The sequence below is a fragment of the Papaver somniferum genome, chromosome 8, assembly GCF_003573695.1.
Source record: "Papaver somniferum cultivar HN1 chromosome 8, ASM357369v1, whole genome shotgun sequence".
In the NCBI taxonomy this organism is placed as follows: domain Eukaryota; kingdom Viridiplantae; phylum Streptophyta; class Magnoliopsida; order Ranunculales; family Papaveraceae; genus Papaver; species Papaver somniferum.
The window spans coordinates 124,241,811-124,313,899 of NC_039365.1; the positions used below are offsets into that span (position 1 = coordinate 124,241,811).

Below are 72,089 nucleotides of genomic sequence, written 5' to 3' on the forward strand. Positions count from 1 at the left end.
AGCAATCAATTTCGCCAATGTTCTACGTATATTTATAGTTATTTTTTATGTTATTTTGGTAAAAGGAAATTATATTACCAACTAAACAAGCATAGATACAATTATATGAGAAGAGGCCAGATCTGTGTATACACAATAAAACCCAAATATCTAAAATGTCTAGAGAGTCATGTACAACCTTATTATAGATTTCCACAAAATTTTGATGTCTTTGAATCCTTAATGGATACGTTTCTTTCTTTTTATCCTTTTCAGTTGTAACTTGACAATTTTGAAAAATTAATACAATTGTTTGTTTAGCAAAGAAAAAAAAAACAAGCACAATTACATTGTTTGTAAAACAAAGCTTTTGGATCCAAGTACTTTTAACTTTGAAACTTAAAAAACCTAGAGTTTATACCGGAAATTTTAAACTTGTTCAAATATCTAGCCAATCTGTCTGCTTTAGTATTACATTTCCGATTGATTAAACGAAGATTTAGCAAATGAATTGTTGATGTTTAAAGCTTTTGTTAATATGGATTTGCATCTCCAGTTGACAGCAAAATAATCTCCATTAATTCCGTTGATGACATTGGTATTGTCATTGAGAAAAATTATATTATCTTTGAAAAGGCGAGGGTACCCAAATATACCTCAAGCCAAAACCTTTCCTACCTATAAGTCCTTTCTCTGAAAGTGATTGTCTATGGACTGAGTCGAGACAATACAACAAATCGGTTCACACTTCGTGTGATCGTCTATGGATACGAGATCGAGACAATACAACAACGAAGGATGTTTACTTGATAAAAGGTTCGGACTTAACCAAACACAATAGGATTACTTATCAAGTAAATAGGAATTAATGTTTGTGTAATTTACTTTAAATTATAATAAAGACAATTATAACTGCGAAAAATAAAAGTAAATGACACAGCAAGATTTTGTTAACGAGGAAACCGCAAATGCAGAAAAACTCCGGGACCTTGTCCAGAATTGAATACTCTCAGGATTAAGACGCTATACAAAATAAACCAACTTCGTATAGTTGAGACCAAACAACTAACCCTATAGTTCACCTAGTTCAGTATGTATTCCCATGCCTCCAACTTATGAATAAGTCACGTACTTGGAACAATTCCTTTGGTTCGTGTTCCAAACAGTAAAGAAACAACAAATCTATTTGGTAGCAACTCTCTTCAACCAAGTGATGTGAGTTCGACAAAGGCTCTTCTGTTTATCTCAATAAACACCTTCGTCGGGTTCTAAGATCTATCTTATTCTCAACTACCGAAGTAATTGTTAAGATTTTGCAATCAATACTTTTAATCATAAAGAATTGTATTGATGCTGATATCTACAACTAATCCATCTAATCTATCACAAGGATAAACCGATTATAGTTGGATCCTCTATACCGAAATAAGTATTGTGCACACCAAAGATTATGAACCCCAAATCAAAAATCTTCAATATCTTCTTTGTCTTCAAATCTTCTTAGATCTTCAATAAACACCTGCACACAACAACTTGAATCTCTTGTGACCAATCATGCACAGAGCGAAGTCTGTTAACAATGGATTATCACAAGACTTCTTTAGATCTACAAACAGTCTAAAGATCCCTGTTGAAAGTTCGATCTTGAGTGAATCTTATATCAGAAGAGAGATTCTCAAGCATAAACAAACTAGGTCCAATCAAAGTTCAACCACCGTTAGTCAATCAAATCAATCGAAAACACAAGATAAACCGCAATATATAGTTTCCCAACAACGGTATTAATAGAGATTCTCAATCCCAAAGAATAATTTAAACTGAGCGGCCGTAAGAGATTTCGCCTAAGTAGGTTACTCTCCTCTCTGAATAGGTGACTTCACCAGTAACAACACAACCGAGGAAGTTTGCCGCCACGAAGGATTAGTTTGATAGAAATGCAAACTTCAAGTATTTATAGACAAGGAAGTTTGGACACCAAGGAATTTCCAAAACCGAAAATATTCTCAAGATATTCATTAAAGCTCAGATTCGGTTTCCATAATTCCTGGAAATGCTCTGTCCAAAATATTGACCGAAAATCTCTTTGGAAAATCTCTAACTAGTAAAATGCACATTACTAATTCTCATTTTCCTAAAATAAAATTAATAATCTTGATAAAAAGATTCTTAACTTATATATATTTCGATCCTGGGATTTTCTTCCTTTAACTATTAAGGAATAACTTTGAACAGTTAAAGATAAGCGTTACTGCACATGTTCAAAGTATGTCGACATCCTTACTTTGTAAGTCCTGTTTCATACTTACAATCCTGAAACCGATTTTTCACACTTCCAAACAAGTTTAAAATTGGTTCATCTGACTTTCAAGAACTATGTGATCGATCAAGAACACTCAATCACAAATCATGGGTTTAACGGTTATACCAAAACAAGTTTCGGTTCTACCTCCATGTGAGTATTGTGCATAGTCACACTAGCTTTCCCAAATTCGGTTGACTAGGTACTAGGATCGGTTCCCCACACATATATGGTATCTAACTTGAATATGTTGCACATGTCCATAGGATCGGTTCCCCTTTTTGCTATAAACTTGATGCACCTCATACAAGGATCAATTCCCCTTTGTGATGTGTTGCACCTCTTACTAGGATCGGTTCCCCTTTACCCAGAGTTGGTCATACATAAATCACAAACTCGATCATACCATCTCAGGTGATTACTTAAGATCGGTTTCACTAATAAAAGTCAGAACTTTGTGAATAATTTTACCAAGAACATAAACAAGTCATTGAGCAGTTATACTAATCACACATATTGGTTGTTCAAAAGATATGCAATGAATAACAATACCAATAATGCCTGGCGATTTCCTTTTCGATTCACAAAACAAGTTCATGAATTTAATTCCTTAAAACACATGTAAAACATTGTTTCCTAGGATGAAATCCTCACCTCATACTCATACATAATCACAATAGCATTTAAACGATTATGTCGATGTCTTATCTATAAAGTTTAATAGTTAAGCAATAAACCTCGTATTGTATTCCTTAATACTATGTCTATATAGAGTTCAAACATGCTTCGCATATTTCAATATGCACGACTTGAAAGATAAGTTAGGGAATGAAACAGTTCAAGTCAAATATCACTAACCTCAAGTGGAAGGATGATGTTGTCGTTTTATCTCCTTACTTTTTCAATTCTTCAAGTCTTCGCAATACTTGTAATGTCTCATATCCTAATACTTTCAAGCTAACCTATACGAAGTTGACTCTGGTACATAATCAAGCGACTCTTTAAATGAGTTTTGATTCACTAAAATATGATAACCAAACTTGACATACCAGCGCTTGGTGAGTTCAACCGAGCTATGCTCTAACAATATCCCCCTTTGTCAATTTTAGTGACAAAACTCTTACATCATATGGATAAACAAATTACAAGAATTCATTACACATACGCTTGATTCCCGAATTCAACAACACAATAATTTGTATACATTCAATCCTTTAAACGCCGTTGTTGACATTATAATAACAAAGCTAATACTCCCTCTAAAGGTAAAATAGGTAGATTTTCAATCCATACGTCTTTGTTATTCACTTGGTAATGATATGTTACTCCCCCTTAGTCTACGCTTTCACTCTTTCGTTAGATAAACGTTTAAGCACAATTGTCCTTTTTCTTAGTGATACCAATCAATATAAATCAATGTCAGTATCACTTGTTTACTCCATATATTTCTCCCCCTTTTTGTCACAAAATGACAAAGAAACGAAAAAATAAAGGACAAACCGAAAAGAATCATACAAATCTCAAAATAGAATTGCAACCTATAGAGTTAAGCACGAGGGTTCCGCACACCATTTTTGATAACGAATATCAAAACCGAAACTACAAAGTAATTTTATTTTGATATGTTATCAAGGAAACAATTGTCTGAAACAATTTTCCCTACTAGTTTATCAAACCAAAAATCAACTAATCACCTTAGTTCCTTTGCTAAATCGATCGTACAAATACAACCGCTTTGTTCGATAAGACCAAAATAAAGATAACTCTATTTTTCTCATCAGGTTCTAATTATACATATAACTTAGACCTTTAACTTTTAAACAAGACAAGTACTAGGTTAGTTAACTAGTATTTCTTGTTAATGCATTCGATTAGACTTGAATAACCGAAACCTCCACTTTGAGAAGTCTAACTAAGATCAGAATTAACTTAATTTCTCTTATCCGGAATCGAATTAGACTAAAAAACTCATCCCGTAAACTTTTTCTTTCGTTAAGCCATAAATAATTCATACAAACCAAATAAATCAACTTGCATAATTATTCACCTCAACCCGAAGCAATTGAAACAACATAGACATTAAAGCACCGCAATTGCACCAAAATTTTGTAAGCCTAAACAATTGATACCACACAATAAGGCAAGATAACAATAGTTTTTCTTAACCGGAAACAATTGAATCACACACACATCCATATAAAAATAATAGAAACATCAATTGTACTGAAATTTTGTTAAGCAAAACCAATAAATATATGAAATAAAATCAGGCTTTTCTTAAAAAGGAAAACGATTAACTAACAAACTCGTTACCTCAAATTTCGCATCCACTTCTCCAATATGTTTGCATCTTCGTCCAGGGAGAATTTATATCGAAATATCATTATGTTGTCATCCTTATGCAAAACAAAAGAATAACAACAACCAACCTTTACCAGAGAAAGGTTGAAAATTGGTTTTAACAATTGCAAGCAAGAGTTGAAAACCGCCGAAACACATATGCTTTTATGCTAAACCAAAACCGATTCAACATACTGTGACTTTTTCACATATTGTTTCTATCAGAACCCCTCATGATCGTTTGATAAAGCCTATCAACATGGGCTAGAACTTAATCCTACTAAATCAAAAAGTCACCCAAACCATAAGGGTTCACATTATGGGATCGAATATCAAGGTAATAAAACCGCAATCAAACATCCCATAAACACAAATGCAATACACCATAAATATTCAATAAAGAATCAAGTATTGAAATTACCTCTATCTTGTAGGGTATTGAATTGCAAAAAAAACGCAAAGACAATGAGGTCATTCCGAGTTCGGACGAAAAAGTTATGGGCAAAACAGTTTTACACTTCTTCGTATGGGGACCTCTCACTAGGATCGGTTCCCCATATTACACCTATCACTAGGATCGGTACCCCAAGTGTTACTTGTGACAGATCACAACACTAAAAAAAGCAAAACCTAGGGTTTGGACGGGAAGGAGCTCCGGTTTTTTCTCCCTTTCTTTTCTTTGCGTTTCAATTTTTCTTGGTCTTGCGCGTTCATGGCGCAAAATCAAGTTCCGCCTAAATCAGCACGTGGTCATTTCTTCAACAATGCTATCCATGCTAGATCACGCTCGAAATCAAGATCACGACAGTTCTATAGGCCGAAGGCAACTTCTAACCATAACCCTAATTCTAGCGGTTCTGGAAAATAGGTTGTAGATGATAATATGGTTGCGGTTGATGGTGGTAATCGATCATGGGAATCCATAGTTAAGAAGAGAACTCATGTTCTATCTAAGATTGATGCGGACTCTTTGTCACATCCTCCAGTTAGAACATCAACAGGTGAAGTTTTTATTACGATTCCGCGTGAAACTCACGAGAATTAAAGCTATTTGGAAGTTTAGTTTGGTTGGTCGTTTAGATTTTAGAACACTCAAATTTGATGATGTTAAAAGGGAGTTATTGAATCAATGGAAGCTGGGAGGTTCGGTTCAATTTATTCCATGGGTTAAAGGTTATTTTGTTATCAAGTTAGACAATGAGGATGATCGCAAGAGGGTTAGCTATGATGGTCCGTGGAAGATTAATGAGCAACAGCTTAAAATTCATCAATGGACGCCAATGTTTGATCCTGAGTCGGACAAGGTTACAAGGGATGCTGTTTGGGTTCGTTTTCCAACTCTTCCATGGGAATATTGGGATGAAGAATCATTGTTTAGAATGGCTAGAGGTTTAGGTAAGCCATGTGCGGTTGATCCGCGGACCTTAAATTATGAGTATGGTTATTTTGATGCGGTTTTGATTGATATTGACTTCTCGAAGCCACTTGGTAAGATTATTATTAATGGTGAAGATAGTGAGGAAGCTTTTGTTCAAAACTATGAAATCCTTAATCGGCCTAGCTTTTGTGATCACTGCATATCCATTGGTCATATTAATGCTGAGTGTCGTATTAAGAAACGTAGGGATTTACAAGAACAAGCTGATGCTGAAAAGGATCCAGAGATCAAGAACAGAATTGAAGCTGAGATTGCTGAGCTACAAAAATTTTGGAAGAAGGAGAAAATATCAAATGATAAAGTCCCAAATCTGGTGGATCAATCAGACGCAAAAACTACGCCACCATTACTTATTCCAACAACGAAAGTCCCAATTACAAAGGTTTTTGTTGGAACCCATAGATATATTGATATCCCTTCAACGAGTGTTGTTGATGAATCTATTCCTCCAGTTAACAATGTTGGTGCGTCTGATGATGCTCTGCATAGTGATAATTCAGAGAAGTGCAAAGATAGTGCAAGCCAGCGCAAAGATTGCGCTTCTTCTGAACACAATGATTCTGTTGCTGCGGGGATGCACAATGATGGTGCTTTAAGTTCTGCTTTAGTCATGACTTCTTCTGAGGATGTCGACTTGGTGGATGATGAAGAACTTGATGCTATTAAAAAACTCGAAGAATTGAAGAAAATGACTTATGATTTGCAGAGAGATGCGGAGATTGCCAGAATTGAGCAAGAAATGACACATACTAGGGTTGAGACCCTTAGAAAACTATCACTTGAGAAGAGGAAACTGGCCCTTGAGCAGAAGAAGCAAGCTAAGAGCAATTTTGTTCAAGATAATATTGAAAACCTTGTTGAAACTATAGCTACAGGTTTGCTCCTTATAAATTCTGTGTTGGAACCTGTTGACGAGGCTGGTTTTAGTGCTGCTACTAAAACATCTAGAAGATCATCTCCGGAAAATTCTATAGATAATATAACTTTATCAAACAGATTTGAATCTGGCACTGAAGAAGTTAACAAAGAGGCGGAGTAGGCTGTCTCTGATATTCCTCCTTATACTACGTAACCAAGTACTAATCCTGTAGATGTTGAATCTAAGAAGATTGAATGGAGTGCTCTAATGGATCAGGAGGAGCGGGAAAAGAAGGCAGCGGCAGACAAATTGAAGCAAAAAACTTTGGAAAAGAAAGCGACTAGCACTACAAAAACTAAACCAAAAAAGAAACCAGGCACTAAACCTGTGGAGAGTACTAGCCATGTTGAAACAAGAAATAAGATGAAATTAAGGGGTTCGGCAAGCCCACCACGTGATAGGTGTAATCAATGAGGGTCTTCTATTGGAATGCTCAAGGCTTGGCCAAAGATGGTGCAAAGGCCAAGTTAAAGGAGCTCTATCACTTGCACAAACCTGATGTTATTTGTATTGCAGAACCGAAAGTTTTTTTCACTACATATTTTGTTAGGTCTTTGAGATTGGATGAGTTTTGTGAAGATGTTATCACTAATAAGGATGTTGGTGAAAAAGGTAACATATGGGTTCTGTGGAAGAATTCTTTTGCAAGACCAGGTATTCTATCTTCTTCTAAACAAGCTATTACTTTAGACTTTGATGGTGATTGGATTACGGGTGTTCATGCTTCTTGGGATCCGGTTACAAGGAGATTATTGTGGCAACAATTGGGGTTGGGTTTTATATCTATTCCTTGGTTGGTGCTTGGTGATTTTAATTGTGTTCTTCGTCTGGATGAAAAGAAGGGCGGTAGGACAACTTTAAGTACTTATATGAATGAATTTCGAAGTTGGATTTCTGATAATGGGCTAGTGGAAGCGGATTCGATTGGCAAAAAATATACTTGGTCTAATTGTCAGAATGGTGATCGTCGTATTGTTTCAAGGAATCACAGGGCGATTGTGAATGATGCTTGGAGTTACAAATATGAAAATTGGAGGTGCAAAGCTTTGCCAAGGATCTGTTCAGATCATTCCCCTCTTTTTGGGTTTTCTTTTGACAGCCCAAGGCCGGCAAGAGATCCATTTAGAATCCAGAAGATGTGGTTTGATCATCCGGGTTTTATGCAGCTGGTAGAAGATAATTGGAATTTTCGCCTTGTTGGTGCGCCTCCTTTTGTTTTTGCTGGAAAGTTAAAACGTTTGAAGGAAGTCTTGAAGCTATGGAATAGAACTGTTTTTGGTGATATTCAATTTCGTTTGAAACAGGCTGAACTTAGTCTTGAATCTGAAAATGATCTTCTAGATTTAGATCTGGTGGATGAAGTCCAATTCACCAAGGTGGCAGATGTCAAGAATGCTGTGGATGCAGTGCAGACTGATTTTGCAGTAATGCTTAAGATGAAATCGAGAGTTACTTGGTTGGAGGATGGTGACCAAAACACTCGATTTTTTCATAATAGAATTCGTGTGAGGAGGAGTCAAAATACAATATCTGAACTTAGGATTTTATCTAACTCTACTTTGGTTTTGCAGGATGAAATTAAAGATTTCATTGCCAATCACTACAAAGGAAAGTTTAATGGTGGAGCGGCTATCATTGATCCAAAATTGTTTGAATTTGAGCATGAAAGAATCTCATTCCCTGAGAGTTCTTTTATGGATGCTGTGCCAACTCTAGACGAGATTAAGAGAGATGTTTTTGACTTGGGAGCGGATTCGGCGCCTGGCCCAGATGGTTTCTCAGGTTCTTTCTACAGACATTGTTGGAATATTATTGCTGCTGATCTTTTTAGTGCCATTAAAAATTGTTGGTTGAAGAGGAAAATTCCTAGTGGCATTAATCATAGTTTTATTGTTCTCATTCCAAAAAACACAAGGTCGGATGCTATTAAGGATTTTAGGCCTATTGGTTTGAGTAATTTTTTCTTCAAAATCATTACAAATTTTTTGGCTACCAGGCTTGGTACGGTTCTGAATAGACTGATTTCTGAAGAACAAGTAGCTTTTATGAAAGGAAGGAACATTCATGAAAATATAGCTCTTGCGTCTGAATTGATTAATGATATTTTTGCGCCAAGGAACTTTGGTAATGTCGTCTTAAAACTTGACATTGCTCAAGCTTTTGATACTGTAAGTTGGGAGTTTATAACTGAAGTTTCCGTCAATATGGTTTTTCTGAAACCCGGTGCTCTTGGATTCATAGTATTCTTAGTTCGACTAGGATTTCTGTGCTAATAAATGGCAGTCCGGAGGGTTTCTTTAGCATCACTAGAGGGTTGCGCCAAGGTGATCCTCTTTCACCTTTGATTTTTTTATTCTTATTGAAGATATTTTGAGTCGTAATCTCTCTAAATTGTTTGCTAATAGAAGTATGCACAACATGGTTAGTAAGAAAGGTGTGGCTCCAACACACCTTCTCTTTGTGGATGATATTCTTGTTTTCTGCAGAGGTAATCTTCATAGTTTGCAAAATTGAAGATTATGCTTAATGTCTATGAGAAAGCTTCAAACCAGTGCGAAAATTATGCAAAGAGCAAATTTTATTACGGTGGTGGCACTTATTCTCGGAGTATTGCTATTGCTAATTATTTGGGAATGGAAAGAGCTTTATTTCCGGATAAATATCCGGGAGTTCAATTAAAGCCTCGCATTGTGCGGCACATTCATGTCAGGCAGGTGGTTGAAAAGATTATGGACAAGTTGGCTGGTTGGAAGGGTAAACTCTTATATTTTCAAGCTAGACTGGTTTTGATCAGATCGGTGATTGCTAGTTATGTTATTCACTCTATGGCTGTTTATAAATGGCCTTGCAATATCATTAAACAGGTTGAGAGGGCCATTACGAATTTTCTTTGGTCGGGTGATGCGGAAAAGCGTAAGTTCTTTACGGTTTTATATGACAAACTGTGTTGTTCAAGACGTGAAGGTGGCCTGGGCCTTAAAAGATTGTTTGATGTTAACAAGGCTATGCTTATGAAGTTATGGATTTCAATTTGTGATTCGGACAAGACTTGGGCCAGATTTTTGAGGGAGAAGTACTTCAAATTGAATTGAGTTTTGATTGATTACAAACTTGGTTCTATGGTTTTTCCTGGCATCAGGTGGGTTTATGATTTTGTGCAGCAACACACTAGGACAATTATAGGTGATGGCGCTAATACTTCCTTATTCTTTGATAATTGGCTTGGTGATTTTTCGATTGCGAAGAGATTAGGTATTACTTCCAAAGGCCCTAATGATTTTAAGACTAAGGTTAGTGATATCATTGTTGATGGTGCTTGGGCTATCCCTCAAAGCACACGGGATTTGATGGTTCGGCTCAATATTGATGTTGGAAACTTGCCTATTATTGCTGGGGGCGATGACTATAAGATTTGGGATTTAGATAGCAAAGGAGTCTTCTCAGTTAAATCTGCAAAGGCTGCCATTAGAGATAATGCAGAAACTTTGCCAACTGCAACTTTGTTTTCTCGGCCAGTTGTGCACCCTACTCTAAGTGTTCAATATTGGAAGATCTGGGAAAAGTAGTGTTGTGCTAGTGACGATAACGTCATTAAGAAGATAGGAAGGTGTTTGCCTTCAATGTGTCGTTTGTGTAGACGGGATTGCGAAACTCTTAGCCATATTACTTGGCAGTGCAGATTTGCCAAGAGAATTTGGGCTTGGGCGGCACGTATTTAATCTGCAACCAAGAGAAGATTTGGTGGCTTCGTATAAGGCTGCTAAGGGGTGCAGCAGGTTGATTAAGGATATGTGGTTGGTTGCTAATCTTGCAATCACTACGGAGTTATGGAGGCTGCGCAACAAAGTTTATTTTGAAGATGTTGTTGTGCATTGGCTAGGTTTTAAAGGTAGAGTTTATCAGTTAATTCGTGATAACTCAATACGGATGAAGGGCCATATAAATAATACAATGGAGGATTTACGCATCTTGAATTATTTAAAAGTGAAGCATAGATCGTGCAAAGTTTTTTCTCCAATTGAGGTAAGGTAGTGTCCTCCTAACCAAGATGAAATCATGATTTGCTGTGATGGTGTGTCCCTTGGGAATCCAGGCCCGGCTGGTGCTGGATTTACATTTCGTGATGCAAACGCAGCTGTTTTGCGAGTCCTCTGCGTTGTCCTGGGATTGCAGATAAACTTTTATGCGGAAGTGTGCGCAGTTATTTATGGTGCTATGTTAGCCAGAAGGTGGAATCTTAGGAGTATCTGCGTACAATCTGATTCGATGAGTTGTATTCAAGCTTTTCAAAATGAGGGTTTACCTTGGCAATTAAGTCAGAAGCGGAGATTGGCGAGGAATTTCTACTCCAATATTTGCTACATTCATAAATATAGGGAAGTTAATTTTTCTGCAGATGCTTCGGCTAAGCAAGCCTGTTTGCTAGATGAGGACATTTTTGAGTTTTATGATGGGAGGCGAATTTCTATGCTTTCTGTAGAATGGCCGGGTGAGGTTTATTTTCGTTTTAAATAGGCTAGATTTGTTGGTAGCTCATGGCTAGCTCATTATAGCCTAGGAACTGTACACTTTTTTTTTTTTCTCTATTTTATTGATCGAGTAAAAAAAAAGACAGATCACAACACTAAACTGTTTTTGACATAACTTTTGCATACGATGTCTGAATTCAGCGACTTTTGGCTCGTTTTAACCGTAAAAACAAGAGATACACATATATGATCAGTAGATATCAACATCATAAACTCACAATTACCGTTTCTATCAAAACCTCAAATATAGATAGAGAAAGTATGAGTATAGAAGAAAAGAAATCTCCTAAAGATATTAATTAGTCATATAATAACCGAGAGATCATGTGCTCAGTTTCATGTGCTTCCTCTCCTTTCAAAAAATTGAGCACCAAGGTGAGTATGCACATTCTAATACAACTAGGTTGTGTTGAGTTGATCCTTGTCTTGTTCATCACGAGTGACTAAGACAGAATCATCATTCTTGACCTCTTGCTTGGTTTGTTTTCTCTTGTTCCATCTCTTGTTTTTCTTCTTTGACTTGTGATGAAGAGTGTCATTATCACAACCTTTACTAGTACAAGAGATTTCAGACATAATGTCTTTCTTTAGCCTTTCAAGAAGACTCTTGTAATTATTGTCACCAACAATTAACAGCTGAGAGTCATTCTTCTCAATAAATTTTGGTCCTTTTTTGGCTGTGGAGGACTTCGGGACCCATTTAGAGTTGGGTTTCGCAGGAGCAGCTTTGTCTATCATACCATTAGGATCATTGTCCTTTTGAATATTTTGCGAAACACCCTTTCTCCAATTTGGAACATCGGATCTTGTTTTTGCATTTAAAAATTCATCTCTCTTTCTATAATTGGGTCTTTTATGAAATGACCTTATCGAGTGATATGCAAAATTTGAACTATCATTATAATAATTCTTTTTCCTAAACTTAGGACAATACTGATCTGAGTTCCTTTGGGGAGCAATCTTAGCCAATTCGTTTGATACAAAAGAAAGTGTGTCTTTTAACTTACGAATATTGCATCCCCATTCCACATACCCTTTATTACCACAATAACTACAATGCTTAGTAACATACGAAGTGTGGGTTTTAATGTTACCTTTTTGTGGATCCTCTTGCATTGAAGCTCGGCGATTTTTCTTCTTCTTCTTCTTCAACATTGTTGTTTCTTGACATTAGCAGAAGTGCTCTCTTTGGTTGCTGCTGGTTGAACACAATTCTTAGGCTTAACTGGTTTTACTTGTTTACAAGAAATACGAGCATTTTTTACATCGGTGGAAGCCTCTGGTTTACAAGAATTTGTAGCTTTAACGAATTTTACCTCTGTGCTAATATTTGAAGCATCTATTCCCTTATAGCCCAATCCTCGTGTATCACGATGATTTCTACTTGCGTCTGACATTGAGGTTCAATTGTTTGTGCTATCATTAAACTTTTTCAAGTACAATTTTTTTTCTTCCAACGTCTTGATTTTATCAAGAGAAACATCTAACTCAGCCTCAAGGCATTTTTCTCGTGAGAGATATGTACCTTGCTTCTCTTCAAAACTCTTTTGTTGAGAGTTAATCCTTGCTTTAGATTCAACAAGTTTCTCTTCCAAGGATTGAATCTCCAAGGAAGATGTATTCTTGAGAGAATCTAATTCCGCTGTCAAGGAGGAAAGATCATGAAAAATTTGTTCATTTTCATCTTGCAAACAACCTAATTCTTCTAGAAGTTTTCCTTCTCTTTTTAGCCCAAGAGTGAGTTCAGTTGCACAAGAGTCAAAAGATTATTTTAAATCTTGTAGCTCGGAAGTTTTTACACTCACAGGATCAACCTTTTCATCTCATACAGAATATTTTTCAGACTCGAGGTCCTTGATCATCAGTACATGACTTAACTTAATCTCATCTTAAGAATATTCAGAAGTATTTTCAACTGAGCTCGTAGAACTCGATGAGGATGTCCCTTCTAAGCATTTTTTAAAATCAAAAATTCCAAAGTCTTGCGATACGTTAACTGAGTCCTTCTTAATTTTTCTCTCTCGCTTAACTTTCTTTTGACTCATGTCTTATAGGTTGGATCGCACCAAACAAAGATTGTTAGATCTTTCGTGTTTCCCTGCTCTGATACCAATTGAAAAGGCGAGGGTACCCAAATATACCTCAAGCTAAAACTTTTCCTACCTCTAAGTCCTTTCTCCGAAAGTGATTGTTTATGGACTGAGTCGAGACAATATAACTAATCGGTTTACAATTCGCGTGATCGTCAATGGATACGAGATCGAGACAATACAACAACAAAGTATGTTTACTTGATAAAAGGTTCGGACTTAACCAAACACAATAGGATTACTTATCAAGTAAATAGGAATTAACGTTTGTGTAATTTACTTTAAATTATAATAAAGACAATTATAATTTCGGAAAATAAAAGTAAATGACACAGCAAGACTTTGTTAACGAGGAAACCGCAAATGCAGAAAAAATTAAATACTCTCAGGATTAAGCCGCTATACAAAATAAACCAACTTCGTATAGTTGAGACCAAGCAACTAAACCTATAGTTCACCTAGTTACGTATGTATTCCCACGCCTCCAACTTATGAATAAGTCACGTACTTGGAACAATTCCTTTAGTTCGTGCTTGTTAGAGCATAGCTTGGTTGAACCCACCAAGCGTTGGTATGTCAAGTTTGGTTGTCATATTTTAGCGAATCAAAACTCATTTAAAGAGTCGTTTTATTATGTACTAGAGTCAACTTCGTATAGGTTAGCTTGAAAGTATTAGGATATGAGACATTACAAGTATTGCGAAGACTTGAAGAAGTGAAGAAGTAAGGAGCTACAACGACAACATCATCCTTCCACTTGAGGTTAGTGATATTGACCTGAACTGTTTCATTCCCTAACGTATCTTTCAAGTCGTGCATATTAAAAACAAAACTACGAAGCATGACTGAACTCTAGATAGACATAGTATTAAGGAATACAATACGACGTTTATTGCTTAACCATTAAATTTTGTAGATAAGACATCGACATAATCGTTCAAATGCTATTGTGATTATGTATGAGTATTAGGTGAGGATTTCATCCTAGGAAACAATGTTTTACATGTATTTTAAGGAAGTAAATTCATGAACTTGTTTTGTGAATCAAAAGGAAATCACCAGGCATTATTGGTATTTTTATTCATTGCATATCTTTTGAACAACCAATATGTATGATTAGTATAACCGCTCATGACTTGTTTATGTTCTTGGTAAAACTATTCACAAAGGCCTTACTTTTGTATTGGTATGACTTTTATTAGTGAAACCGATCTTAAGTAATCACCTGAGATGGTACGATCGAGTTTGTGATTTGTGTATGACCAACTCTTGGTAAAGGGGAACCAATCCTAGTAAGAGGTGCAACACATCACAAAGGGGAATCGATCCTTGTATGAGGTGCAACAAGTTTATAGCAGAAAGGGGAACCAATCCTATGGACATGTGCAACACGTTTTTAGGCAAAGGGGAACCGATCCTATGGACATGTGAAACACATTCAAGTTGGATACCATATATATGTGGGGAACCGATCCTAGTACCTAGTCAACCGAATTTTGGAAAGTTAGTGTGACTATGCACAATACTCACATGGAGGTAGAACCGAAACTTGTTTTGGTAGAACCGTTAAACCCATGATTTGTGATTGAGTGTTCTTGATCAATCACATAGTTCTTGAAAGTCAGGTGAACCAATTCTAAACTTGTTAGGAAGTGTGGCAAATCGGTTTAAATATTGTAAGTATGAAAGAGGACTTACAGAGTAAGGATGTCGACATACTTTGAACATGTGTAGTAACGCTTATCTTTAATTGTTCAAAGTTATTCCTTAATAGCTAAAGGAAGAAAATCCCATGATCGAAACATATATAAGTCAAGAATCTTTTTATTAAGGTTATTAATTTCATTTTAGGAAAATGAGAATTAGCAATGTGCATTTACTAGTTAGAGATTTTCCAAAGAGATTTTTGGTCAATATTTTGGAAAGAGTATTTCCAGGAATTATGGAAACCAAATATGAGCTTTAATGAATATATTGAGAATATTTTTGGTTTTAGAAATTCCTTGGTGTCCAAACTTCCTTGTCCATAAATACTTGAAGTTTGCATTTCTAGCAAACTAATCCTTCGTGACATCAAACTTCCTCGGCTGTGTTGTTACTGGTGAAGCCGCCTATTCGGAGAGGAGAGTAACCTAATTAGGTGAAATCTCTTACGACCACTCAGTTTAAAGTTTTCTTTGAGATTGAGAAGCTCTATTAGTACCGTTGGTGGGAAACTAGATAATTGCGGTTTATCTTGTGTTTTCGATTGATTTGATTGACTAATGGTGGTTGAACTTTGATTTCACCGAGTTTGTTTATGTTTGAGAATCTTCTCTTCTGATATAAGATTCACTCAAACTATATCGAAGTTTCGACAGAGATCTTTAGACTGTTTGTAGATCTAAAGACGTCTTGTGATAATCCATTGTTAACAGACAATATTCTGTGCGTGATTGATCACAAGAGATTCAAGTTGTTGTGTGCAGGCGTTTATTGAAGATCTAAGAAGATTTGAAGACAAAAAAGATATTCAAGATTTCTGATTTTGGGTTCATAATCTTTGGTGTGCACAATACTTGTTTTGGTATAGAGGATCCAACTATAATCTGTTTATCCTTGTGGTAGATTAGATTGATTAGTTGTGTAGATCGGCATCAATACATTTTTTTGTGATTAAAAGTATTGACTGCAAAATCTTAACAATTACTTCGGTAGTTGATAATAAGATAGATCTAAGAACCTGATGAAGGAGTTTATTGAGATAAACAGAAGAGCCTTTGTCGAACTCACATCACTTGGTTGAAAAGAGTTGCTACCAAACAGATTTTTTGTTCCTTTACTGTTTGGAATACGAACCAAAGGAATTGTTCCAAGTATGTGACTTATTCATAATTTGGAGGCGTGGGAATACAGACGGAACTAGGTGAACTATAGGTTTAGTTGTTTGGTCTCAACTATACGAAGTTGGTTTGATTTTGTATAGCGGCTTAATCCTGAGAGTATTCAATTCTGTACAAGGTTCCGGGTTTTTCTGTTTTTGCGGTTTCCTCGTTAACAAAATCTTGTTGTGTCTTTTACTTTTCTATTTCCGTAATTATAATTATTTTTATTATAATTAGAAGTAAAATACACAAACGTTAATTCGTATTTACTTGATAAGTAATCCTACTGTGTTTGGTTAAGTTCGAAACTTTTTATCAAGTAAACATACTTCGTTGTTGTATTATCTCGATCTCGTATCCATAGACAATCACACGAAGTGTGAACTGATTTGTTGTGTTGTCTCGACTCAGTCCATAGACAATCACTTTCGGAGAAAGGACTTATATATAGGAAAAGTTTTAGATTGAGGTATATTTGGGTACCCTCATCTTTTCAGTGTTCCAAACAGTAAAGGAAAAACAAATCTGTTTGGTAGCAACTCTCTTCAACCAAGTTATGTGAGTTCGACAAAGACTCTTCTGTTTATCTCAGTAAACTCATTCGTCGGGTTCTAAGATCTATCTTATTCTCAACTACCGAAGTAATTATTAAGATTTTGCAATCAATACTTTTAATCACAAAGAATTGTATTGATGCCGATCTACACAACTAATCAAACTTATCTATCAAAAGGATAAACCGATTATAATTGGATCCTCTATACCGAAACAAGTATTGTGCACACCAAAGATTATGAACCCCAAATCAAAAATATTCAATATCTTCTTTGTCTTCAAATCTTCTTAGATCTTCAATAAACACCTGCACACAACAACTTGAATCTCTTGTGATCAATCACGCACAAAACGGAGTCTGTTAACAATGGATTATCACAAGACGTCTTTAGATCTACAAAAAATCTAAAGATCTCTTTTGAAACTTCGATCTAGTTTGAGTGAATCTTATATCAGAAATGCAAACTTCAAGTCTTTATAGACAAGGAAGTTTGGACACCAAGGAATTTCCAAAACTGAGATATTCATTAAAGCTCAGATTCGGTTTCCATAATTCCTGGAAATGCTCTGTCCAAAATATTGACCGAAAATCTCTTTGGAAAATCTCTAACTAGTAAAATGCACATTACTAATTCTCATTTTCCTAAAATAAAATTAATAATCTTGATAAAAAGATTCTTAACTTATATATATTTCGATCCTGGGATTTTCTTCCTTTAGCTATTAAGGAATAACTTTGAACAGTTAAAGATAAGCGTTACTGCACATGTTCAAAGTATGTCGACATCCTTACTTTGTAAGTCCTCTTTCATACTTACAATCCTGAAACCGATTTTCCACACTTCCAAACAAGTTTAAAATTGGTTCATCTGACTTTCAAGAACTATGTGATCGATCAAGAACACTCAATCACAAATCATGGGTTTAACGGTAATACCAAAACAAGTTTCGGTTCTACCTCCATGTGAGTATTGTGCATAGTCACACTAGCTTTCCAAAATTCGGTTGACTAGGTACTAGGATCGGTTCCCATATATGATATCTAACTTGAATGTGTTACACATGTCCATAGGATCGGTTCCCCTTTTCCTAAAAACGTGGTGCACATGTCTATAGGATCGGTTTCCTTTTCTGCTATAAACTTGTTGCACCTCATACAAGGATCAATTCCCCTTTGTGATGTGTTGCACCTCTTACAAGGATCGGTTCCCCTTTACCCAGAATTGGTTATACACAAATCACAAACTCGATCATACCATCTCAGGTGATTACTTAAGATCGGTTTCACTAATAAAAGTCATACCAATACAAAAGTCAGGCCTTTGTGAATAGTTTTACCAAGAACATAAACAAGTCATGAGCGGTTATACTAATCACACATATTGGTTGTTCAAAAGATATGCAATGAATAGCAATACCAATAATTCCTGAAGATTTCCTTTTCAATTCACAACACAAGTTCATGAATTTACTTCCTTAAAACACATGTAAAACATTGTTTCTGTTAGAGCACTGCTCGGTCGAACTCGCGTGCGTTGCTATTTCAAGCATGTTTTTCAATGTTAGTGATCAAAACTATAAGTCTTGATTTCTAGTCTACTTATAGCAAGTCTCGGACTAGGATAGAAAGTGTAGTTGTGCTCAAGACTCCATGGAGATCATCATATAAATACGAAAAAATACTCAAGGAATTGGTGGAACTTCATCGACTAAAAATTATGTGGAGACTTGAACTTATCTATCACTCAAAAGTCTATCTACTCTATCTTCTATCTTGAGACAAAAGTCGTTTTGCTATATAGACTTTGATTATACACATTTGCTATTTCGAGCCGAGTTTATCTCGTCTATCTATTTCTCGAAATATGTGTTGGTAAGCTTTCGCTTTTGCCAAGTTCATCTTTACTAGTAACGAAAGTCATGTTAAGTTTCAATCACTTGAAAATGTCTTTGACGAAAAATGGTTTGTGAACAACAACTATATTACGTCCTCTAAGAATGTTTCAATGATTGAAATGAGAGTTTAGATTATATAACCATGGTTGGATATAAGCATTGCGTGGTAACTCATACATTTATAAGTCCTTATTCCTTGAACCAAAGTATGCGTACTTTGCTGCTTAAGAAAAATCGGAACTAGAGTCCGCGTATTGTCGGAGGTTCTCATCCCGAGAAATTTTTCTGGAGTTTGTGAATTGAAAACAAACTTATTCCGGGTACTTAAAGTCCGCGGACTTAAGTTGATTATTTTCTAAAAACGATTATTCGTGAACTTAAACTTATATAAACTAAGGAATGCAAGTTTGCAAACCGTGGCTATAAAGTTCATGAATCGATTCGAGTGAATCAAATCGTTTTTGTTTCAATTGTATCTATTATAAAGATCTAAGAAATTGAAAAAACTCTCTAACTAGTTCATTTGAGTCATTTGAACTAGTTGTGGTAAAGAAGAATATGGTTGATATAAAAGTGCTCATATGGATAACCATTTGGTTAACTACTGTTGAACCAACCAGATGTACATGTTTGGGTACGGTTACACAAACCTAGATAAACGTGCATTTCATTTGTGTGTAACAAGCTAAGTTTCGATCTAACAGTTGAAAGATAATAGCTTGAATCTAATCAGGTTTTCATCTAACGGTGAATATTGAATGCTTTTTTACTAAGCTAACATTATTGCAAACCCTGATTTGAAAGACTATATAAGGGAGAACTCTAGCAACTGGGAAACCTAATCCCCACACCTCATGTGTGATACTAGTTGTATTAGCTAGAGTCGATTCTCCTTTAACCTTGGGTTTCTACCGAGACCCTGTAGGTTAACGACTTGAAGACTTCATTGGGATTGTGAAGCCAGACCGATACTACTTTTCTTGTAGTTGTGTGATCTGATCTTGATCTTTCTATCGTACTAAGTACAATCATAAGATTGGATTGAGATTTATTTCTCCGATAGGCAAGATATAAAAGAAGTCACAAACATCTTCGTCTCATCGTTTGTGATTCCACAATAACTTGTTTCGCTAGTCGATTAAGTTTATTGTGAGGTGATTGATAATACTGAGCTGTTCTTCGGGAATATAAGTCTGGTTTATCAATTGGTTCATGTTCACCTTGATTTATCAAAAGACGTAACAAAAACTCGTAGGTATTTCTGTGGGAGACAGATTATCTATTATCGTAGAATTTTCGGTGTGATACAAATTTGTTTATTAAAGTCTTCGACTTTGGGTCGTAGCAACTCTTAGTTGTGGGTGAGATCATCTAAGGGAATCAAGTGCGTAGTATCCTGCTGAGATCAGAGACGTAAGGAGCGCAATTGTACCTTGAATCAGTGTGAGATTGATTGAGGTTCAACTACAGTCCAGACCAAAGTTAGTTTGTAGTAGGCTAGTGTCTGTAGCTCCTTAATACAGTGTGTGTTCAATCTGGACTAGGTCCCGGGGTTTTCTGTATTTGCGGTTTCCTCGTTAACAAAACTTCTGGTGTCTCCGCATTATGTTTTTTTATATAATTGAAATATCATAGGTTGTGCGTTGAATCAATAAATTGGGAAATCCAACCTTGGTTGTCGATTGAAATTGATTGATACTTGAAAATTGGTCTTTGGTAACGTTCAAGTGGTTTCTCTTGTATTCAATTAGATTCGCAGATTTCTATTTTCTTGAGTAAGTATTGAATCGAGAAAGTGAGATATAACTCTTTGATATACTTTTATTAAAATTGAGTATGACTGTCTAGTTGATTCTCTTAAAGTATATTGGAGTTAGTCCATACAGATTGCTAATCGAGGAAGATAATGAGCAAAGTTCCAGTAGAAGCTTATAGTAAAAATATCAATTCCAGATTTGTGATACTTACTTCAATACTTACTCAAGCAAATAGAAATCTGCGAGTCTAATTGAATACAAGAGAAATCACTTGAACAGTAGCAAAGACCAATGTTCAAGGATCAATCAATTTCAATCAACAACCAAAGGTTGGATTTCCCAATTGATTGACTCAACGCACAACCTGTGATATTTCAATTATATAAACAAATATAATGCGGAAAAGAAATAACAGGCGCCAGAAATTTTGTTAACGAGGAAACCGCAAATGCAGAAAAACCTCGGGACTTAGTCCAAATTGAACACACACGGTATTAAGCCGCTACAGACACTAGCCTACTACAAACTAACTTCGGTCTGGAATATAGTTGAACCCCAATCGATCTTACACTGATCCAAGGTACAGTTGCGCTCCTTACGTCTCTGATCCCAGCAGGATACTATGCACTTGATTCCCTTAGCTGATCTCACTCACAACTAAGAGTTGCCATGACCTAAAGTCGAAGACTTTAATAAAAAAATCTGTATGACACAGAAAATTCTATGAAAATAGATAAATCTGTCTCCCACAGAAATACCTACGAGTTTATGTTCCGTCTTTTGATAAATCAAGGTAAACATGAACCAATTGATAAACCGTACTTATATTCCCGAACAACAGCTCAGTATTATAAATCACCTCACAATAATCTTAAACGACGAGCGAAAGAAGATATTGCGGAATCACAAACGATGAGACGAAGATGTTTCTGACTTCTTTTGTATCTCTCCTATCGGATAAATCAATCTCAAGAAAATCTTATGATTGTACTTAGTACGATAGAAAGATCAAGATCAGATCACACAACTACAAGAAAAGTAGTATCGGTCTGGCTTCACAATCCCAATGAAGTCTTCAAGTCGTTAACCTACAGGGTCTCGGTAGAAACCTAAGGTTAAAGGAGAATCGACTCTAGCTAATACAACTAGTATCACACATGAGGTGTGGGGATTAGGTTTCCCAGTTGCTAGAGTTCTCCCTTATATAGTCTTTCAAATCAGGGTTTGCAATAATGTTAGCTTAGTAACAAAGCATTCAATGTTCACCGTTAGATGAAAACCTGATTAGATTCAAGCTATTATCTTTCAACTGTTAGATCGAAACTTAGCTTGTTACACACAAATGAAATGCACGTTTATCTAGGTTTGTGTAACCGTACCCAAACATGTACATCTGGTTGGTTCAACAGTAGTTAACCAAATGGTTATCCATATGAGCACTTTTATATCAACCATATTCTTCTTTACCACAACTAGTTCAAATGACTCAAATGAACTAGTTAGAGAGTTGTTCAATTGCTTAGATCTTATAGAAGTATACAATACACAATCGAAGCAAAAACGATTTGATTCACTCGAATCGATTCATGAATTTTATAGCCACGGTTTGCAAACTTGCATTCCTTAGTTTATATAAGTTTAAGTTCACGAATAATCATTTTTAGAAAATCAGCAACTTAAGTACGCGGACTTGGTACGCGAACTTAAGTACCCGGAATAAGTTTGTTTTCAGTTCACAAACTCCAGCAGAAATTCTTGGGATGTGAACCTCCGACAGTACGCGGACTTGGTACGTGGACTTTAGTTCCGGTTTTCCTGAGCAGCAAAGTACGCATACTTTGGTTCAAGGAATAAGGACTTATACACGTATGAGTTACCACACAATGTTTATATCTAACCATGGTTATGTAATCTAAACTCTCATTTTAATCATTGAAACATTCTTAGAGGACGTTATATAGTTGTTGTTCGCACACTATTTTTCGTCAAAGCAATTCTCAAGTAATTGAAACTTAATATGACTTTCATCACTAGTAAAGATGAACTTGGCCAAAGCGAAAGCTTACCAACACATATTTCTAGAAATAGATAAGCGATATAAACTCGGCTCGAAATAACAAATGTGTATAATCAAAGTCTATATAGAAAAACGACTTTTGTCTCAATATAAGAAATAAAGTAGATAGGCTTTTGAGTGATAGATAAGTTTAAGTCTCCACATACCTTTTAATCGATGATGTTCCACCAGTTCCTTGAGTAGTTCTTCGTCTTTGTATGATGATCGCCATGGAGTCTTGAGCTCAAATACACTTTCTATCCTAGTCCGAGACTTAGCTATAAGTAGACTAGAAATCAAGACTTATAGTTTTAATCACTAGCATTGATAAACATGCTTGAGATAGCAACGCATGCGAGTTCGACCGAGAAAATCTCTAATAACTTCAAGCTTGAATCTGGGAGGTAAAGATACCTCCGATAAATAGACTGATATGAAAATAATGAAAGATATTTCAAATAGAATGGGGGAGTTCAATGCTGAGACTAGAGATATTTGACAAGACAGGGATGTCACAGGGTGGAAACTCTTACATTTCCGCCAGTAATACCAGCAGCACATCAGAGCAATGTTATACAAGGAAATGGTCATGATCATGATACTGACTTACTGACAAGATTTCTTGAACTTGCACCAAATCAATTTTCTGGAATAACATCGAACCCGGATGTTGCAGAAGATTGGGTACAAAATGTGGAACGTATATTAAAGCGAGTTAGGGGGACTACATTTGATTGGGTAAACATAGCAACTTTTAAACTGCAATTAATCTTAATTGGGTGATTCACTTATGATTAATTAGGTGAGCATATCAACTTTTAAACTATAATGATTTTAAGGTACTACAATGATTCAATTATGATTAATTGGGTGATTTTAAGGTACCATATATATTGAAGGTGAACAACAAACCAATTTTGAAGATAAATCGGAAAACCTAAGAAAATCCAAGAGACAGGTTGAAAAAACAGAGGGTAAGAAGGCTCAAAGTTAACTAGAAAGGCTTAAATTTGATTAGAAAAGATAGGGGGAAGGGGTGAATAAGAAGAGAATTTTTTTGATGGGGCGCAACATTTGATGGGGGAATGAGAGACCTATGAGGAGGTGCCACATGTCCTTTCCTGTCAACCGTTTCTAACAATCAACTTACGATCATTTAAACGGAAGCAGTTTGGGTAGTCTCCTTATTCGACTAAATCTGCTTCTCTCTCAGTCAGATTTTCATATCCCGTTTTCCAACACCATCATACAAAAGAAACAAGATCGGGGTTAAAAGTAATCGGTCACAAACAATTGCATCCATGTCTTACATATATGGTATAACTATGATCTCCAATGGAGAATTATGTTTCAACTTTTATTTTGAAAAAAACTAGAAGAATGGTGGATATAAAAACAAACAGAGAAAACATTATCAGAGAGAGAAAGTAATAGTGGTGAATGATGGAAGAGATTGATGTACTTAGGCACAAGCAATTGCATCCATGTCTTATTGGCCTTTCAACACTAATTCATATTCAAATTCAAAAAAAAACACACAATCACTCGGAATGGCGTCCAGAGAAGAATTAAAATTATTCTCTTCCACGTGAACCCTAAATTGATTTTTTCTTTCAGCACAGTCTATTTTTTTTCCTTCGAAAAGTCTTATTTTTGTTTATTTAGAGGAACATTTTATTTGTGTTGGTTGAATATGTTGTCTGTGATTTGTGTTCATTCAGTTATTAAGATTTGGGTTTTGCCTCCTTTGATAATAGGGAAGATAAATATGAGGAGGATTGAATTTGAGAGAGGAACATATTTAATGAACACCGAAACTACCCTTGGTTCAAATGATCAGAAGTTAAAATTGTTAGAAACAGTTAAAAGAATAGACAGGTGGCACCTCCCCATAGGTCCCTCATGCCCCCATCAAATGTTAGGGCCCATCAAAAAATTTCTCGAATGAGAAATCAACAAAGAACGAAAGAAATCAATCAGAAAATTAACAAATGATCGAAGAAGAGAGCATTGAGTTAACTCAAGCGTTGTTGCTGATCCATAGAGCTTACTTAAATCATCTATTTCTATATATTTATAGCTTATTTCTCATATATATTAATTTAACATAATGTAATTTTTGCTCAATGAATTATGATCTTAATTTTTATGACGAGGAGATGGAAATGGATATAAAACAATTGGATAACGAGTCAGATGAGGTTAGGAAAAAGAGAAACTACATGTTGTAGTTATACCATGCAAAATCTACCCGTTCGGAACCAAAAGATGTAATGAGTATAAAATAGGCGTGGCGACCAGAAGATGATGCAAGAGTACTTCAGTCACAGACGAAGACGAACTCTGACCAAGATTTTTTATGACGACTACGCATGGATCGCAAACTGATGGTAAGGCTTATTGCAGATCTTTAAAGTACAATATTTGTTTAATTATAAGTATTATACAGGAAATGTTTGACAACTTTTTTTAGGAAAAGAGGCAAGCCTCAAATTTTAATTCATTAATAACTCTGATATGAAATCGGGAAGGCTACAGGAGCCCTTGCATATCATTCAGATTAACAAAACATAACACATCGATATTCCAACATCATCTTCACTCCACAGATACAGATCATAGGATTCCATCTTTAATACTAACTCTAGCATTCCATAGATCCAAGAACACGGTAACATGACTAAAACTTGGTTAAATGGTTTTATCTGTTTTGTTTGAAACAAAAACAGACTACACACATGCAGATTGCAGAAATGTAGGGATATTCATCACATGATCCAACTATTTCTCAGGTTTTTTTTTAAAAAACTTTTAATTAACTAACAAAGTAATAGATATTTTCTGGATTAGTTTGAATCGGTAATAAAAGATTCGAATCGGTCTGAATCAGAGTCTTGATGTCTAATTTTACCAACTGGTGTTTGATGTTTGGGTATCTTCTAACTTGATGCTGATGCTGCTGCTTCCATTGTTGTTATGGTCGGAGTTGTTGCTGGAGATCTTTTTTTTTTCTGTTACTAGTGTTGTTGATGATACCGCTAGAGTTGTGGTTCTTTTAGGGAGAACCAATTTCAAACACGTCATATTCAAAACAGATTCAAAGACCCGCAACACAAAACTAGGGAAGAAACCTAAAAAATCATACAACAACAATGGGAGAAAACTTAAGTAATAACCGATTAAAGCAAAAGCAAATAACAAAATTAGAGTAGGAAGATCAAACTAAAAAACTAATCTCTAGATCTATTTAAAAAGAGCTATTGTTAGAAATAACACAAGAAAAACATAAACAGAAAATAAATAAATAAAGGAATGAGAGTAGAAGATTTTATAGAAGACTTGGAGAGATCTATAGAGGATCTCTTTATGGTGTCCCAGTGGATGCCACCAACGAATACATTCGTATAGGTAAAGCGACATCATTTTATAATCTTCAAATATCTGGTGAAAGAATACTCAATCATTGTTGGCTTAGTATTTTACGAAAACCATACCATGAAGATGTTAACTGAATACTCGTGGAATACAATGTAAGGTATTTTCCAGAAACATTAAATAACTGCATGCATTGATGCCCCGCTGCATTGGAAGTTAAGTATAAGTAACATTTATTTGAATTTCTAAAGAGTGGAATTCTTCCTATGTAAATTTCACAATCGACAGCCATAACTAAACTCAGGGGTTATTTGGCGGATGAAATATGTCCTTAATGGTCAATTTTAGTTCAAACTTAAAACAATGTGGTGAAGAACGTAAAAAGCTTTACTTTAACATGGCTCAAATAGCTGTGAGATAGGATGTTGAGCGCGTACTTGAAAAACAAATCGCCATCATTTATGAGGTATATCATTCTTTTAGTCCCACATGAATGAACATGGTTATGCGCATAATTTTGCATAACATTTTAATCAAGAAAATTAGATAGGATCCTACCTTGATGAATTGTGAAGATATAGCTTAGAGAGAATTTATTGTATCGCTACATAACCATTGTGCAAGAGAATATAGGTTAACCACTGACAAAATTCAAAACTGTAATATGTATGAAATGCTAAGAGATGATCCGACTGCGTATCTTTAGACTGAATTTGAGGCAAGGGGTGGAAACATTTAGAGTTTGGATTCATTTTCATAATTTTAATTTAGTTCATTTAATGTAATTAAAATTTTCAAAATCTTTTGCTTTGTTTCAGTAAAAACTAAAAAATTAAATTCAAATTCTACTTACACTTGATCTAAAACTAACTATTAAAATTTTAAGTAAAAACTAAGTATTATATTAAATAAAAAAAACTTAACTACCATTTTTAATTAAACTCTCAAATTTTAGTTAAACTTATTATTACATTTAGTAAAACTATTAAGTTTAAGTTAAAACTAAATGCAACAACAAGCACCAAGCCTTTAGTCCCAAACAAGTTGGGATATGCTAGAAATAAAACCCATATCGAAGTTACCATAATCGAAAAGATGAGTTCCATTTGATAGAAGGCCGGATAAAATCCAGTCACTGGCTCTCCGACTGCCCTTCTTCTTTATTCTGTCTTGGGACATGCTATGTAGAAAAGACTACCCAGGTCGAGTTTAAGTTATAACTTGTTGATGGTGGATTTTCAACAAAGGGCAAAACCGTAAAATCACGAGGCATGTTTTTGACACGACTTTCAGGCATGCAACGATTCATATTATACGAAGCCTTGATGAATATGTTATCGAAAAGCCCCATTGGCTGAGCGATTCGATCCCTGGAATTTCATCATGACCTCTATATTGAATAACAGTTCCATGACTGCAGGAGAGAGACCCACCTCCACATAGAAGAACGATTTGGGCGGTTCTCCGTAGATTGAGAGCATGAATGCCTTCAGGACGTCGATGACACTCACTTTTCCCTGACTATGTAGATAGACCGTGTATAGATTCAGGCGGTTCTCCGTAGATTGAGAGCAGTAACGCCTTCAGGTCGTAAACAACACCGTGACTCCCTGACTATGCACCATTCAGAATGGAAGTGACGCTTTAATTGTATAATATTCTTTCTGCAATAGATTAATTCTGCCGTGACATGCACTACTGAATTCCCAGAATGACCTGTTATTGCTCATATTCCATGGTCGAATCCACGACCTGATCCCATCGAATGGAAATAACAATTGCTCCTATTCCATGGTCGAATCCACGACCTGATCCCATGGAATGGAAATAACAATTGCTCCTATTCCATGGTCGAATCCAAGGCCTGATCCCATGGAATGGCAATAACAATTGCTCCTATTCTGTGGTCGAATCCACGAACTGATCCCATGGAATGGCGATAAACAATTGCTCCGATTCCATGATCGAATCCACGACTTGATCTCATAGAATGGCAATAAACTACTATATTATCTCATTATTCCGATTTCATGATCGAATTCACAGCTAATCTCATGGAATGGTAATAGATAGATTTATTACTTCGTTTCTATGGTCGAATCCACGATCCCACGGTATGGTAATGCTTGTTCTATTATTCCGAATTCGTGGTCAAATCCACAGCTGATCCTATGAATTGATAATAAATAACTACTCATTTTTATTGCTCCGTTTCATGAATTATTTTCCACTGAATTTCATGAATTAACAATAAATACTCAACAACCGGGCATATGAACCATCGCTGAGTAAGCCCCACAATATGGTGCAAGTGTACTCGACAATGATGCACGACTGAGCACCCAGATGCACAAACGAGCATCCAAAAATATGGACAGATGAGGAATCCTATGCAAAACAGGAGAAAACCACAAATAATAATAAAATAATAAGAGGCGCCCAGGGGGACGGACCCACCGGCCGGCCGTCCGGCAATGCCCTAGTCGTGGCCGGTCCCATGCCTCTTCCATTATTTTTCCCTATTTTGTTATTTTCATGAACTCATGAAAAACTCCAATTTAGCAACTTTCCTTGTTTGTGCAAAACTCATGAATTCCCCGTAACTTCATGGATTCATGAAAATGTTGTTATAAAATAGGGAAAGGTGTGCGGGACCGGGCAGCCTAGCCGGCCGGCCATGCTCGAGCCATGCCCGGTCCCACACCTCACAATCCCTGGCTTTTTATAATTATTATTCCCTAATCTAATGAAACTCCGTTTCAACAAAAACTCATGGATTCTCCATAACTTCACGGATTCATGAAAAATAATATTATAAAATAGGAAAAGGTGTGCGGGACCGGGCAACATAGCCGCCCGGCCATGCCCTAGCCATGGCCCGTCCCACACCTTGCAATCCCTAGTATTTTATAATTATTATTTTCTTGAATTCATGAAACTCCTTGGTTTGAGCAAAAATCATGATTTCGTCATAACTTCTCAAATTTTGCTCGAATCATGAAAAACCAAAAGCCAACATGGTCACACGACCGGCTAGCCTCTCACAACAATTTTAAATATTAAAATATTCTTATTTTAATATTTACAAAATGTTGATTAATTGAGCATACATGCTCATTCCAACAAAAAAACAGGAATTTCAGTCAAGATGAAACTCTTCTGAAAATTCACAATGTTGCTCGAACGCACATTAGAAAATACTGAAACTCTCATCATGGAGACTCGGACACCATGGTAACACGTGTATGCCTCCTTGACCGACCAGAGTCATTCCTAGGTCTTGCACAAAGCCGGTCCCACACGTTTTCATAATTCTGACCTAATTTTCTCAATTGCTCATATTGGACCCAAATTCTCTCCAACCAACCTGGGGATTGCTCAAACGACCAACAGATGGTCCCCTGACCACCAAGAGACGGTCCTATGCTCTCTTGGTCGGTCTCCTATCATTCATACTTAGATTTTATCACCTAATGCTGAACCCAGGAATATTTCAATAAATGATGAAACCGGCATTTAATCATCATTATTTCACCAACCCTCCAACTGAGAACCCTGGTGCATGCTCACTCGAGCAATGGGAACCACATGGACTCCCATCATCCCATGTGGTCGGTCCCTCTATCACTCATGACCTATTTTCAGCGATTCATCAATTATGATATGAAATTAGGGTTTAAATGCTCTACGAATCATCATTCTGAGCAAATTCAATCACTAATGAATTTATGTTGATTCAACAACCAACATCTGAATTAATCATATGATATTTGGTAATCCACCAATATTTTAATATTTTATTGGGTCGCGTCACCAATAAATAATTCGTCAAATTGAGCAATACTTGCTCAGTTGCTCGTCAAATTATCAACATTCAGTAATTTGTCGAATTGAGCAATACTTGCTCAGTTGCTCGTTAAATTATCAACATATTTGTCGAATTGAGCAATACTTTCTTAGTTGCACGTCAAATTCTCAATATTCAATAATTCGCCAAAATTAAGCAATACTTGCTCAGTCCTCAAATACTAGTCAATAATTCATCACTAAATCAACAATATTGACATCATTTTAGAGAACTACATGTTTGATCCATGAATCGCTGAGCATTCATCACTCATGCTCGATTCAACAAAACCTAGACTCACTGTCTAATCAGTCAACAACTAACTCACTAATACACGTCTGTCATGCAGACTCCACGATTCGTGAGACATCAATCACGTCAAATTTGGGGATATCAATTAGGGTTTTAATCTAGCGGCCTACAGTATGTGGATTCATCCATAACAAGAAATGTGAGTAAGTCGTGTCAACAGTTTAAGGAGTTAGCAAAGTAGTGGGTGAATGATCAACTAAGTCTCTGCACAATCTGGAACTGGTTTCACCACGACCTCCCACTCTTTCACGCAAAAAACCATCACACTTACAGGGATCAAGGTGTTTACAACTCTGACTATGTAGATAAGTCTCTGAGTCAATGATTGAAGAAAACAGACAACGAATGATCACTAGTTATCAACAATTGTCGAATTTCTTGAGTAACTACTCTCAAGAATTCATCAATCTATCAGAACTTATTCGAACTCATCAGTTCACCAAAAATTGCAGAAACCTTCAACACATCCACAATCCTTGATCATCACTGATCCCACACAATTCTCAGCTTCCCTCCTACAGATCAACCCATTTGCCTCTTTGCGATCGAATTGACTCTGGAACGGCCATTGACTTGGTTTAGGCCGGAGTCCTACAGATTGATCTCTCGAATCTAAGCACTCCCTTTGCAGTGCATCTGTGTGAGGTTAAGAAGTTTGCTCGGTTGAGGAGTCTCGGCAACACGCTCGTCTCTTCACTTCCCTAAGAAAACCGGCGAACCGTTTTTCCTCATCTACAGATTGGCGACCACAGTGGGAGATTAATCTCTCGGTTGAAATTTCACATTTTCACAAAATGGTTTATCTCAGGTCACGTTCAGTTACAAATCCTAACACAAACAACGCTAGCACTATCAACGACGATGGTACTCCAGAAACTACTCCTGCTTCCAACACCGGTGTTGTTGATACCACTCCTCCTCAAACCAACGTCGGCAACCATTCTCTCTTCGGCCGGTCTCCCGAGGAAATCAGAGAAAATCCGCCTACCATAGGTAATCTTATGAAGGTGCAAGAGACTCTTGCCAAAAATCGTATTGACATGGCTGCAACACAAAAAGAGCTATGCAATTATCTCAAAACTCTCACCGACAAGATGTCAGAGAAAACTCAAGAGAAGGGAAAGGCCAAAGAGACATCCTCGACTGTTGATCCTGAAGTCATTCCAATCCATGTAGTAGACGATGATGAAGTTCACAAGGCTGTAAATAACCCACCAACAAAGGAACCTGCAGGATTCATCACTCGCGAGGACCTGGAACGCTTCATGGAGGATCGAGGAAAAGACAAGACACCATATGTCCACCGTCATCAACCTCCATATCCTGCTTCTATTCAAATAATTCTTCTCCCGAAGGGTTATACCTCTCCAACGTCAATGCTGTACAACGGAATAGGGAACACTTGAGAACACGTCTGTCGATTCATGGAGGCACTAGGAGAGCATGAACACAACGGAATGATCCCAATCTACAGAGCCTTGCTGGAGAATTTGGATTCCAGACTTTCTCAAAACTTCATGAAGCAGCCAAGCGATCAGCAACTACCGCGCATGCTTTACTAGAAAGAGAAAAACCTATATTGAGAACCTCGTGGTACTCAGCGTCTCTTTAATAGAAAATACAACCTCTAACCTTCCATGAACATTGTTGCTGAAGGAAGCAAAAGGAAAAACGAAGCACTACACCGAAAGCATACTTCTCCAATCTCTCAGGATCCTTCGGAAGCGCAAAGAAAAGACAACCAATCCTTAAATGGACAAACCTCAACCCTGCATCAACAAACGAGGAAATGATCAGAAAGATTTAAACTTCCCTCTTATCATTTAAGAAGTGATCGAGTTACTGGAAGTCTGGATTCAAGATGGTGCAACCCAATTGACATTCATTAGGAGACAACCAACTGAAGAAGAAGTGAATATTCCCAGGTACTGCTGTCTTCATAAGTTCACCAATCATCCAACAGGTGACTGTAATATTTTCAAAAAGAAGGTTGATTCATAATAGCTTCAACTGGGGACTGAAGTAGTACACAAGAATCCTTCCCAGTCAGAACCTTTACACTCTCTGAACAACCAGTCAAAGAAATATTTCAATCGATCGAGCATATCTGTGAAATGCTCTATTTGTCTAACGCATAAAGTAAATACATGTTCACAACACCGAATCACATTGTGTCATACGTCTGTCTATCCCAGAAATACTCCCTGAACCTTCATCCACAAACAAGGAGATGCACGACTGGGGACTTCTTACTAGTCCATCTCATAGGAAATGAATTCGAAAGAATGTTGATCGATGCTGAAACCATCATCAACATCGTTCCACTGAAAACCCTCAGAGCCGCTGGCATCACTCGACAAGAAGCTACTTGTCATCCTATCATTAGAGCACTTGGAGAAATTTTGAACTTTGACGAGGTTGAAGCAAGAACCTGCAAAAGATGCATAGACATTCATCAAGAGGTTCCGCACTCAGGCAAGTCTCATTCCTTCCATGTCTATGTCATTTATTTCCTCACATGTTATCCTAGCATGGGGACTCAATTCTGTTAGAGTTAGAAACTCTGCAATATGTCATGAATGGTAGCTTCACCGCATTAGTATTTCACCAAGTGGTTGAATCTGACACCGCTTCGAATCGAGCATCTCACCGAGACATTCACTACTGAGAGATGACGGAAGCATGGAAAAGAACGCTTCGGGAATTTCTCCATAGACCTGTAGGAATGTCCACGAGTATCAGAAATCTCTGATTTCTACACATCGCAGCGGAATGCCGAATCAACAGAATATACACGGGCCGAGACGATCAAGCCTAAGACATTCGACACTTCAGCGCTCAAGCATATAAGAAGCCTTCGAATTGTACTCCCAATCAAAGAGTACACCTTCGATAATAACGCCTCTAGCTTCAGCACAATATCTTGAGGTGACACACAGGTTCAACACCGACACGATCAAAGTATAGCTGAATTACAATCGATAATCCTTCACTATCCCATGATAAGACTTCTGAAGTAGATGCAACATCGTTCATCAATGGATGCTACAAACTCCTTCAACTATGCTAAGTGAATGAGGGATGCACCGGGGACTTGATTTTATTGGAAATATCAATTCAGTATTTCAATAAATGTTATCCACATAACAAGTCATTGCAACCTAATATGATTCCACGAAACGTCGTCAAACGGAACCTCTCTACATCAAAAGCCCCTGCACGACTGGGGAACTTCCTTTCTTCACCAATCATATCCAGAATGAAGACTGTTGCTGCTATCTACCGTGCAGCAACATCGATTCCATGACGAATCCACTTCACAGTAAAGTCATATCAGGAGAATTTGGGTTGAAATCCTAATACACCTTCATCTTAGGAATGCTCAACTCACCAATTAGTTCGTGCATGCTCACTGGATGGAAGAGCAAAGACTATCATCTTCAGTCTCTGTATCAACTCCAATCATAGTATCGGCATCATCATGTGTAGGAACTCTATTCATGGTCTCAGCATCAACAAGAATTTATGGAGAACTTCCAGTTGTAATCTCAGCATCACTCTCGGGCGCAACATCCGGCTTCATCAACTATCCATTCTCTATGGATCGTACTTCTTCAAGCCCTAATGATTCATATCAAGATGTGTATACCTGAAAACATGGTAACGTGAACGTCTTCCCAAAGCTTACACGACATACGGGCATAAACCAAAGTCTTCTACAAGATGTTTTCATCACTTCTACAAATGAGATACAACACACTTCAGGCCATGGGTTTACAAAAACGTACCAATGGGTGGGGAATGGGACAATACTTCCTCAACGAAAGATGTTCGTCTATGTCTCTTATACAACATTTTAAAGGGGCGCATCAATCGGACATAAGATCTGAAAGATATGGCCTTTACCGTCAGGTCTACGAAATCTGAAAAATTTGTACGGGATTACAAATTACAAATGTGCACGCTTCATTGGCTGACCTCAGCAACTCCAAATTAAGTTATTCTTTTCTTATGTGATAACTCAGTCTCTTAGCTTCAAAAGTTAGGGTTTAGCATCGAATTACGACGTCGTATGAGGTTCCCACAACTTCCAGAGCATACAACATGCAAGCAGAAATTCTTAGACGGGATTCATAACTTCCACAAACGATCAGTGACCACCAGGTCTTTCGGCTAAGTCCTTCATCAAGGTACCTCCAACTTCTACCACCTAGGTATTTACATCAATTTTTCTACCTGAGTCCTCTATCTAGGTCTCGCCAGAAGTAGGGAAAACGAAAAGGAGAGATTTGACAAAATACTGGGGACTGACGGTTCGCTGATCATGGCGATTAGTTTCACAGTCCAAGACCCATGGCAAAAGACTCTCATGTGTTGATCATTCATCATAAAAGTAATTCTACCACCGGTACATGAAACCATGGTCATTACATCACCCTCTCTTGGGAGAAACCTCAGTTATGGTCCCGTGATCAGGGTTTCAGAAGCGATGTTTCTACGACTGACAAAAACAAGATGGCACTGCAAGCACCATGCTCATGTATAAATCAAGGGTTCCTGATCTCAAATGAACCAATGACATTAAAATCCTTCACCAACCGTTCAAGACACAAGCGAATGGTCTAAAGACACAACATGAGTTTTTTGCGACAAATCCGTCTGAAGTAATTTTCCACTTCCCTGTACAAAGAGACGATCTGGGAACAATTGGTGAAGAATATAGGAATGGGTCATATACCATTATCTTAGTATGGATTTCATCTACAACATATCCAAAATGCACAGCAATTGGAGAAACTAGCAAAGAGATGTGATCAAAACATTGGACTACATGCCAGCTAAAAAATTTCTGGAAGTCTCCTGGAAGTTTACTGTTTCGCCTTTTTCAGGCCCTAAACAGGATCAAAACTCAAAAAGCTTGCTTGTTAAAGCTTGTATATTTTCTGGGCTTGAAGATACGTATGTAGATCGCGAAAATCCGACTTCGAACGAAGATTCTACGGTGTTTTTACTAAAAGGCTGAAGTCTGAAATTTTCTGGTGACGTATTTCAGCAAAATTACTCGTATACTCACATGGATTCTCATTCATTCATTCACAAATAAGCAATTTCATACTTCTATGAAGATATTAAATGAGATATACTTACTAAGGGAGTCTCTAAATCATTTGAAGGCTCAACAATGCCGGAATCTCCATTGGAAACTCCGCTATGTCCATTCGGTTCAGGATTTCGGGAATCTCTATATTTCCGTGTCCCAAATAAGAGCACGCTTCATCAACATGCTGCTTATATAGAATGATTTATTCCTGGATTCATCAACAACAGTTATTATTATTTCGTTCAAGGAGATGCCATGATCACCTGCACGAAAGAGATACTTACATTGACTTCTTCATCAATGTTGGATTCCTGAATTGTTTGTCCTGGAACAAGTTGAAGACCTTCATGGAGCCAAATTCTGAAAAGAAATAACAAACCTTGGTTTCATGATCCTAATTTCACGGGCAAGGAAAAGTCATGACACAAGGAGCGCTAACAACTCACCAAAGAAACTGCTGGGGACTGCACGTCATCTTGTAGTCCTTACTTCTAGGTTCTCCGCTCCCGTATACTTTCTTCCATTTCCGTGGAGCTTACATTGATTCGGGATCTCACTATACGATCATCCCGTGGTAAAGCTAATGGAATAACCAGGAGTACAAATCAGTATGAAGGATCTCTCACCACTCAGAGCACATCGTTCATACAAAGCGAAGGATTCAAAAAAACAATGAATCATGGAATAAAGGTGCTCACAACAACGTCTACAAAAATGGTAACCATCCAACTCTTACCTATTTACAATTTCACTAGCTGTAGTGATTACAATCTCGAGAATTTGTTCGCTCCTTCAAACCTGCAAAGACGAACAAAATTTGTTATTCAAAACCATAACGTGATTTTCACAAAACTGTGAACAATTCACGAAACTTCCATCATGTGAACAGTTCACGTTATTTTCATCGTGTGAGCAATTCCCATCGAGTGAACACTCATTTGTTTTTTGCATACGCTATCAGATCACAAAAACAGTATTTTATCAAATTGTTTACTTCTAGCAATTGCTGAAAATCAAAATTTTAATTTCACATAAATTTTCACTGTGTGAACATTCACTGGTTTTTCAAAAATTGGACAAACGTCCATTCTACAATTATGAAAACTCACATATAGACATTATTTCACCGTGAATAATTGTCTACTTTCAACAGTTTTTCAAAATCAAAACATTGATTTTAAATACATATATATTTAACGTGAAACTCACGTAACTTTGAAAATATATGTATATATATTTTTGCTCCCTCTTGCGAGCATCTGTCTTTGAAACGAGAGCATATTTTCAAAAAATTTATGAAGGCTCACATGTCGAAAATAATTTTTTTTTATGAAAGCTCATATAATTATTTTTATTACTAACAGACGCACGTCAATTCCAAAAAAAAAAAAACTTTTCTCTCGTACGAGCATCCATCTTTGAAACGAGAGTTTATTCTTTTTTGTGAAATCTCACATATTTAAAAAATAAAATTTTGGCTTCCGTGAAAGCGCATAGACAAATTTTTTATCATTAGACTCAAGTGTATTTCGTTTATTTCTTAAACTAACGAACGAGCAAACGTCTGTTTATAAAACAAGGATTTCCTTCTTGAGTTTGGTCCCACGAACGCTAAACCGACCAAAACTGGGCTTTTAACTGCCCAAATCAGCAGCACCTCATCTCTCCGTGCTCACAAAATAACGCTCTATCACGCTATTAGGATCCTCACTCAAATATTTGCCCGCATGTGACACCATTGCAGCGAATCGAGGATTCTGAATATACCTTTGTAGACTGAGTTCAACCACCGATCTCATCGACTGAAAATCACCATTTAATGCATTACTGCGGAACATGACTGTTCCCCACTAAGCAGGGGACTTAATGTTGATGGTGAATTTTCAACAAAGGGCAAAACCTTAAAATCATGAGGTATGTTTTTGACACGGCTTTCAGGCATGCAACGATTCATATTTTACGAAGCCTTGATGAATATGTTATCGAAAAGCCCCACTGGCTGAGCGATTCGATCCCTGACATTTCATCATAACCTCTATGCAGAATAACAGTTCCATGATTGCAGGAGAGAGACCCACGTCCACATAAAAGAACGATTTGGGCGGTTCTCCGTAGATTGAGAGCATGAACGCCTTCAGGACGTCGGTGACATTCACTGTTGCCTGACTATGTGGAGAGACCTTGTATCGATTCAGGCGGTTCTCCGTAGATTGAGAGCAGTAACGCCTTCAGGTCGTAAACAACACCGTGACTCTCTGGCTATGCACCATTCAGAATGGATATGACGCTTTAACTGGCTAATATTCTTTCTGTAATAGATTAATTCTGCCGTGACATTCACCAATGAATTCCCAGAATGATCTATTATTGCTCCTATTCCATGGTCGAATCCACGGCCTGATCCCATGGAATGGCAATAACAATTGCTCCTATTCCATGGTCGAATCCACAGCCTGATCCCATGGAATGGCAATAATAATTGCTCCTATTCCATGGTCGAATCCACGACCTGATCCCATGGAATGGCAATAAACAATTGCTCTGATTCCATGATCGAATCCACGACTTGATCTCATAGAATGGAAATAAACTACAATATTATCTCATTATTCCGATTTCATGATCGAATTCACAGCTAATCTCATGGAATGGTAATAAATAATTTTATTACTCTGATTCTATGGTCGAATCCACGATCCCACGGGATGGTAATGCTTGTTTTATTATTCTGAATTCGTGGTCGAATCCACAGCTGATCCTATGAATTGATAATAAATAACTACTCATTTTTATTGCTCCGTTTCATGAATTATTTTCCACTGAATTTCATGAATTAGCAATAAATACTCAACAACCGGGTATCTGGACCATCGCTGAGTAAGCTCCACAATATGGTGCAAGTGTACTCGACAATGATGCACGACTGAGCACCCGGATGCACAAACGAGCATCCAAAAATATGGACAGATGAGGAATCCTACGCAAAACAGGAGAAAACATAAATAATAATAAAATAATAAGAGGCGCCCAGGGGGCCGGGCCCACTGGCCCGCCGGCGTGCCCTAGCCGTGGTCGATCCCATGCCTCTTCCATTATTTTTCCCTATTTTGTTATTTTCATGAACTCATGAAAAACTCCTTCAATTTAGCAAATTTCCTTGTTTGTGCAAAACTCATGAATTCCCCATAACTTCATGGATTCATGAAAATATTGTTATAAAACAGGGAAAGGTGCGCGGGACCGGGCAACCTAGCCAGCCGGCCATTCCCGAGCCGTGGCCAGTCCCCACCTCACAACCCTACCTTTTTATAATTATTATTCCCTAATCTCATGAAACTCCTCCGTTTCAACAAAAACTCATGGATTCTCCATAACTTCACGGTTTCATGAAAAATAATATTATAAAATAGAAAAAGGTGTGCGGGACCGAGCAACATAGCCAGCCGTCCATGCCCTATCTGTGGCCGTTCCCACACATCGAAATCCCTAATATTTTATAATTATTATTTTCCTGAATTCATGAAACTCCTTGGTTTGAGCAAAAATCATGATTTCGTCATAACTTCTCAAATTTTGCTCGAATTATGAAAAACCAAAAGCCAACATGCTCACATGACCGGATAGCCTCTCACGACAATTTTAAATGTTAAAATACTCTTATTTTAATATTTACAAAATGTTGATCGATTGAGCATACATGCTCATTCGAACAAAAATCAGGAATTTCAGTCAAGATGAAACTCTTCTGAAAATTCACAATGTTGCTCGAACGCACATCGGAAAATACTGAAAAACTCAGTGCGGAGATATGGACACCATGGTAACACGTGCATGCCTCCTTGACCGACCAGAGTCGTTCCTAGGGCTTTCACAAAAGTCGGTCCCACACTTTTGCATAATTCTGACCTAATTTGCTCAATTGCTCATATTGGGCCCAAATTCTCTCCAACCAACCTGAGGATTGCTAAAACGACCAACAGCTGGTCCTGTGACCACCAAGAGCCGGTCCCATGCTCTCTTTGTCGGTCCCCCATCTTTCATACTTATGTTTTATCACCTAATGCTGAACCCAGCAATATTTCAATAAATGATGAAACCGGCATTTAATCATCATTCTTTCACCAACCATCCAACTGAGAACCCTGGTGGATGCTCACTCGAGCGCTGGGAACCACATGGATGCCCATCATCTCATGTGGTCGGTCCCTCTATTACTCATGACCTACTTTCAGCGATTCATCAATTATGATCTGAAATTAGGGTTTCGAATAAATGCTTTACGAATCATCATTCTGAGCAAGATTCAATCACTAATGAATTTATGTTGATTTAGCAACCAACATCTGAATTAATCATATGATATTTGGTAATCCACCAATATTTTAATATTTTATTGGGTCACGTCACCAATAAATAATTCGTCGAATTGAGCAATACTTGCTCAGTTGCTCAAATATTGATCCAACTATCCATATTTAGTAATTTATCAGTAATTTGTCGAATTGAGAAAAACTTGCTCAGTTGCTCGTCAAATTATCAACATTCAGTAATTTGTCGAATTGAGCAATACTTGCTCAGTTTCTCGTCAAATTATCAACATATTTGTCGAATTGAGCAATACTTGCTCAGTTGCACGTCAAATTCTCAATATTCAATAATTCGCCAAAATTAAGCAATACTTGCTCAGTCCTCAAATACTAGTCAATAATTCATCACTAAATCAACAATATTGACATCATTTCATAGAACTACATGTTTGATCAATGAATCGCTGAGCATTCATCACTCATGCTCGATTCAACAAAACCTAGACTCACTGTCTAATCAGTCAACAACTAACTCACTAATACACGTCTGTCATGCAGACTCCACGATTCGTGAGACATCAATCACGTCAAATTTGGGGATATCAATTAGGGTTTTGGTCTGGCTGCCTACAGTATGTGGATTCATCCATAACAAGAAATGTGAGTAAGTCGTGTCAACGGTTGAAGTAGTTAGCAAAGTAGTGGGTCAATGATCAACCAAGTCTCTGCACAATCTGGAACTGGTTTCACTACGACCTCCCACTTTCCCACTCTTTCACTCAAAAAACCGTCACACTTACAGGGATCAAGGTGTTTACAACTCTGACAATGTAGATAAGTCTCTGAATCCATGATTGAAGAAAACAGACAACGAATGATCACTAGTTATCAACAATTGTCGAATTTCTTGAGTAACTACTCTCAAGAATTCATCAATCTATCAGAACTTATTCGAACTCATCAGTTCACCAAAAATTGCAGAAACCTTCAACACATCCACAATCCTTGATCATCACTGATCCCACACAATTCTCAGCTTCCCTCCTACAGATCAACCCATCTTCCTCTTTGCGATCGAATTGACTCTGGAATGGCCATTGACTTGGTTTAGGCCGGAGTCCTACAGATTGATCTCTCGAATCTAAGCACTCCCTTTGTAGTGCATCTGTGTGAGGTTAAGAAGTTTGCTCGGTTGAGGAGTCTCGGCAACACGCTCGTCTTCCCTAAGAAAACCGGCGAACCGTTTTTCCCCATCTACATAACTAAATATTAAATTGAACTAAACTATCTAAACAGATGCATTGAGAATGAAAACTATTCAATCATCATCCAATTTAAGATCTTATTTTTTCACCAGCTTCATCAAAGTTGGCAGGATGGACGAATTGTCACTTTCTTGATCCGCCCCTCTCAACTTTTAAAATCTCTGTCAGATTTCCAGTTGTTGTTGGTTAATTAAAGATGTGTTCAAATAGTATATTTTTGTTAAAACTATTGTAATGATTTACCATGAAAATCGAAAACCCGCCTCTAGTTGTCCTAAGGTAACTTGGGTAATGTCGGGATTTTGACCGCAATCATACATAATTTTATACGTCAGTCGCGGAATACCTAAAACCTCAAACAGAAAGCCTTGCATGCATTAAGTAATTTAACGTATTTATGACAGAAGAGCAAGTGAATATGCCTTCGACGACTGAGGGTCTACATCAAGACGATACGATGGGATACGGAGAGGAGAGCGCTTATCTCCATCAATATTACTTGCAACCTGTAAGAGACAGTCATCATCTATAGCATGTCATTACAAGACACAGTCAACATATACAACTCATCATCCAACACAATTAGCATATATAGCTCATCATCCTGTCTATCAACCAATGTACTTATGACTTGTGTATCTTAACAACTCATTGCTGTATCTTTACAGCTCATTGTAACTGTTTTTGTTTCTTTATTCTGAAATTTACTTTTCTTCTGTAACTAGATACTATAAGTATCTCCTTCATTTCTCTTTTTAAAGTTAACTGAATCAATACAATTTATCACAGTTCCCATATGGTATCAGATACCAAGAGTGGAATTTCAACTTCCAACATCAAAATCTGCTTAACTCGATCCTTTACAACCTAGTTCTTGAGCAATCATGCCTAGAACCACCAACAATTCATCTTCTTCCGTTGCAAATCAATCGAATTCACACACCAACACCAACAACAACATCAACAATCTCATTCCTAATCTAAATTCTTTTGTTTTTCCACCTCTTACTGGTTCTCCATTGATGAATCAGTCACAACCACAACCAAATTCACCACAACCACCACCATATCAATCTCTCTTTCGTTGCCCACAACTTCCATTTCAGAACATCTCAAATTTTGTTTCAACAAAATTAGATGGATCAAATTTTCTGGTTTGGAGAGATCAACTTTCGTGGATCTTGATTAGCACCAACTTATATGGTCTCGTAGATGGATCTATTCCTCAACCGCCTCAATTTTTGGTGCAGAACAATCTTCAAACACTTAATCCGCAGTTTCTTGAATGGCGATCGATGGATCAATTTGTAAGTTCTTGCATCAATGCCAAAGTTTTACCTTGTCTTGCTTCTGAATTGCTTGGAAAGATTACTGCTAAAGAAAAATGGGATCATCTTTCAAGAATCTTTACTCAACATTTTTTTTGCAAGAATATCTCAATTAAGATCTCAGCTCCATATAATCAAGAGAGGTAACAACTCTATCTTTGAGTTTCTTCAACAAATCAAGTCTATCTCTGATTCTTTGGCTGAAATTGGTGAACCTGTTACTGATGAAGATTTGGTAATGTATACATTATCTAGTTTAGGAAGAGAGTTTGCTCATTTTGTTATTACTATTCAAAATCATGAAACTACTCTTGTCTTTTCTGAACTTAGAGCTCGTTTAATTCACCATGAGAAATGGATTCAAGATCAAGATCGTGAATCTTACTCTCCTCTAGTTGTAGATCCCACTAATTCTGCATTTTTTGTGCGAAAATTTGCAAATTCTCAACATTCTCATGGTAGTTCTTCTAATACTTCTGGTAATAATCATACACCTACTACTTCAATAGTTACTAGAAATTCATCTTATCACAATACTCATGGTGGTTCTTCATTTCCAAGAGGTGAATTTAATCTTGGTCAGAGAGTTGATTATTCAACTATTTCTTGTCAAATCTGTAATAAGCTGGGACACTTTGTTAATATATATTGATTTAGGTATTCTGCTTCCAAGAAGAATTCTACTTCAGCTTTTCAAAAAGCCTTTGCTGGAATGGAGATTTCATCTCCAGTGTTCAATCCTTGGACTGCTGCTACTTCTCATGCTTCTACAAATGCTTCACCACCTTCTAATTGTGGTGAATATTTTACTCCCACTGATCATTGGGGAGTTGATGAGACTGGTCCTGTCTGGATTCCTTATTCCGGTGTAACCAGTCACATGACAAATGATTCTACAATTCTCAATAATTCAGAGGAATTCACTGGTGATGAAAAAGTTATGATTGGTGATGGTAAGCTTCTACCAATCTCTCTTACTGGTACAACTACATTAGCTCCTGCCACTAGCTCTAAGTCCTTTGTGTTGGATAATGTTTTGTTTGTGCCACATATAAAACATAATTTTCTTTCCATTGCTAAATTAACTGCTGAGAATAAATGTTCTTTTGAATTCTTTCCTTGGGGATATGAAATAAAGTCAATTCTCAATAAACAAGTGCTGGCTAGAGGTTTGATGCATCACAATCTATATCCTATGAAGTCTTCTCACCAACATCTTCCACAGCCAGCAACTACAAGAGCTCTTTCTTCAGTTTTAGCTTCACCGACATATGGCATCAAAGACTAGGACATCAAGCTGCAAAAATAATCAAGAAACTTGAATCTTCATCAACCATCAAGCTCTCCAGTAAAGTGTTTGAGAATGTTTGCAGTTCTTGTCAGCTTGGGAAAAGAAAATGTTTACCATTTTCTAGCTCTAGTTATATTTCCAATAAGCCTTTGGCTCTTATCCACTGTGAAATTTGGGGACCTTCTCCCATTAAGTCTACTATAGGATACATATATTACATCTTGTTTGTAGATGACTACAGTAAATTCAATTGGATTTTTCCAATGAAGTGTAAATCTGATAGTTTATCTTGTTTCAAACTATTCAAAACTTCAATGGAAAATTTATTGGATTTCAAAATAAAGGAGTTTCAAACTGATGGTGCCTATGAACTAGTTAAAGGACAGTTTAGAGGTTTTCTGGATTCTAATGGTATTTTTGTGAGAATTTCTTGTCCAAATATTCATCAAAAGAATGGGGATGCTGAAAGAAAGCACAAGCAGATTACTGAGGTTGGTAATACAATATCTTTTAGAGCTTCTCTACCTAAGAAATTTTGGTTTGATGCCTTTTTAACAGCCACATACCTTGTCAATAGAACACCAACAAAGTTATTAGACTATAAATGTCCTTATGCAGTTTTGATTGACAGACTACCAGACTATGCTTTCCTAAAGATTTTTGGGTGTTTATGCTTCCCAAATACTGTTCATACTAGAAAGGAAAAATTGAGTCCTAGATCTACTCCTTGTGTGTTTATAGGATATAACACCTTTCACAAGGGTTATAGATGTTATGATCTAGCTACTCACAAAGTTTATACTATTTTTCGTGTTGTGTTCAATGAATCAGTATTCCCATATGATGCCAGTAATATCTGTTCTGCTACTTCAGTTCATCCTAATACTTCTGCAGAACTCATTACTTTTACTATGTCACTTCCTACTGGTACTTCAACTACATCTGATACTACTACAACTTCCATTTCTTTTGCTGCTTCATTTCCTCGTACTGCTTCAGATTCAAGTGATACTTCTGCACCATATATTCCAGTTTCAAGTGATGCTTCTGACACACATACTTCTCCTCAGGTATCCTCAGTCTCTTTACCTCATTGCTCAAGTACCGATTCAACACCTACTCCAATTCATACTAGGTCTAAATCTGGTGTTAACAAATCCAAACAATTACCATCTGATTTTGTTGCTCATAGTCACACTAAACATCAAGTTCCTAAGGCTTTTACTGCTATCTTAGATACACTGAAAGAACCTACTTCTATCTTAGATACACTGAAAGAACCTACTTCTTTTAAGCAAGATTCCAAACTTCCTAACTGGGTTCAAGCAATGACTAATGAACATACTGCATTACTTGAAAATGACACTTTTGAATATGTTCCTTATGTTCCTGGCATGAATGTACTTGGCTTTAAATGGGTCTATAAGACAAAACTAAAGCCTGATGGTACTTTGGAGAGGTTTAAAGACAGACTAGTAGCAAAAGGCTATCATCAGGTAGATGGAATTGATTATGAAGAGACTTTTAATCCTGTTGTAAAGGCCACCACTATTAGATGTGTTCTCAGTTTAGCTTTACAACATAAATGGACAATGAAGCAACTTGATGTCTCAAATGCCTTCTTACATGGAACCCTCACTAAAGATTTGTATATGGAACAACCTTATGGTTTTGTTTCTTCTCAATTTCCTTCTCATGTTTGTCATCTAAAGAAGTCTCTCTATGGCCTTAAACAGGCCCCTAGGGCATGGTTTGATAAATTCAGTGGTTTTCGGCTCTCTTATGGTTTCAAACAGTCAGCTTGTGATCACTCCATGTTCTATTTCAGTCAGTCAGGCATCAAAATGATTCTCTTAGTATATGTTGATGATATTATACTTGTTGGGAATTGTGATGCTAAGTTATCAACTTTTATTTCTTGTCTCAAGAAGGAGTTTGCTATGAAGGATTTAGGTAATCTATCTTACTTTCTGGGAATTGAAGCTAAGTTAGATGAATCCACACATTCTTTGCTTCTTACTCAAAATAATATTCTCTTGAGTTATTAAAGAAATTTTACATGATTGACTACAAACCTTGCAAATCACCTGTTTCTCAAGGCAGAAGAGCTTCTTTGTATGATGGTACTTTGTTAGAGGATCCAACTTATTATAGAAGCTTAGTAGGAGGGTTACAGTATCTCACTCTTACTAGACCAGATGTTAGTTATGCTGTGAATTATGTGGCACAGTTTATGCATCAGCCTACTGATATTCATTTACAATTGGCCAAGAGAATTTTGAGATTCATTAAAGGTTCTTTAGGTACTGGTATCACTCTTGGCAGAGGTGATTGTTCAGTCATTACAACCTTTACTGACAGTGATTCGGCAGGTTGTCCTGACTCAAGAAAATCTACTTCCGGTTACTGTGTTTTTCTTGGTCAAAATCTAGTTGCTTGGTCCTCAAAGAAGCAACCTACACAGTCTCATTCTTCTACTGAAGCTGAGTATAAGGATCTGGTAGTTGTAGCTTCAGAAGTTAGATGGATCTCTTACATTTTGGATGAACTTGGTGCTCCAATCAGATATCCTTGTACCTTGTTTTGTGATAATATTGGTGCAAGGAGCTTAGCTGCAAATCCTGTCTATCATGCAAGAACCAAGAATATTGAAATTGACTATCACTCCATTAGAAGTACAATCATGATTGGATTTTTGACAGTCAAGTATGTGCCTTCACTCCAGAACATTGCAGATTTATTCACTAAAGGGTTGTCAAAGACCTTGCTTCTCAGACTACAAGGCAAACTGTTGCACTTCGATAGTGCTCAGTTTGAGGGGGTATGTAAGAGACAGTCGTCATCTACAGCCTGTCACTACAAGACACAGTCAGCATATACAACTCATCATCCTACACAGTCAGCATATACAACTCATCATCCTGTCTATCAACCAATGTACTTATGACATGTGTATCTTAACAGCTCATTGTTATATCTTTACAACTCATTGTAACTCTTTCTGTTTCTTTCTTCTGAACTTTACTTTTCTTCTGTAACCAGATACTAGAAGTATCCCCTTCCTCTCGATTCGCTTCATCAGAAGAATAAAAAAATCGTGAAGTTTGAATCCAGTTTCGTTAAAAAAAAGGCGGAGAAGAGTAGGGAATAAACTAAAAGCAACAAGGAAACTCCAAAGAAATATTTCAGAATACATATGACATTCATCGAAAGGAAAAGCACCGTAGTTTGAGATCGGCGTAGAAAACTGATTGACCACATAATAATCGAGAACAACTTTTGAAAACTCATGGGAATAAAATACAATCATCGAGTAAGAACATCTTCGCAATTTAAAAATAAGAATTTTTTTCTACCCCTACCAGGGTTGTCTAGAATCAATGCAACAATTGGTGAAAACCATAAAATGCGAAGACTGAGAAATGAAAACGGAAGAAGTCTTAAAAAGACACGAAAACGACATCATCGACACGTCAACTTCACATTCTTCTTCCTTCCAAAATTTCCCAAATGGCGAAGTTGAAGTTTGTAGCAGAACATGGATACAAAATCCCTAGCTTAGGAATTAGGATATGCCTTGAGAATAAGCTTTGCCGAGCGTAATCCTAAATGAACTCACTTGTAGCCAATTGTACTAATAAGTCTCATCGCACCAAATGATTGAAGGGTTTATCTTTGATAAACATATAAAATATGACACTTAACTTTCCAGTTAGGGATCCTTGGCCTTGGTCTCTTATGAATCTACTATCTTTCAGAATTATTGTCTTTTTATTTGTGTTTTAGCTTAGTGAGTTTATCTTTACTAGGGTATGTCAGCTAGCTTTTTAACAACTCCACAAACTTTAAAATGAAGAACAGGAAGGTCATGGAGCAAATTTCGGAATCTGCTGATTGAGGGATGCTTGACAGATTCTCGTTCACAATGTGGATTTTTTATCATTAACTAAATTTGGGTCAAGCGATTGGCAAGTATGCATATATATAAGGACCAGACCGATAATTTTAGGTCACGAGACAAAAATTAGTTATGTTAAAAGAAAAGTGGTGACTTTGTGTTACGGTGCCAATTTCAAATTCGAGATGTACATTATGTTCCAATACAGATTTTCAATTATAAGATAACTTTTCGGCCACAAGATAGATTTGGGGCCATTTATCTTCTTTTGATGCCGACATATATACAAGGCATGCTATATAGTGATAAACTTGGCGTCAGAGATCATGAAATAAATTTTAGGTGACATAAGTAGAATTCAAAACAATTGAAAACACATTAACAGAATGATTTAGTGATGAACTCTTTCCTTGTTCCTCTCTATAACAAGCGATTTCAGCCGATGAAGACAACTTTCCTGACGAAATTTTTCTGCTCAGATGTAGAGTGAACCGGGGCAGTAGTAGTATTTAGAGTTTAGATTTAGTGGTCCTCTTCAGTTTTTCATAAATTTAGAAGTTAGGGATTGAGTTTTTCTTTTAATTTTGCCGTTTTTCAGCGAAATCTTCTCCTGCCTTTGGGCAGTTTGTCTGCGCATATATGGTGTTTCTTTATGCGTCTTCCGTAACGTTCCTGTCTAGCTTTAATAGCTATTCTACTTTGATTTCTTTGTGGTTTAAGTGCTCAGTCGTCAAACTCCAGCCACCGGAATATGAAGATTTCCAGTCAACAATGCAGTAAAAAAACTCCCGTCTTAGTGGAGCATCTCTTTTCAAGTAAGACACTTTATCAAATTGTCAGTCTATGATTAGAAAACCATCCTCTACCGATTTAATAGGTTGTCAATCTCCGGTGTTCCTTCTCTTCTTGTTGTTGGAATATTTGGCCATGTACGTTCTACAATATGTTCTTCTTATTCTTCAATGGTTTCTTGATTTACTCAACCACGATGTAGTCACTTGTTTGCTATTAATGAAAAATTTACTATAAAAAATGATTTACTGATCAATGATAACCTTTGGGTGGTATAATATTTTGTACCTGTTGTTTTGGTGAATGAGATTTTCTGATGGATCAAAACAAAAAGATATAGCCCATTGCCTTTTTGACTCGAAGGATTTTACCCCAACTTAATGGCAAATACCAACGTTTTTTTGATGAATAGCTATAAAAGTTTGATGTATGACAGGAGGATGCCAACAACTAGATATGGCTTGAGGGGTCACCTCTCGTCCCATATGACAGGAGAGCATTTGGAAGCTTGATCTTTTCCCCCAAATCCAAAAGTTAAAAACCGCCCACCGTCCAAAGGGGCTCTACCGGGTTTGCAACTTTGCATGAATCAGTGAGACTGTAGGGCCGTTCACCCAATTCTCAACCTTCTTAAATCCCCAGAAAAACCATGCCAAAATGCAGATTCACGTGGATAACGAACTACTGCATTACATGTTTTCATTACATATTAATTTGCTAGTGAGGATGCACAATACATAAAATGCACTTACGTAGCTTCAATTGGCCGAACAAAAAAAACACAGATAAGAATACTTCATACAACCAAATTCCTAAAATAGTTAGATAAGTGGTAACATTTGACATCTATTAATCAAAGTCGCGTAGACATTCAAATTTGACGTTCAAATGTTTATTCTCGAATCTGACAAAGCCTAGTATGATGCATATATGATCTTCCCAATCAGGTTAATAGAGCCTAATATACATGATTTGACGTTTATGATAAAGCCTGATGCTGTATATCTTCAAACTTGGGTCGTATCTTGGCAATTCTCACATTTAGGCGTTGGCGAACTAGAGAAAGTGGGGTGAAAAAATAAATCCGCCAGAAAAGTTTTTCATTCTTTTTATGTTATACTGAGCTTAGTTCGAGAGAGTCTTAATGGCAAGCTGGAATACTGTTACGAGTTATGATGATGATAACAGTTCAGACAGAAGGTAGTCCGGCACTGTTACGGTGGTGTTGCTAGTGGGCCTCATTTTTTTTTTGGGTTAAACTGGGTGTGCTTATTCAGGCGGCAGTGGCTTTGGCTCGGTATCCGGCTTCCACGCTCAGGTTTGGGAAGTGATAGGGGAAGTGGCTCTGTATTAGAGTGGGGAATCCCCACTAATGATTAAGGTGACGTCTATGCTAGTATGGGCTTGGAGAAGGTGGTGAAGAATCGGAAGATGACCAAATTCTCATGGTTGGTTCTGTTTGTGATGTAGTATCAGAAAAAAGAAGAGAATTAGCTGGAAATGCATGTTCCAATATCAGGCTAAATTACATAAAAATGTTCGACAACTAATAAAGTAACGTATCATTACATGATGGCGGCCCGAATTCTTAATCTGCCTGCAAACAACAGATAGGTCAATCAGCCATAGCAGGATATTGGGAAAATTATAACAGTAAACATCGAAAGAGAAATGACATTTCACCAAGTAACAAGGGCAAGGGAGAACAACAACAAACAAAGGAATTTCTGCATGTCATGAATTGTGGTTTTCCTGTTCTTCTACATAACTTTAAATTAGTCTGAAAGTTTACAAAAGTTATAAGGGAACCTCGCTACCGATATATGATCAAAAGATGCCATTCCTTCTAATTTAGCTATGAAATAATTTAGAAATTCCCTGGAGGCTTACTTCGTTGCATAATGTAATGTTCTACTTGCTTCTGAGACGTGCAATCAGCTCATCCTGCCAAAGCATCGAGGTATCAGTCCATGGGACCATAATACTCAAAAAGATTGGAAATACGAGTTCTAATGATTTTCCAATGGTGGGTCTAAGTTGTAACCATAAATAAGTCTCCTCCACATTAGGGTTTTACGACCACAGGAAACTTATAAATTAAGCATTTCCAACTACCCGCCATATGAACTGGATCATCAGTTAAGATAGGTACTCCACTACACCAACTCTTCGCTAGGCACCCACTTTTAACTTATACTGAGAAAAGTTAAATCAGCAAACGACATATTTTTGACTTTTACCTTCTTTCCTTTCACCGTCAAACCTCTTTCTTTTAGAAGAGTGCGCAACCTCTCTACAGTCATAGTTTGATAGGAGTCCTTGGAGGAGGAGGTGGTGGAGCGAGTCCTTGATCCCTCTACAAGATAGGAATAACATATACAAAAGCAAAAATGAAGGGATTATTATTTCAATTATAATCAGAGTATGCTTTGGTATTCAAGGTGCACATCCACAACCTACAATCATGCATCATAGGAAGTTATACTACTAGTTAATCAACAGTTAAGATGGTGCGTCTGTGACTTTCCAAAATCATCCTATCATACAAAACAGTTGAAGAAGCCAGATATATACTCCTAATTTATACATCCGGAAAAGTATGTAACCACCAATTGGCTGAACTGCACTTCCTTCCAAACACATTATAAGAAGTACCCCAATTAAAGAATATAAATATTTAAACAAAATAAAAAGAATATACAAACTTATTTCACATATTCTCGTAAGAATGCTGATTTTACTGGACCTATGCACTGTAGATACCACTAACTCTGTAGACAAGAAACTAATGTCTTTACGAAGTCACATCTATGGAACTAAACTACGAAAGAACAGAGGATCTGGATAAACAATACAATGAGAGAGGAAAAACACAAATTTCGATTGACTACAATATAATTGAGTGAAAGATTAGAGTGTTCGGCAACAGCATCAGCAGTTTGTCCTATACATCACTAGAGAGTCCCTCAACGGAACAACTTAGGTCATGTACAGAATTCTTGTTTACCTGCAGGTTTAGGGTTTCCGGTAGATATACTCAAGTTGGCTCTCTTAGCTGGAGCATTACCTTCTGCAGCACTTTCAGCAACTCTGGTAATACAAAAATAAAGATCAATGAATCCCAAATCAGTTTGGTTAACCAGATAACTTCTGGACTCCGAGCAATGAAATAATGCAAAGATGTTCTCTTAGGTTTGTTCAATACTAATCAAGTTTTAAGGTTTTGTCTTATTGTATGTATATCCATACTTACTACCAATACCCATCAGTCAGTCAGTTTTCACCAAAATGCTTGGTTAAGTTCTCCTGACCATGCAGTAAACTGTAACAATTATGTGTAGACACACTGCCAGAAAATCATAATATGTAAATGCATTGCCAGAAAATCATATAATAACATGCCAGATTTCCTTAGAGAATAGAAACTTATACCTCTTGCCTTTAACATTCTCTGTCGTAGACTTTGTGTCCTTCACGCTGGGAGTCTTAGGTTTGTTATTTTTTTGGTTCTTCAGGGTGAGAGATCTAATCAAAATGTTTGTTTGGTTTGTCTTTATCACTTGATCTTCTGAAATCCATGAAATGAATGAGAACCATTATTCAATAAACAAGTTTCTCAACATACGAACAACAAAAACGACTACAAAAAATAATAAATCAAACCTGGAGGTGATGTGTCATGTTCACATATATATACTCTCATCCCACCCTGCACAATGTTATCAAACCATTAAAAAGAATCCCTAAACAAACTCAAAATGCACAAAATCGTGGATTTAGGTGTCCAATAAACAACTAATAAAAATCAAAATTTTAAGAAAATAAACAAAACCCTCACAAATTCAACACAGTAAGGTTCAATTAAACATTATCAGATTCGAAAAATCGAACTATTAAATTAGGGTTTTCAGAATTAAAATGTCGCGATAGAAAGAAGAAAAAAAAGTACCAGACTTGAGGATAAGACTGTGGAGGAGAGAAGACCACGAGAAGGAAGATTAGTCCAATAATCAGAGGCCGTACCCATCACCATTGGAGTAGCCAAGTCTGAAACTCTGTTTAGAACTATAATATAAATTAGGGTTTTGTTTTTTCTGCGCGCCCTTTTCTTCTCTCGGCGCTCGAAAAGTGTTGTATTTATACGATTCATGGAGGAGAGCCTCAAGGCCGTCGCCATGTGTAAGGCCGGTTCTATGTAGGGCTGCACATGGTCCGTTTTTTATCGGTTTTTGGCAAAACCTAAACCGAAACCAAAGTACTCGGTTTTCCAATAATGAAAACCAATGAAACCATATAGCATATTCGGTTTCATTGGTTTCGGTTTCTACTCGGTTTTGTTAGAAACCATACGATTTTTGGTTAACCGAATGATTTATAAACAATAATGTGCCAGTGCTTTATAGTTTACACAAACAGTACACCCAATATTACAAGCGGCAGAAAAGTTTACTGGCAACATATCAGAGGCATAAATGACGAGCAACTAAAATGACAGCAAAAGGCTTTAACTCGAATAATCCTCCTAAGAGTCCTAACTATTCATTAACTACAATTCATCAGTGTGAAAAGATTCATTCTGCTATGGTCACTATTAATCGGTTAACCAATTGGTTTTTGGTTCAGTTTTGAGATAAAACCTAAACCGAAACCAATACTTTTGGTTATCTGAAACTGACAACCATTAATAAACCATAGCAATATGGTTTCGGTTCGGTTTAAAATCTTCGGTTTCAGTTTCGATTTTCGGTTCTGGTTCGGTTTTGTGCATCCCTAGTTCTATGGGCATGACAAAGCCCCAGTTTTGCCACTTTTGCGCCCACCTTGGACATAGCAAAGCGGTAAATAGGCCAGGTCTACTATCTATAGAGCGGTCGAAATTAGACCGTTCGACGTAAATAAAATCGGACGATGTAGTCTAGACCGCCAGCGGTGTTGACCGTTCGGTCTAGTCTCTATTGCCCAGTAGAATCTAATCCAACGGCCATAAATCCCTATCTAAAAATACACAATTCCTCTTTCATTTTAACTCATAGCTTCTGTACTCTTCACACTGATCATATCTGTTATAATCTAAAACAAATTATATCATCCAACTCTTTCATTTTCTCTATAATTCGCTCGTATTGTGTAGTTTTTTTTAATATGTCTCATTCTAATTCTCAATTGACTAAAACTAAGAAAATTAGGGGTGTAGAATTTACCTTATCCTAAGATGAAAACATTTGCAGAAACTATGTGTTCATTAGACACGATAGTATCAGTGGTGCCCAACAACAATGTACCAAGTTGTGGGATATCATATTTACTAAATTTCGTGAAGAAACTATGAACATCAACGATCATGATGCAAATGGATTGTCTGGTCGCTTTGTTATAATCAACGCCCAAGTTGCCTTGTATGTTGTTACTATAATGCAAGTTGTTTATGCTCGAGCGAGCAGTCTTATCGATGTTGATGTTGAGCGAAAGTGTCGAAATGATTGGCACAACGGGCATGGGAAAAAGTTTGGTCACAAAAGTTGTTATTATATTGTTGATGGTGGTATTTAGCTTAGAGAAAAATCATAAGATTAGTATTAATGCTCTGGTATTTAAAATACGTGCTTTGAAGTATCTTCATTTCGTAAGGAATTTAAGAGATATATCAGAAACCTAGGGAGAGCCTATGCCTCTCTTATTGTATACATGTAGTTATGTTTATGAGTTTCGCCTGGCCGAACTAAAAATATATGTTTTTTTTTAGGCATGCATTTTATTAAATTAAACTGAGATTACACGCGGGAATGTTATGTCATAGAGTCTGCTATTACAATAGAACTTATAGGTAGAGGAATTACGTTGTTCCACATTGTTGTTACGAGCTTCCCTATAGAGCAATCATCTGTCGCTCGATTTTCCAGACCGTTTGCTGCTTGATTTCCTTCCCTGTAGACATGCCCAATAGTATATTGCTGAATTTGAGTAAACCGATACTTGATTTCTGCAATCTGATTAGAAATATATCATGGAGCGTTGTCGTCTGAGGTTATAAATCCCGTTAAGTTCTCCGAGTCTGTTTCAAATTGAACTTTTGGCCATGAACGTTCCGTTGATGTTCTATAAGCGATAACCATAGCCTAAGTTTCTGCTACAAGTGCAGTGGTGATACCCAGTGGTTGTGTTATTGCTAAGATTGTGTCAACCCCCTCGTTTCGGCATATAATACATGCTCGTGTTATTCCTGGATATCTCTTGCTGCTCCATCCGTGTTAATTTTGATCCAAATCTAAGTAGGGTTTGAGCCATCCCACGAAGACAGTTGTTGTTGCTACCGTTGTTTGAGCTGGATTTGGATAAGGTTGCATTCCATGTAGTACTGGCGGTAGGTGGTTTTGAGACCAGGTATATTCCTTCTGGAGTGTGATGGCCATTAGCATTATCTTCGTCAGATTTTGCAGCTGTTGGAGATAGGCTGCGTCGTTCCTAGCTATCCATAAGGACCAAAAAAGGAAGCAAAAAGCTGTGGTGATTGGGGCAGGAGCTTTTGTTTTGAGGAGTATGTCTAGTGGGGTAGTGAGGTGGGTATGCTATGAGTATGGTTTTGGTTGTTTGTGAGATGAGGTAGTAGGAGGTTCCAGGAATCAATGGTTGTTTGACAATGAAGCAGAATGTGACTAGACGTTTCAAGACTAGAACTGCATTGAGAACATAGGTTGGAGTTGGTGAGTTGTATGCGGTTGAGAATGTTGAGGGTTGGTAGACCCTCATTAATTGCTTTCCACAAGAAAAGATATACTTTTGGGGGACACGGGAGTGTCCAAAGGAAGCTAGTTGGTGGGAGAGGGTGTTGATGAGTTTGTGCAGATTCGTTGATGAGGCAGTTATATCATGATGTCGTCGTATTGAATGTTTGTTTTAGTTCATCCAGTTGGTGTTGTTCTAGCTTTGGATGATGGATGACTATAGACTTTGATGTGTTGATGTGTTGACCCGCCGAATTTCCATAATCTTGTAGCAGATGTTTGAGGAGATTGATACCTTCTGGAGTTGCTTTTTATGTTATCAATAAGTCATCCGCGTACATGGGATGTAGTATTGGCGGGGCCTTCTGGGAAATGGGGTGCCCTTCTATCTTTTTCCGGTTTTCAAGGATTCCCAATTTGTGGATAGTATTTCTGCGCATGTAATAAATATATATGATGAGATAGGATCTCCTTGCCTTATTCCCCTAGTTGAGGTGATGTACCCATATGGAGTTCCATTGATATTAATAGAGTAGGTAATTATTGATATGCACATCATAATATAATCCACGAAGGGTGAAGGGAAGCCTAAGGTAGTGAAAGCTTGTCTGATGAAACCCCAGTCCAATGAGTCATAGGCTTTTTGAATATCTAACTTTAGGGCTATTTTGGGATCCTTAGTGCGGTTTGAGGTTTTGATGCAGTGAAAAAGTTCGGCAGTGATAGCTATGTTGTCGTGAATGGATATGTGGCATAAAGGCACTCTGGTACGGGATTATCAGAAATGGGAGTAGAGGTCTGATGCGATTGACCAGTATCTTTAAAATAATTTTATAAGTGAAATTACAGAGTCTTATCAACCTAAATTGGGAGGGTATTGAGGGGTGATTAATCTTCAGGATTAATGTAAGGTTAGTATGGTTCATTAGAGGGTGGATGCTAGGGGAATTAAAGAAACTTCGAACCATATCAATAAGTTGCAGTTTGGTTGTTTCCCAGAAAACTTTGAAAAACTTACTGGTATATCCATCCGGTCCTGCATCACGTTCTAATCCTATGGAGAAGAGTCTTCTTTGATCTCCTCAGGGGTCACCTCGGCTGTTAACTTATTACATTATTGAGGGGTTAATCTTGGTGTTATTGCTTCAAACAGGCTTTCATCAATTACTGTATTTGGTGCAGTATATTGATCTGTGAAGTGTTGAATCATGAGCTTAATAAATTCTTACTTATATGTAATCCAAGTGTTTTAATGATCTTGGAGTTGTTGTTACAGCTTCTATGAATTGTAGCCTTGGTATGAAAGAACGTTCTGTTGTGGTCTCCGGACTGAAGACATTCTATTCAGGATCTTTTCCGCTAGTAAGTCTCGTGGCAATCGAGTAGATTTAGGTGTTCAATTCGGAGTTTATTTTCCTGTTGAATCCAATTTTCCAGTTCAACGTCAATCTGCATCGCGTTAATGTTGGGCTTCTTTGATTTTCACGGTTGGTTTTTTAATCAAAGTGGATAGGCGGTCGAAGTTGATCTTATTCCATTCCGTTAGGGTTTCGCTGGTTGATGTTAGAGCATTGCTCGGTCGAACTCGCATGCGTTGCTATCTCAAGCATGTTTGTCAATGTTAGTGATCAAAACTATAAGTCTTGATTTCTAGTCTACTATAGCTAAGTCTCGGACTAGGATAAAAAGTGTAGTTGAGCTCAAAGACTTCATGACGATTCATCATACAAGACGAAGAAATACTCAAGGAACCGGTGGAACTTCTCGACAAAAAGGTATGTGAAGACTTCAACTTATCTGTCACTCAAAAGTCTATCTACTCTATCTCCTACTTCTTGAGACAAAAAGTCGTATGCTATATATATATAGACTTAGATTATACACATTTGGTATTTCGAGCCGAGTATACCTCGCCTTTCTATATCTCGAAATATGTGTTGGTAAGCGTTTCGCTTCGACCATGTTTATCTTTACCTAGTGACAAAAGTCATGATATGTTTCAATCACTTTGAAAATTGCTTTGACGAGAAATGGTGTAACAATTGTATAACGTCCTCTAAGAATGTTTCAATGGTTGGAATGAGAGTTTAAATTACATAACCAATGATGGACATAAGTATTGTTGTGGAAACACATATGTGCATAAGTCCTATCCCTTGAACCAAAGTTTGCGAACTTTATTGATCAAGAGAAACCGGAAGAATGGCTTGTTGCCAAGTCCGCGAACTCAGTCCGCGAACTGCTGAAATTCTCATCCCGAGAAATTCTGCTGGAGTTGACAACCTAGTTTCGTGAGTACCAGTCCGCGAACCGGCGGAAAGTCTTTGCCGAGATTTTCTGCTGGAGTTTGTAAACTCTGCCCGGTTGCTTAAGTCCTCGAACCTAGTGTGCGAACTTAAGAAGGTTATATATCTGAAGATGATTTCTGAACTTAAACTTATAAATTCTAAGGAATGCAATTTGCAAACCGTAGCTATAAAGTTCATGAACTGATTCGACTGAATCAAATCATCTTTGCTTCAATTGTGTCTTGTGTAGTACATGAGATTTCCTTGCAATTGAACAACTCTCTAACTAGTTCATTTGAGTCATTTGAACTAGTTATGATGAAGAAGAATATGGTTGGTATGAAATGCTCTTATGGTAGCGAAACAAGATGTTTCGGAATCACAAACAACGAGAGGAAGATGTTTGTGATTACTTTTTATATCTTTCCTATCGGAGATATCAATCTCAAGCCAATCAATCTGATTGTACTTGTACGATAGAAGATGCAAGATCAGATCACACAACTACGATAAGAGTAGTATCGGTCTGGCTTCAAAATCCCAATGAAGTCTTTAAGTCGTTAACCTAGTTTTAGAAGAAGAAAACCAAAGGTTAAAGGAGAAACGACTCTAGCACGCAAACTAGTATCACACGTGAGGTCTGGGGATTAGTTTTGCAGAGTTGGTCCCCTTATATAGTCTTTCAAATAAGGGTTTGCAATCAATATTAGCTTAGTAACAAAGTATTCAATATTCACCGTTAAATGAAAACCTGATTTAGATTCAAGCCAATATTTCTCAACCGTGAGACCGAAAACTTAGCTTGTTATACACACTTGACAATGCACGCTTCTAGGTTTGTTAACCGCACCCAAACGTATGCACTTGTTGGTTCAACAATTGTTAACCAAATGGTTAGCCATATGAGCATTTCATATCAACCATGTTCTTCTTCACCATAACTAGTTCAAATGACTTCAAATGAACTAGTTAGAGAGTTGTTCAATTGCAAGGAAATCTTATGTACTACACAAGATACAATTGAAGCAAAGATGATTTGATTCACTCGAATCGGTTCATGAACTTTTATAGCCACGGTTTGGAAACTGCATTCCTTAGTCTTTTTAAGTTTAAGTTCATAAATCATCTTCAGATATATAACCTTCTCAAGTTCGCGGAATTAAGTTACCGGGCATAGTTTACAAACTCCAACATAAATTCTCGGGTTTGAGAACTTTTTCGGTTCACAGACTGGGTTCGCGGACTTAGCTTCACGCAAGTAGTTTGTCAATTCCAGCAGAAATTCTCGGGTTTGAGAACTTCAGAAGTTCGCGGACTTAGTTCGCGGACTTGGCTCATGCCATTCTTCCGGTTCTCTTGATCAACAAAGTTCGCAAACTTTGGTTCAAGGAATAGGACTTATACATAAATGTGTTTCCACAACAATGCTTATGTCCACCATTGGTTATGTAATCTAAACTCTCATTTCAATCATTGAAACATTCTTAGCGGACGTTATATAGTTGTTACACCATTTCTCGTCAAAGCAATTTTCAAGATGATTGAAACATATTATGACTTTCGTCACATGGTAAAGATAAACTTGGTTAAAGCGAAAAGCTTACCAACACATATTTCGAGATATAGATAGGTGAGGTATACTCGGCTCGAAATACCAAATGTGTATAATCCAAGTCTATATATATAGCATAAGACTTCTTGTCTCAAAGAGTAGGAGATAGAGTAGATAGACTTTTGAGTGACAGATAAGTTCAAGTCTTCACATACCTTTTTGTCGAGAAGTTCCACCGGTTCCTTGAGTAGTTCTTATACTTGTATGATGAATCGCCATGAAGTCCTTGAGCTCAACTACACTTTCTATCATAATCCGAGACTTAGCTATAATAGACTAGAAATCAAGACTTATAGTTTTGATCACTAACATTGACAAACATGCTTGAGATAGCAACGCATGCGAGTTCGACCGAGCAATGCTCTAACAATCTCCTCCTTTTTCAATTTTAGTGACAAAACTATCAATACATATGGAATACAAAAAAAAAGATAAAGAAACTTTAGTAGCTCCTATTTCACATATCTAATCTTCAACATTCCTCGAAATATTCGTCACTTCCAAGTACTCCAATGATCCCAAAGGTTGTAAGTTTAGCATCACCCTGTTGAAGATATGTAGCTATAACAATGAGAAAACATAGTTCTCGATCATTGTTATACAGTGTCATAGTATTATTACACAGCGTCAGAGTTCAATTGTATCACAACTTCAACAATAATACTATGGTGATATGTATCACTCCCCCTTAGTCAATACTCCATCTCACATGGAAACCACTCCCCCTTATACAATGATCCGAAAACCATATGTATTTGTAGTGTGAACTACATATTAATTCTCCCCCTTTTTGTCAATAAAATTGGCAAAGGTACAAGAACGGGATCATAATGAAATTTCCGAGAGAGACATTTCATGACAAAAGGAAAAAATACATACCAACTAATTTAGATGCAATCATAAAGCCGAAGCTAAATGCATTCATCAAGGAGTTTTAAAGATACAAGATAACCCTCTAAAATTCCACAGCCGCACACCCCTCAAGATATGACCATTAAGCACAAGTTCAAAAGAACTCTCTCCCATTTGATGTCATTCCCGAAAGAACAACAAGAGCGACCTTAATTTCAAAAGAAAAGAAGGATTTTATTGGACACCAAAAACCATAAGAATGATTTTCCATATCCAAAAACTTAATCAAATTAATCACAAGTAAACCGATGATTAATTTAATCGGAATATGCAATCAAATTAAACACAAAAAGTGATCAATTCAATTGATTATGTTCAACATAAGAGAACTTATGGAGACACGAAAATACTCAACTAGATTAATTACAAGAGAACCCATAATTAATCTAATTGGAATACACAACCAAACTAATTACAAAAGTAATCAATTTAATTATCATTTGTTTTGCTCGACATAAGAATACTTACGGAGCAATAACTATATAACCAAACAAGATGATTAATTTAGTTCAATATGCTCGACATAACATATCTCACGGAACACCAACTAAGCTAATAAATCAACTTGGTTGTATAATTCTCAACATAAGATACATTATGGAGCCTCACAGTAATACATAAGAATATGGATTAGGGATGATCAATATTGCGAATACACAAGGATTCATTCTATCTTCAATCACTATTTGTATAACAACAATTAATAAACATAATCCTTGAAAACAAACGGTTTTAACCTATCTTCCATCAAAATATTTGACAATATAGACTTAACTTTTGTATTTGTCAAAAGTACATTCATTCTTTTACCAGTACGTGAATACCGACCACGAATGACTTTACTTTTGATAAAGTATGGAACAAATATAGTTCACGGACGTAAACACCAATCCCATAACAAATTGCAATATAACAAATCATAAAGATTAATACTGCAAAAACATCATCCTCCAAAAAGTTTTAGAATTTAAACCAATAAATCTAAAAAAGATAAGAAGATGAAAAAATAATAGATATGTGTAGTCACAATCATTGATATTCCAAGCACTAGTAATTCTTCCAACTAATCCAAAAAGAAGACATACTAGGCAACATGAAGTTTTCCCAAGGCCTCTTCAGAGAATTCCTTCTCGTTGTTGAAAAAACCATTAATAATGGGATCATCCAATTCCTCCAACTCTTTGGAAATAACTGTCAACTTACCAAGTTCTCTTTTCAGTCTACGTACGGTATTCGTTGTAAGAGACAACATCCGTTCATAGTGAACTAGCTCTTCCAAAGACTAAGCGATTTGGGATTTTAAACCGTTTCTTTTGCCGATGAATTCTTTTACCAGGTTCCTGAGGTTAACATCACTTTGATAAAAGGAAAAGAACTAGGTTGAGGAAGAACCTTTACCATTATTTGAAGTATTCACTTTCTTCATCCTTGCGGTAGAAATTCCTTTACACCGGCATACGTTAGCTGCTTCAACTGCATCCCTGCTTGTTGTGCCTCTAGTCACCGGCGCCATGACCCCGTATCTTCTCAGGGAATGAAAAGAATATAACAAATACACAGCTTGTAAACGACTAAAACCCTAGAAGAACAAGTCTTATGTAGTTTAAAGATCCCTTATTTATATTGTTAGAGGAAATATTTTCTTAACAAAAATAAATACAAAACTTGAACCACAAAGACGCAAAACCCTATTTTCTCAAGTTAAAGATGAGGATGCGAACGTCTCTGGTATTAGATAGAGACGTTGTGAGATAAACGCTCCCCTTGTTTACCACATAGTGGTTTACCAAGGTTTGTTGTATAACCATATTTACCACCTCTTCTGATTCTGGAAGCATTAGTTTTCTGAGACCCATGTTGATTATCCAGATTCATCTTTTGCATGTTCCTTTGCAGTTTGGAAATTCTTTTGTTGTTCCTCTTGAATCTCCAACACGTGCTTTGCACATGATTTGCATTCCCACATAACGAACAAATCAAGCAACCTTTGTCTTGTTGAGATCCCTTCTGTTTATCACAACTGTCAACCTTTATTCCATGATTAATAGAAGCAACAGGGTTGACAGAGCCATCAGTTTTTCCTTTAAATCCTAAACCATTTGTGTTTCCAAAGGACTTCTGACCAAATAACATTGCTGAAATTTTGTCAGAGCTTCCAGATAATCTTTGTAGATCATCCTTAAGAGTGTTAATCTTTTTTTCCTTTAGAGCAATGGTTCTGGTGAGTTCATCATTGAGACAGTCTATCTCAAGAGTTTTCACCTGGATTAATGATTCTAGTTTCTTCAATGAAGCTTTTAATTGAATATTTTCTTAAAGAACCTCTCTATTCAAGAATTCAAAAATCTTTGTGTCAGACTCAAATTCTGGATCGGAACTTGAGTATGAGGATATTTCTGTTGCATGAGCTGAGGGTTCATCACATCCTTCAGACGTATTCAAAATGTTGACACATGAGGATTTTTCTTTCTTAGAATCATTAGCAGTAAAAGATGAAGTGGATGTTTATCACATCTAATTCTCCTTTTTACAAATTCATTGATCCTTTCTGTTAATAATGGTTTATCGAACCATTCACCATTTGAGCAACATTCATCAGTCCATGGCAAGTTAGAGGTTTCACTTGTATCGGAAATGACATTGAAGGCAATGGTTTGAGTAGAAATTTGATCAAGAATTTTTACCTTTCCAGAAGGAGCATTTTGGAGAGGGTGTTGAGGTTATTTCCTCCATCGATGGCATGCTTCCTAGAAACGTATCTATTGTCTTCAAATACAGTCTATAAGATATCCCAGGCATCTTTAGACTTAGTGCAGGTAGACATATAGTGATGAAGATCTGGGGTAATGGCCTGTCTGATAGCATTCAATTCCTCAGAGTTTTGCATTGCAGCAAGAGATTCTTCAGGACTGTAACTACCAACATCCTTAGGTAGAGATACGTCGCCTTCTGTATTTACCGGAGGATCATAGCCCTTTAAAATACGTACCCAGGTTCGAAAATCACGTGCTTGAAGAAACGCACACATAACAACTTTCCACCATGGGTAGTTTGAGCCATCGAAAACTGGTGGTACGTTAATAGAGATAACACCTCTGTCCATAGAGTCAGATCGCTACAAACACAGACTTGTAAGGTCTTGAAAGTGTTTTCCTGCTCTGATACCAATTGAAAAAGAGGGGGTCTAACAACACCACACAATATTTTTCTTAGCAATCTATATGGACTAACTCCGAAATACTTTCTAGAGAATCAACTAGACAATCAGACTCAATCTAGGTAAAAGTATCTCAAGGAGTTAATATCTCTCTCTTGTTTTGATTTACTCAAGCTAATAGAAATCAGCGAGTCTTTAATCAAACACAAAGAATAACTTGGATGGTACCAAAGACCAATATCCAAGGATCAATCAATGACAATCAACAACCAAAGGTTGGATTACTCTAATTAATGATCTAACGCACAATCTGTATTATTTCAATTATAAAGATAAAACAATATAATACGGAAATAGAAATAACACAGACACCATAATTTTTGTTAACGAGGAAACCGCAAATGCATAAAAACCCTGGGACCTAGTCCAGATTGAACACACTGTATTAAGTCTCTACAGACACTAGCCTACTCCAAGATAACTTCAGACTGGACTATATTTGAACCCCAATCAGTCTCCCACTGATCCAAGGTACATTTGTACTCCATATGCCTCTGATTCCAGCAGGATACTGCGCACTTTATTCCCTTAGATGATCTCATCCACAACTAAGAGTTGCTACGACCCAAAATCACAGGCTTTGACAATAAACAAATCTGTCTCACACAGACAAGTCTATCAAAGGATCAATCTGTCTCCCATAGATAAACCCTAAAGGTTTTGTTCCGTCTTTTGATAATAATCAAGGTGAACAGGAACCAATTGATAATCCGGTCTTATATTACCGAAGAACAGCCTAGAGGTATCAATCACTTCACAACAATCTTAATCGTATGGTAGCGAAACAAGATGTTGCGGAATCACAAACAACGATAGGAAGATGTTTGTGATTACTTTTTATATCTTGCCTATCGGAGATATCAATCTCAAGTCAATCAATCTGATTATACTCGTACGATATAAGATGCAAGATCAGATCACACAACTACGATAAAAGTAGTATCGGTCTGGCTTCACAATCCCAATGAAATCTTTAAGTCGTTAACCTAGTTTTAGAAGAAGAAAACCAAAGGTTAAAGGAGAAACGACTCTAGCACGCAAACTAGTATCACACGTGAGGTCTGGGGATTAGTTTTGTAGAGTTGCTAGATGTCCCCTTATATAGTCTTTCAAATCAGGATTTGCAATCAATGTTAGCTTAGTAACAAAGTATTCAATATTCACCATTAAATGAAAACCTGATTTAGATTCAAGCTAATATTTCTCAACCGTGAGACCGAAAACTTAGCTTGTTATACACACTTGACAATGCATGCTTCTAGGTTTGTTAACCGCACCCAAATGTATGCACTTGTTGGTTCAACAATAGTTAACCAAATGGTTAGCCATATGAGCATTTCATATCAACCATGTTCTTCTTCACCATAACTAGTTCAAATGACTTCAAATGAACTAGTTAGAGAGTTGTTCAATTGCAAGGAAATCTTATGTACTACACAAGATACAATTGAAGCAAAGATGATTTGATTCACTCGAATCGGTTCATGAAATTTTATAGCCACGGTTTGCAAGCTGCATTCCTTAGTCTTTTTAAGTTTAAGTTCATAAATCATCTTCAGATATATAACCTTCTCAAGTTCGCGGACTTAAGTTACCGGCAGAGTTTACAAACTCCAGCATAAATTCTCGGGTTTGAGAACATTGTCGGTTCACAGACTGGGTTCGCGGACTGAGTTCGCTGACTTAGCATCACGCAAGTAGTTTGTCAACTCCAGCAGAAATTCTCGGGTTTGAGAACTTCGGAAGTTCGCGGACTTAGTTCGTGGACTTGGCTCATGCCATTCTTCCGGTTCTCTTGATCAACAAAGTTCACAAACTTTGGTTCAAGGAATAGGATTTATACATAAATGTGTTTCCACAACAATGCTTATGTCCACCATTGGTTATGTAATCTAAACTCTCATTTCAATCATTGAAACATTCTTAGAGGACGTTATATAGTTGTTACACCATTTCTTGTCAAAGAAATTTTCAAGATGATTGAAACATATTATGACTTTCGTCACATGGTAAAGATAAACTTGGTTAAAGCGAAAATCTTACCAACACATATTTCGAGATATAGATAAGCGAGGTATACTCGGCTCGAAATACCAAATGTGTATAATCCAAGTCTATATATATATCATACGACTTCTTGTCTCAAAGAGTAGGAGATAGAGTAGATAGAATTTTGAGTGACAGATAAGTTCAAGTCTTCACATACCTTTTTGTCGAGAAGTTCCACCGGTTCCTTGAGTAGTTCTTCTACTTGTATGATGAATCGCCATGAAGTCCTTGAGCTCAACTACACTTTCTATCCTAGTCCGAGACTTAACTATAATAGACTAGAAATCAAGACTTATAGTTTTGATCACTAACATTGACAACCATGCTTGAGACAACAACGCATGCGAGTTCGACCGAGCAATGCTCTAACAGGTACCGAACGGGAACTGGAGTAAACGTTACAGGGACCGAGACTGAAACTCAAGAACCGGAGTTGAACGGTACAAACACTGGTTCTGGGGTTAGTACTGGCAGGAACCGGAACAAAAAAATCAGTTAATATCAACTGTTGAGATCTTGGTTATTTTAATACTATCCGTCCATCCTAGGTATAGAGTTATCTATCGAGAGTTTCACTTATCATCTTTCTTCTTCTTTTTTCTCTGAAAAATCCTTTCTCGTCTAAACTCTGAAGAGCAGCCTACTACAACCATCTCTGAGTCTCTCTATCATACTATCACCATCTCTATCATCGATTTTTTCTTCTTCACCATCTCTGGCTGAGTCAGATACTTCTTCTTGTTCGATCTGTTTAAATCTTTGTAACTCTTATGATTGATTTAGGGTTTGAATCATTTGATTTGATATTGATTTGGGGTTTGAATTAGCATGCACATATCTATAGCCTTATTGATTTGGGGTTTGGTTCTTGTTGTTTGGTTGTTGTAGAATGTTGTTTAAGAATTTTTTTTCTTTGATTAGAGTAACAGATCGATGAAATTAACCTTGTTGTTGTGAATGATCATGATAGATTTGATGATTTGAAGACATAGATATTCTTTATGTATTGTGTAATAACTATCAATGCTTGTATTTTTTTTCTTAGTTTTTACTGGATTAAGAAAAAACCCCTTTTCTTAATTAGAAAGAATTTAGGTGAAATGAGAAAAGGGGATAGTTGGGTTGTTAAAGAATAGAAAGCTGATGGGTTCTGTTTAATTCTTATTCTTCCTTTTGAATTTGTTTCAATCAGTTATTGATATAACTTTATCAATTTATACCGTTCTTCTCATGAATGAATTCAACTGAATTTGTGGTTACTTTTGTTATTTCTGTTTACTTAACTTGCATTGCATCTTTGGTTAACCTGCACAACTGTATCTGTGTCAATGAGTAATAACTGAATGCATGTATGTGTCCACAACATATGAGATGTTCAATTTTGTTTAGTGAGATGATGATTGATGAGTGTTTTGTGTATATTAAGATGTTCAGTTTTGTTTATTTTGTTAGATGGATACACGTAATTCAACTCAAGAAAAAGTGAGATATGCAGTATGGGAGCATTTTGAGAAACTTAATTCTACAAGAGAAAAGTGTAGGCACTGCTCAAAGGTATATGCTGCTGATTGGCCGGTTGTCAGCCGACGCTGTTCTTTCACTTCACTTCACAATAATAAATAATAGTATAAGAACATATTCGTTCCACAGGGAGATATGGGTTGTTATTCGTATTTGAAAACTTAAGTAACCTGGAGGGATTTTTGATTTGAGTCTAAAATAATTAAACTAATAATAATAGCAAAGAATGAATAAAGAGAATCAATAAGTTGAGAATACTAGTTAAGAGTTCATCATCAATCATAAGACATGCACCTCGACTAATAACTAATGTTGTCACTCAATCATTCATTATCAAGAGTCCTAAAGTACCCCATCGAGAGCATACTCCGACAAATTCCTTATGTCATCACATACCATAATGATGAATATATGAATACTACTCAACGAACAGCCTAATGCAACACGCTATTAGGTTTAATCCTCCAAGAGCCTCAAGTTCTATGAATTAGAGTAATCCATGCAATATAAATACTACGAGTAAACTATTTAACATAGGTCAAGCTTCTACATGCAATCACACAAAGGTTTTGAATACAATTGGTAATCACAATATGCTAATTATGACAAGGTTTACCAACAATTACGTATCTCAAAACCCTAGACTAGCTTTAGAAAAGCATTCATGCTCATTTAGTAGCGCTCCTAAACAAACAATCATACAATCACACGTAGCGATAATAAATCGTAGAACAAGACAATAATGATGTGAATGAGATAACAAAACCAATATATTAATTTAGTGACATGTTCATGATATCCGACTACATCCTTAACCAATATGGAGTGTTTAGCTACTAAATGGATTTCTCAAAACCCATGAAAAATAATATGAAGGAAAAGAAAGCAAACCCTAGGTTCAATCGTGATGACGCCGAAATCGCCAAACCAACCCTAGCTCTTCTTCCTCCTTTTGTGTAAAAACTAATGATAAAAGATGATAATCCAAAAAGATCCCCGTTTGTGCTTAATAACCCGTGTCCCAAATCTCCTCTCAGAATCTGTCTCGCACAAAAGAGCTTTGAAGCAGCTCTTGGGCCGCGCATAAGACTTGAAAGTCCAGCCCATTTAACTCATTTACCTGTCAGTTTGTCAAAACTGACAGAGTAATCTTTCTTCTCAATTGCCAGTTCCCTCGGATACACAGAGCTACGTGACAAATAACTTTCCCTGAGTTTTGATTTCGACCCAGCCATTCCACGAACACTCTGGTCACCGTGAAAACTAAAAGCTCGTGGATTTTTAGTATTCAACTATTCCTCTCACGGACATCTCTCCCTTTGTGAGTTTTCAAAGCATCTGAGTTTTCTAAAACTCATTCAAAACTTCTCCTCCTTTCTCGATTAATCCCAACGACAACAGCTCCGATCAATCTCCTCCTATCGCTGACTGAAACCCACTGCTCAACTCCATCGTTACTTCCATCTCGATTACCTCCACCAACAACATCCATAACTCAACCAGCTCCATAACTATCAGTCCTTCATTATCGAACAATGGCAGCAATCCATTTTTCTCAGTTCGACTTCCATCTCGCAATCACCACTGCTATCATTCGTACACTCTGCCAAGACCAAAACAACTCGATCTCAAGTTCTCCCTTGCGCTGTTCTACATTGAGTTACTACCGCAGTCAACAGCTTCATTGTAACTCACCAATCTCGCAGCAGCATCATAATCAATCTTCATCGATCACAATCACTAGCAGCTCACTTGTTTCTTCCGTGCCCTGTTTATGTAGGCGAGAGAATCTCGTTTCCCTGACTATCTCGAGCTTCAAAACAACCTTCGATCATCACCATCTCTTCTCTAACCTCAGCTCCATGTCCCTGCCATTACCTGCTCGAACAAAACCCAGCTCAGGTTATATTATGCTCATTTATATCATCCAGAGACAACGACCACAGTTCTCAAACTCGAGCTCCATCAATCACTGCAGCAACAGAAACCGCGGCATCTCCCTTCTCGTTATTCTTCTTTCCTTTGCGGCCAACACCTACGAACTCCCAATGATCAAATCCATCAATCACCATTAAATCCATCTGCCTCAATCTTCAAGTACGGCAGCATGTCCACAACTCCATCAATTTCGATGCCAACAACAGCTACAACCATCATCTCCGGCGTTACTGCCAGCAACAGTTTTATAATTACTATATTCAGCTATCAGTTTCCCAAGACTGACAGTTCTGAAGTTTATCAGCCCCTTAACATAAGTTGGGATGTTAATAGCAATTATGGGTTGTCTCAGTTTGTCGCAACTTCGACTCGCTTCAACCGCTTCTAACTTCTTCATACGAAGTCGGAATGACCTCATTCTTCGCCATTGCTTTCGTCTTTTCGTCCTCTTCAAGGTGATGCGAAGAAATCTCTGATTTGAAGTTTCACTTCCTTTTGGTTAAGACGACCTCAAACACCTCAGAAACTCAAAAACAAACAAAATCAAAGCACAATGATACAAAAACTACCAAGAAAGCAAAGCATTTGAGTACCTAACTAGTGCAAATAATGCACCTACCAAATTCCCCCACACTTGTCTTTTGCTAGTCCTCGAGCAAACTACAAAAATAAAATAAAGTACAACAACTCCCTATCACCGAGGACACGGTTGCATTTAGCATATGCAACAAGCCTTTAAACCCCTAGGTGTCCCTAATGGACGAGTTATAGTCTCGTGAGGGCTTACTAGAGATATACCCACAAAACCTACTCCAACTTCAAAGGGTTCCAGCTTCCCAAGCATCCAAAGAGCTATGAGGGCATAGAGTTTCTGCATGCTAGTAATAAGAAGTTAGAAATACCAAAGAACATATTCATTTTAAATCTTAAGTGAGAAATAACCACACCATAATGAGAGAATGCGTGTTTGAGAGCGATCAATAAGCATTTCGCCTCGACTTCTGCCTCACTTAAAAGGAATTTATGATAATTGCACTCAATAAGACGACTTTTGTATGTGTCTCACATGTGTGTAGGTAGGAATGAAGAGAGAATCTTACACACGTTGAATGGTGGGAAGGAAACCTTCTGAATTATTTTTGGAGACTCCACAAAATCATGGAAAACAAGAATATTTCTAATGATCTCTAAGAAAGGAAATCAACCATTATTATTAAAAATAGAGGATGAGAGTACTTACCACCTTCACACCTGATTGCAATGATGATAACACCACTCTCACAACATCCAATAGAAATGTAGTCTTCAGCTCGTCTTCTTCGTCTTCGGTCTTCAACTGCTGATGATAAACTCTTGAACTTCGAGAATTTGTAACTCTTTCTCTTCAATTCCTTGTTGCTTGAAACTTCTTCATAGATTTTTCTTCTTCCCCATGGCTTTATTAAATGAATACAAAAAGAAATACAAACCAAAATAATACAAAGAATTTCTGTTGTCTTTTTTTTTTTTTTTTTTTTTTTTTTTGACAAGAGAAATAACTACAAAGCTAAATATAAAATAAACAATGAAAATGCTATAGCCATGGGAATAGTACTTTACCGCTTGATTCTTCACAACTTGTATTGTCTTCGTATCATAAACTTCAATATAATTCTCATCTTTAGATTTTCTTCGCTCTTGTAAATAAGTCTTCAACTTGAATATAGGATTCCGCTCCTTATGTATAAGTCTTCAACATGTATATAAAAATATGCCCATTGTATGTTGCTTTACTTGGATATGAAATTGCGCTCTTCCTTGTACTGTTGCTTGTAAACCTCACACGTCTTCAACTTTCCTTGTAGATTTTTATGTCGCTCCGCTTGTTGATGATGATGGTGTGTTTCTATAGATCTGTTGTTGGCGAGAGAGAGAATGGTGCTAACTGCAAATCAAACTACAAGAAGGTGGTTTTCATCTATAGACGTCACCCTCATGATTGACAAAGTTAGCACTCAAGAGATCAAAAATAGTGCTTCTATTGGTGGGACGTTGGGTAGCTACCATTCTACCCAGAATTAACGTACGGTGACACACACTCAAAAGAAAGCTCTTTAGTCAACTACAAAAAATAATTTGGTCTGGTGCCTCTGTTGATTTGAAAATAGGTAGTCTCTACTAATGATTGATCTGCAACTCTAGTAATGCATTTCCTTCTGCTCCTAATTTGCACCACCGACATGATTAAATCTATTATTTAACACTCCAGTTCGTAAGAAATCCGAACGTAGTTCCCTAACACTTCCAAGTTCAGTTATGTCGGTCAGAATCTCTATGTAAACATACCTAGAAGGATGCTAGTGACTCTAAAATCTCTACAAGTTGGAAGTCTTTTTTTTTTATTATTATTTTTTTATGCAAATATATACAAAAGTTTGAAAAAAATCTAGGCAAAAAGCTAAAAACTCTATATGCAAAATACTCCCTACACTTAAACTTCACATTGTCCTCAATGTGCAAAACCGAAAATTCTGAAATCTGACGTAGCAGCAGATAAAACGAAAAAACTGTGCAAATTGGTAAGGAATTTGGAAAAACTTCATTTCACAAAAGTTGTTCATATACGTTTTTCTACAGAGTGTCAAAAAGAACAGTGTCTCGATAAACGGTCTGACAGTTATGGCCTCTGGACTGAACTACGCGCAGTCTGAATTTTTCTGACGAAAAGGTATTCGACATATTTTTCTTCTAAAATAGATTCAATGAAATTAAAAATGGGGATGCAAATATGATACGAAAACAATAAAAACGAAAAGTAAAAAGGGTTTAAGATACAAAATCTATGGGTTGCCTCCCATTAAACGCTTAGTTTAATGTCGTTAGCTCGTCTGTAGACTCTTTGGCTACTCCTTAGCCTGCGTCTACGACATTAGCATGAACATCTGAATGAACATCGCTAGGATACCGCATTGCTCCAAAAATATTGAAGCGAATCTTTTCATCATCAAATTCCATAGTGAGAGTTCTTTTGTCAACATCAATAACGGTTTTTGCCGTTTTCATGAAAGGCCTCCCCAATAACAGCGGTATAGATGCATCTGACCCGCTATCCATTTCCAATATAACGAAATCAGCTGGAAATACGAGTTGATTCACCTTCACAAGCACATATTCTATAATACCTCTAGGGTAAACATTAGAACGATCAGCTAGTTCAAGAACAATACGAGTTTCTTTCAAAGGACCCAAATTCAAAGACTCATAAATAGATGCGAGCATAACATTAACTGATGCTCCTAAATCAAGCATAGATTTTCCAAACCTTTTATCACCAATCACAACAGGTATATCGAAACTACCTGGATCCTTACATTTAGGTGGAAGTTTCTTTTGGAGGATAGCAGAAACGTTTTCCCCCACACTCATCACATCATTACCGGTAATTGTTTCTTATTGGTGCATAGGTATTTCAAAACTCTTGCATACTTAGGTACCTGCCTAATTGCATCTATCAGCGGGATATTCACATGAATCTTTTTGAGTACATCTAAAATCTTTTTGTCTTGTTCCACATTTTTGTTAGCAAACCTTCCAGGAAACGGTAAAGGAGGAT

At 36.9% G+C, this 72,089-nt stretch overlaps 1 protein-coding gene across 3 annotated transcripts; it reads right to left on the reverse strand.

Moving 5' to 3' along the window:
- Positions 1-49,698: 49,698 nt before the first annotated feature.
- On the reverse strand, positions 49,699-52,359 carry LOC113304663. Of its 3 annotated transcripts, XM_026553804.1 has the most exons (7): positions 52,188-52,358; positions 51,902-51,947; positions 51,671-51,806; positions 51,246-51,328; positions 50,479-50,594; positions 50,129-50,182; positions 49,729-49,835 (listed from the first exon to the last, which is right to left on the reverse strand). In XM_026553804.1, the coding sequence occupies exons 1-6, from the start codon at positions 52,269-52,271 to the stop codon at positions 50,150-50,152; spliced, it is 498 nt and encodes a 165-aa protein (XP_026409589.1). In that variant the 5' UTR covers positions 52,272-52,358; the 3' UTR covers positions 49,729-49,835; positions 50,129-50,149. The 3 variants fall into 3 exon arrangements, with proteins under 3 accessions (XP_026409590.1, XP_026409589.1, XP_026409588.1); XM_026553805.1 differs by lacking the exon at positions 50,129-50,182 and having other exon boundaries at positions 49,699-49,835; positions 52,188-52,359; XM_026553803.1 differs by lacking the exon at positions 49,729-49,835 and having other exon boundaries at positions 49,899-50,182.
- Between the last annotated feature and the right edge of the window lie 19,730 nt (positions 52,360-72,089).

What these genes read in the sequence shown, in the direction of transcription:
- LOC113304663 (XM_026553804.1), bottom strand. Translation starts at nt 52,271, where the DNA reads ATGGTGATGGGTACGGCCTCTGATTATTGGACTAATCTTCCTTCTCGT. An exon ending in ACATGACACATCACCTCCAG is followed by an intron (nt 51,807 to 51,901) that starts GTTTGATTTATT and finishes CATGGATTTCAG; the next exon opens with AAGATCAAGTGATAAAGACA. An exon ending in TGACGGTGAAAGGAAAGAAG is followed by an intron (nt 50,183 to 50,478) that starts GTAAAAGTCAAA and finishes ATGCTTTGGCAG; the next exon opens with GATGAGCTGATTGCACGTCT.